The following is a 72,089-nucleotide window of genomic DNA, read 5'->3' as shown; positions in this document are numbered from 1 at the left end:
AACATGAGAAATAACAACAAAGCACCTAAAGTAAAATATTTGTAAGTTCAATTATATTGAAATTAAGAATTTCATTAAAATAAAAAATAAAAGAAGTGAAAAACAAGCCACAGTGTGGGAGAAGACTTTTTAAAAACGATACAACTGACCAAGAACTAGTATTCAGAACATTTAGAGAACTTCTACCATGAGAAAAGGACAGAAAGCCCTAAAAATGGACTTATCCCTTTTAAGTATCTAGACACATGGTATGTGGAGCTCCACTGGTTGAACATGTGAGCTGGGATTGAGCATAGACAGCTTTTTGATAAAAACTTTGAATTTCCAGAAAAGTTGCTAGAATGGTACCCCTCCCTTCCAACTTTGTTTTTCCTTGAACCTCCTGGCTGCAATACATAAGTTGCTACATGACTGAAAATTTTTTAGTCTCACAATACCAAGAGTTGGCAAGGCTGTGGACCTACAAGAACTCACACGTAGAATGAAGGAGTGTTTAAACCGGTACAACAATTTGGGAGATGGTTTAACGCTGTATGGTTAGGGTCAGGATATGCCTACCAGGTATGACTCAGAAATTTCACTCCTAGCTATGTCCTGGATACATATTCAAGAATGTTCACAACAGTGTTCATAAAATTACCCCAAACTGGAAACAATACAAATGGTCATCACTGAGAGAAAGGAGTAAGAAATTGTGGGATTTTATGAAGTAAAATATTCATAGCAATGAAATGGGATGAATTACAGCTGCACACAATATAGGTGCATCTTATTTTAAAAATTAAGAAAAGAGCAAGACAAAATATATCATCCCACTTAAGAAATTTAAAAACAAGCAAAAGTAAACATTATTTATGGATGCATTCATGTACGATAACAATATAACAGAAAGCAGGAGATGATTAGCATAAAAGTCTGGATAAATGGTGTCCTCTCATGGAAAGGAGGGGTTGGGGATAGGAAAGACTACACAGGTGGGTTGCTGCTGTGTTAGAACATTTCTGTTTCCCTGCGTGATGGTTGCACCGGCATATGGTTTTTAAGTATTTGTTAAAATATACATGTACATTTTAGATGTAGGTAATAGTTCACAATAAACTGTGTGTGTGTGTGTGTGTGTGTGTGTGTGAAAGAGGGAGAGAAAAAGAGAGAGCGAGAGAAAGAGGATAGATAGATTGATTGATTCTTGGTTTGGTTTATGTGGTCCCAAGAAACTTACTGTTCACTGAAGCCGCATCTGCCAGCAACAATAAAATTTTTGCTGTCTTAAAAAATGGATTGAAGATGAGAAAAGAAACATTCAGTTATAAGAAAAGCAGTGCATATTTCAAAGATAGACAAGGATTAAAATGCTAAAAAGCTGATGAACTTAAGCAAATCAGTTTCATCCGGTGACATTCTTGTCCCTCTTGATCTGTGCTATTTCTAAGTTCATAGTGACTCTTAAAATAACTGTCTCCCTAGGGCTTCCCTGGTGGCGCAGTGGTTGAGAGTCCACCTGCCAATGCAGGGGACACGGGCTCGTGCCCCGGTCCGGGAAGATCCCACATGCCGCGGAGCGGCTGGGCTCGTGAACCGTGGCCGCTGAGCCTGCACGTCCGGAGCCTGTGCTCAGCAACGGGAGAGGCCACAACAGTGAGAGGCCCGCGTACCACAAAAACAAAAAACAAAAAACAAAACTGTCTCCCTGTGTTCTCCTAGAAGCTGTTGACTGGAAAAATGAAAGCACAATCTAAAAGTTGAGAGTTGTTTTATTTGATGGATATTCTGAGGACTTCAAGCCTGGGAGACAGGACTCTCCCATAGCTCCGAGGGACCACTCTCAAGAAGTAAGGGAAGAGCCAGGATATATAGGAGGTTTTGCAACAAAGACCAGGTAGTTGGAACCTCAAAGGATGACCATCAATTAAAGACAACAAGACATCTCAAGTTAAAATTCAGCACTTTTCTATTCATGGGAAGATGCAAGAGTCTGGGCTCGCTGAAATCATTCCTTTGAGGTGCACAATTGTCCTGTGCTCTCTCATGCGGGGGGGTGGGGGGGTGGGGGGTGGGGGCGTGCAGCAGGTGACTGCTGGATGGCAGCTTCCTGTTTCCATTCTGAGCTCCCTCGGGGCGCACTGTCATTGGCTGTAATGTGATGGCTGCAATACCCCTTGTTTACTGATATGGCAGGCAACACATTTTTCACGGACAAGGTAGATGATACTAGAACAGAATAGTTCTGTTTTTTCCCCAGCTGAAGCCTCTCTCATTATGGATGTAGTGAATGAATCATATCTATTTACTCAGACTTTTGGTATATCTTTGAAGCTATGAGTCTTCAAAGTACAGTAGCAAAAAGGAGTAACAGGATAACTCTGAGATGTGTTTCTAGAAGTTAGAAAGTACATATTTTTAATTCACGGCCTCTCCACTGCTGCAGGAATACTACATTCTTGGTTTTGTTCTTCATAGTTATAAAGACAACCTATAATTTTGTAGCTATATAAAACAATTCATAACTTTAAATAGCACTAGGAGTTCACTGTGAAACTTTTAACCCCTCTGAAAACAAACAAAAAATAAAAACTAAAACTACCTTTGAACACATGAACACAAAAGAACCCTCATCAAAATGACTTCCTATAACTGGAACACGTGTGACTCCACATTCTCAGAAAGAAAGACAGATCTGTACGTTCTCTATGAAAACAATCATATTGAGTAAGAGGAAGTTAAGGGGACTAAATATCCTTTCAGGGCAGAATAAATAGCTAAGAGAGTTAATGAAGGGAATAAGTCTATGCATTCAGGCCATGGCATTGCTAATTTAGAACAAGCCATCTTCAAATGTTTAAAATCATCGTCCTGAAGGGAAACATATTAAATCACAGGAATATGGTTTAAATTAGAGTAATGGAGTAAAATTAGGCAAGAACAAAGTTATTTATTATTTTATTTAAAGGCTAACTTTAAAAAATCTTTCCAGGATGATTGATTATGATATGAAAATGACTTTTTAGGAAACAAACGATTTTCTCAAAGATTTTTGTAAGGCTGCTCCTTTTCTGGTTTGGAGAACACCAGCGAGTTAACATATATTTGCTCTGGTGAAGGATTTCTGCCCCATTTCTGCACCCTGCAGGCCCTGCTCTGCCAACCTCGTACCTCCAGTTCTCCTTCACAACTAGGATAAGCAAATCAAATCAAGAGAACTGAAAGGAAAGGACCATAAGGTTAAACTTTAAATTTTTGTGTACAGAAGTCTAGAGTAAGAGCTGGAAGATCTAGACACTTAAGAGCTGCATGATCTAGAATAAGACACTCAAACTTTATAGGTCTGTTACTTTGATCTGTAAGCTAGGGATAAAATTACTTACCTTGCCTACATCATTGGGTTGTTAAAAGCATCCAATAAGTAAAGCGTTGTGAAAATACAAAGTAAAGGAGAGGGTCATTATTACTCTAGGACAACCCCGTGATGCTTGTTCCAGCACACTTTCCTAGGAACCTTTTCCCCGACCCAGCTCTGGTCTTGCTGTTGGACCGCCAAGCTCTGTCACTGAGCCAGTGATAGGGCAGAAGCAGTAGTGGTCTTGAAACCACACTCTTAGGATGGGATTCGAACCCAGTCGCACCTCATATGGGACTTGAACCCGCAATCCTGGCTTAGGAGGGGACTCAAACCCACAGTCTTCTGATTGAAACCGCACACCTGGTCTCAGGACTTATTGAAGCTCAGGTTCTTTGTGTCTTCACGAAGAAAGAATTCATCGAGAGGCAAAGTGATTGAGAGGTAAGAAGTGGATTTAATAGTATAGGATGCTTGTGAGAGATACAAGTGGGCAGGCAAGAGGGTGCTGCCCCAAGAGCTGGGTGAACTATATTTTTATAATCAAGGAAAAGTGGGGAGGGGTAGAAAACCACCTTCTTCCTCATTCTGGGAGTCTTCAGTCATTAGCTCCTCCTACATGTTGGGCAGAGGAGTTTTCCACCCTATATGGCTCAACCAAGACTGTCATGGCACTATGGAAATGAGCAAAAAGGTGTAACTTATACTAAAATATGGTAAACAATCTCAGGTTTCAGTATAATGTCACCTTTCCCCTATATTTCTGCTCTTAATGCACGTAGAAAAAAGCCCCTTCTCAAGGATCATTAACTTGCAGACTTCAGTGGGCTGGATGTAGGTCTCATTCCACCATTGTTTTATTGTTTGAGGGCATGTCTCCTGCTTCTACTGCATGGTTTTGTTGCCAAGCAAGCCTGCTTTCTTGAGTGACCATTATACAGGGTCTCCCATGCTTCTCTCTCTACTTACGATTCGCTAGTGGGATTAACGCTATTTAATCACCTACTTTGTCCCTTTACTCTGTCCCTGTCAGCCTGGACAAGGGGAGGTGAAGAAGCTACACAGAGCGGTCCTAATGGCTACGCCCTCTGTTATAGTCATAGCCAGGAAGAACATTCCTGACAACTATTCTGTAATAGAAATGTTTCTGAACAATTTTTTTCTACCTTAGAGTCATCTCATTCTGATCTCTAAAATGAAGATTTGAATTGGTATGAATGACAGATCTTACTCTGAAGCGATCACCTTCTCTACCAAGAAGAGCTCCATCCTCGTTGTTGAATCATGAAATGAGTGGAGGATGGTGGAATTTGGTTTACTAAGTATTGTTTGAGATAGGCAGCACTGTTCAGGTCTACAAAAAGGTGACACTCTACAAAATAAAATATATCTTTTAGTGGGTCGTGAAGAAGAATGTCTAATGGCAGTGTTTTCTAGACTTTTCTGGGCACAACACAAGCTTTGCATTGATATTACAGGTGCATAATTTATGTGTCTAAATACATAATCATAGGGGTCAATTTAGAAAGGAATTTTCCCATTCATTATGAGAGTTCACAGGCTAAGGAAGGAATGCGCTAAGTTTAAGGAATGCTAATATGTATGTGGGCATCAACGAAGTTGAAACCAAGACTAACCAGACTCACTTGCCTTACCACAAAAACAGGGTTTCTCAACAGTGGTGTCATCCACATTTTGAGCTGGATATTTCCTTGTTGTAGGACACTGTCCTGTGCATCGCAGGATGTTTAGCAGCATCCCTGGCCTCCACTCACTAGATACCAGTAGCACCTCTCCCACTTAAGACAACCAAAAATGCCTCCGGACACTGCCAAAGTCTGCTGGGGTGCAAAATCAATCCTGGTTGAAAATCACTGTACTAAAACTATTAATTTAATTTACTGCATAAAAATACTGTGTCTGGGCTTTGCTGGTGGCGCAGTGGTTGGGAGTCCGCCTGCCGATGCAGGGGACGCGAGTTCGTGCCCCGGTCCGGGAGGATCCCACATGCCGCGGAGCGGCTGGGCCCGTGAGCCATGGCCGCTGAGCCTGCGTGTCCGGAGCCTGTGCTCCACAACGGGAGAGGCCACAACAGTGAGAGGCCCGTGTACCGCACACACACAAAAAATATACTGTTTCCACTTCTGGAAATTTTCTCTTATAAAGTAATATGCTTTTCAAATAATCAACAAATTTTAGTTCCCACTAATTTTACCAACAATGTTTTTATGGCTTTATGAGTTACAAAATAGTTCTACATACAATATTATGGAAGTAGAAGAAGGAAAGGAGGTAATATTTATTGAGTATTTACTATATGCCATTTGCTAAAGGACTTGCTTCAAATACATTCTTCTATTTAGATCTTGGATAATGTCTACAGGAGAGTTATTTCCCTCCATTTATAGATGAGGAAACAAACTTACAGATGTTCAGTATCTTTCCCAAGAAATCTAGCTTTTACCATCTTGACTTCCAGTTTTAACTGCTCTTGTCCCACATAACAGCTGCCAGTGAGACACTGATCTTTTATACTTGGAGGTAAAAATAGCAACTATAATCTATGTGTCAGAATTAGTTATCTCCTTAGGGGCCCAGGTCATTTTTTATGGGGTGTCACACTTTTCCATTTTACAATTTAAGATTCTGGCCCCAAAGCACCAAGTTGCAGGCATGTAGCATCATTAAAAGAAAATTCAATGCAGTGTTCTGCACCAGGCCAGTTAAAATAACCAAATCAACCCACACTCTCTCTGGGTTGGTAAGTTACATTACCCTTCCATGCGGCTGGTTTGTAATATTAGACGGCAGGTGTAGCTAGGGTAGCAGATGCTAGTGGGGATTTGCAACAGTGGAGGGAGTTTTCATTGCAGCCACATGAACAATTGGGCATTAAATATTAGATACCTCTTATCTTAAAAGTCCTTTGCCCACTGCATCTCAGAATTCATCCCATTCTTTCTGGTCATCTTTTCCCCAGGCTTCAATCTGTCATCACACAGGTTAATCAGTCCTATCCCTCAGGTATCCCCTCTTATTCCCTGATTCTCTAGGTCCCTTCACCTTTGGCTCTCCCCTAAATTAGATTCCCTTCATTTACAGAGCAATTAGCTTTCCACTCTCTCAGGTTGGGGTCCACCTCTGCGTATTCAAAGATGCATCTATCATTTTGCCAAACGAAAATCCATCTTCTCCGGAGCTCACCCCTGTGCAGCTCTGAAGAAATGGCAGACCTTGCAGTTTCTGTCTTTCCTATGTCCCCACTCCACCCCCATTTTCCTCATCCCAAGCTCTGTGAGCGGAAGAGTTCAACACAGACATTTGTTTTCCCATTGATAAGAAATATCTAGCCACCCTGATACACATCATGAAAGGAAGCAGTGGTTAGTCGGTTTTTTATTTTTTTAATACTTTGTATTGAAGTATAAAATACATACTGAAAAAAGCACACAATTTATACGTGTACATCTCTATTAATTCTTATAAGCTGAACACTCCTGTGTAACCAACATCCAGAACAAGAAACACAACATCACAAGCTTTCCAGAAACCTCTTTGTTCCCTCTACCAATTAGGGTAACATTTTCTAATGACAGGGTTTGTATATGCCAGCATATGCTCTCTAACCAAGAGCACTGCAGTGAGTAACTTGGTTTTATTACTGTGTTGCATTCAATCAGAAGTTCACCACATGAAGCAGAATTGTTCACATTATTTGTACACAAGTCATTGAACATGTAGTGACTGTTTTAATATTGTGGTTTAAAGGTTCAAGAGGAGAGAGAAACCTCCCAGGTCCTCTTCCTGGGATTTCCTAGAGCCCGTGAGCCCTCCCTAGGTGAGGTTCTCTCCTAGTCACCCAAGAACTCCCAAATTTCTTTGTGTTCCATGGGTATTATCTATTCTGATAAGTGATTACAGCTCTCCCAGCAGAGCTCACACTAATTCCATGTGAAGCTATTGCTCCCAGAATCACCAAAACCACCACTTTACACTGTCTCAATGCACACGAGACCTTGAACTCAGAGAATTCTCTACCCCAGTGGAACTCATCCCTGGTAGCATGTGAGAATTATCTGAAGAATTACAACCCTCCCCAAACCACCAAAACAAACAAAAAATACGCCCACCCTAAACCAATGACATCAGAATCTCTTGAGGGGTAAGTAAGGTCCAGCATTGATAGTTTAAAAGTTCCATGTGTTTCTAGAGGGTTGAAAAGCATTGCAACTTCCCAACCTCTCCCTGGAGCTCCCTTCCATTTCAGTTTTAGGCATCTCAGAAACTCCAATAATGTTCTGAATGTGTCCAAAAATACAGCCCAGGGCTTCCCTGGTGGCGCAGTGGTTGAGAGTCCGCCTGCCGATGCAGGGGACACGGGTTCGTGCCCCGGTCCGGGAAGATCCCACATGCCGCGGAGCGGCTGGGCCCATGAGCCATGGCTGCTGAGCCTGCGCGTCCGGAGCCTGTGCTCCGCAACGGGAGAGGCCACGACAGTGAGAGGCCCGCGTACCGAAAAAAAAAAAAAAAGTATGATGAATACATAGCTTTATGGAATTTAGAATACAGCACTTTAAGTGAACTAGAGCTACATCTCATAACACAGTTAGATCTCCAAAACATAACATGGAATGAAAATGTCAAGTTGTAGAAGTATCTGTATAATTTGATAAAATTATGAAGTTTAAAAATATGTAAAAAAGTTTAAGGATAGATAGGTAGTAAAAATATAATGTCATGTATGGACATGATAAACCCTGAATTTATGACAGTAATTGTCTCTGGGTTGAGAGGAGGGATCAGGGTATCTCAAATCTGTCTTTAATGTTTAATGCTTTCCTTTAAAAACGTCTAAAGTATGGATGCTTAACAGATTTGATAAAACTGGGTTTCACTGTATTATTCACTACTCTGATCTATATGTTTAAAATACTGCCTAATTTTCTTTAAAAGGGGAAACTTCTGGCTTACGTAACAGAAAGATCTGTGCGTAACTGGCTCAATCAGGTTGATCAGGAGCCCTCTGGCTCCACATCTTGGCCCTACTTTCTTCCTCTGGGTTCTGGGTTCTATTCCATTCAGGTTCCTTATCCATGATAGCTACAGGGCTCCCAATAGCTCCACTCCCATGTTCTAACCTCTCAGCAGCTCTTGTAAAATGCAATTCTCTCTTCCAACAATTTCAATAAGAGTGTTAGAATTTCATCCCATTGAATCCTGTGTCCATCCATGAATTAAATCACTTTGACTAGGGGACTGAGCTGATGAGCCAGGCCTTGGCCGTGTGCCTCTTCCTAAAATTAGTGATATGGAGATCGTTTCCCAAATGACACTGAGGGAAGCATTTCCCGAGGAAATTAGGAGAGTGCTGGCAAGATGAAGGGGAAGTAGAAGAAACAGCAGATGCCTACCACAATAAGCCCTTCCACAAAGAATTGCCTGTATGTACACTCTACCTGTGATCATCTTAGAGCAATGCTGTTGTGCTCTTTCATCTCTAAGTGAAAGTAAATCAGTCTCACTTAGGAATATATTTATATAAGCCAACTCATAAATGAAATACCAGAAAATATCATTGAACAGTATGTAAAGGAATAATTCACCAAAATCAGTCAAGATTTATCTTGGCATAGAATAATATAACAAAATCCATTATTATATTACATTAATAAGTTATAACAAACAATAGGTGAAACTCTATAGGTAGTCCCATTAAAATTAAGAACTAGAAAAAAGTGATGCACATTATTATCATTATTATTTAATATTTTTTTCCGAAATGCTAGTCAGTGCAATAAGACACAAAGCAGATATAAAAATATCATAAATAGAAGGTGGGAGAATTTTTCTAGCAATAAAAGACCAAAACTAACAAAAGTGGACAGATTCAGTCCAGTTTATCAACAAGGAGAACCTGATCTAAAGGACAAGGGACACAAACCTGCTCTGGAACGAGGCCAGTGGGAGCATAGATACAGAGCCAGGTTGTTCTCAGAACTAGCGAAAACCAAGAACAAGACCCAGCCTCCAGGAAATAGGGCTGGCAGGGATGAAGTGGGAAGCAGTTTCCAGCCAGCTGGCTAGATGTCCAGAAGACACTGACACCCTAGCATTGACAGTAGGGAAGACCTGTGCTCTCAAGAGCTCCAGGTAGACAAGAGTCAGGTAGGGGCCCAGACTTGCCATGTTCTGTATTTGACAGTGCCTCTTGGTATACTGGAACTATAGACATACTTAACACAAGCTCACTGAGGTGAGAGCAAAGGGCAAGAGGCTTTGAAGTGGTGCTGGGCTGGCAGCCTATTCCTAAATAGACACTCCTTTGACACTACAACTGGGTTGAGAAGTTATATTCTCGTGGGACAAGTCCTGACATCTTCCATGTGTATCAAGGATGTGAATTACAGGTAGGAAGTGATATTGTGTGGGTTTTAGAGTCAATTACAGCACAAGGCCCTCTTCCCAGTCTGAGCTTTCCCGTCCCGTGGGCCTTGAGACAGCACTGTTTGTGTCAAGCAACAAAGCCTCTTCTGGCTACTCCAGCTCTTGACCTTGACCTCTCTTATCCTAGGGTGAAATCCCACCCACAGAGCCAAGAGGGCAGGCCAGCTACCTCCTCCAGAGACTTTCCCTCTCACCCATCTCTCCCAAGTCCCTGGGGCCTTAGTAAAACAGCCACACAAGGGAGCAACTCCTCCTGGACTGCAAACCCAGGCTCCTGTGCATATCTGCAGAAGCTGGAGGTGTCTGGAAGGCAGGGGTTGTTGGGGCCTCTGCTCAGCCGGGGCAAGTGGGCTCGGGTGGGGGGAGGAGAGGGATACTGTATGGCTCTTCTCACCAGGAGCACCCGAGCTGAAGCCACAAAGGCCTCTTACGCTCGGATACAATTAGCCCCATACAAGCCACGAGTCACAACGCTCGTGCTGGTGCCTGTTCAGAGCATGTGAATTCTGCCAGCAGCATTTCTAGTCTTCTCTGCACTGATGCTGAGAGAGACAGCAAAAAGGTGCAGAAAAATCAAAGGTCCAAATTTGATCTTTTTTCTCCCTTGCTGTCCTGTCCCTTTCTGGGGCTGCTGCTGTGGGCATGTTGCAGACAGCACAGACTGCAGAAGCCCTCCCATCACACCTCCAGGTCATTTCTTAATTACAATCCCTACCTCCATACTGGGCTTGCTCATAGGTCATCCCAAGCTTCAGGTCGTAAAAATATTCCCTTAGATGTACCTTTATGAGCTGATCATATCTTCTCAATATGGCAGAAAGACTTAATACTAGAAGATGGATCCATAAAGGAAAGGACAATGTCTGAAGCCTGAGAAAAAATGACTATTTTTTTTCTAGGGATTTAAGGATAATAGTGCATATGAGGCCCCCTCCCCCCTACCTCAGCCCTTCGTACCGGGACATTGGGGAGGGAGTTGTGCCAGGCAGAGAGAACTCAGCAAGGATTCTGAGCAGTGTGGCTGACAGGGTCTTAGTGCTCCATCCGGGCACCAGGCCTGAACCTCTGAGGTGGGAGAGCCAAGTTCAGGACATTGGACCACAAGAAACCTCCCAGCCCCGTGTAATATCAACTGGCGAGAGTTCTCCTAGAGATCTCCGTCTCAATGCTAAGACCCAGTTCCACTCAACAGCCAGTGAGCTCCACTGCTGGACACCCTATGCCCAACACCTAGCAAGACAGGAACACAACACCACCCATTAGCAGAGAGGCTGCCTAAAATCATAATAATGTCACAGACACCCCAAAACATACCACCAGACACGGTCCTTCCCACCAGAAAGACAAGATCCAGCCTCAACCACCAGAACACAGGCACCAGTCCCCTCCACCCGGAAGCCTACACAACCCACTGAACCAACCTTACCCACTGGGGGCAGATGCCAAAAACAACAGGAACTACAAACCTGTAGCCTGTGAAAAGGAGACCCCAAACACAGTAAGTTAAGCAAAATGAGAAGACAGAGAAACACACAGCAGACGAAGGAGCAAGGTAAGAACCTACCAGACCAAACAAATGAAGAGGAAATAGGCAGTCTACCTGAAAAAGAATTCAGCATAATGATAGTAAAGGTGATCCAAAAACTTGGAAATAGAATGGGGAAAATACAAGAAACGTTTAACAAGAACCTAGAAGAACTAAAGAGCAAACAAACATTGATGAACAACACAAAAAATGAAATTAAAAATTCTCTAGAAGGAATCAATAGCAGAATAACTGAGTCAGAAGAACGGATAAGTGATCTGGAAGATAAAATAGTGGAAATAGCTACTGCAGAGCAGAATAAAGAAAAAAGAATGGAAAGAAGTGAGGACAGTGTCAGAGACCTCTGCAACAACATTAAACACACCAACATTCGAATTATAGCGGTCCCAGAAGAAGAACAGTAAAAGAAAGGGTCTGAGAAAATATTTGAAGAGATTATAGTTGAAAACTTCATTAACATGGGAAAGGAAATAGTCAGTCAAGCCCAGGAAGTGCAGAGAGTCCCATACAGGATAAATCCAAGCAGAAACACACAAAGACACATATTAATCAAACTATCAAAAATTAAATACAAAGAAAAGATATGAAAAGCAGCAAGGAAAAAGCGACAAATAACATACAAGGGAACACCCATAAGGTTAACAGCTGATCTTTCATCAGAAACTCTGCAAGCCAGAAGGGAGTGGCAGGACATATTCGAAGTGATGAAAGGGGAGAACCTACAACCAAGATGACTCTACCCAGCAAGGATCTCATTCAGATTTGATGGAGAAATTAAAACCTTTACAGACAAGCAAAAGTTAAAAGAATTCAGCACCACCAAACCAGCTTTATAACAAATGCTAAAGGAACTTCTCTAGGCAGGAAACACAAGAGAAGGAAAAGACCTACAATAACAAACCCAAAACAATTAAGAAAATGTTAATAGGAATATACATATCGATAATTACCTTAAATGTAAATGGATTAAATCCTCCAACCAAAAGACATAGACTGGCTGAATGGATACAAAAACAAGACCTGTACGTATGCTGTGCACAAGAGACCCACTTCAGACCTAGGGACACATACAGACTAAAAGTGAGGGGATGGAAAAAGATATTCCATGCAAATGGAAATCAAAAGAAAGATGGAGTAGCAATTCTCATATCAGACAAACTAGACTTTAAAATAAAGACTATTACAAGAGACAGAGAAGGACACTACATAATGATCAAGGGATCAATCCAAGAAGAAGATACAACAATTGTAAATATTTATGCACCCAATATAGGAGCATCTCAATATATAAGGCAAATGCTAACAGCCATAAAAGGGGAAATTGACAGAAACACAATAATAGTAGGGGACTTTAACACCTCACTTTCACCAATGGACAGATCATCCAAAATGAAAATTAATAAGAAAACACAAGCTTTAAATGACACATTAAACAAGATGGACTTAATTGATATTTATAGGCCATTCCATCCATAAACAACAGAATACACTTTCTTCTCAAGTGCTCATGGAACATTCTCCAGGATAGAGCATATCTTGGGTCACAAATCAAGCCTTGGTAAATTTAAGAAAACTGAAATCATATCAAGTGTCTTTTCCGACCACAACACTATGAGACTAGATATCAATTACAAGAAAAAAAACTGTAAAAAATACAAACACATGGAGGCTAAACTATACGCTACTAAATAACCAAGAGATCACTGAAGAAAGCAAAGAGGAAATAAAACAATACCTAGAAACAAATGACAAAGAAAACATGACGACCCAGAACCTATGGGATGCAGCAAAAGTAGTTCTAAGAGGGAAGTTTATAGCAATACAATCCTACCTCAAGAAACAAGAAAAATCTCAGATAAACAACCTAACCTTACATCTAAAGCAATTAGAGAAAGAACAACAACAACAACAAAAACACCCCAGAGTTAGCATAAGGAAAAAAATCATAAAGATCAGATCAGAAATAAATGAAAAAGAAACAAAGGAAACAATAGCAAAGATCAATAAAACTAAAAGCTGGTTCTTTGAGAAGATAAACAAAATTGATAAACCATTAGGCAGACTCATCACGGAAAAAAGGGAGAAGACTCAAATCAACAGACTTACAAATGAAAAAGGAGAAGTAACAACTGACACTGCAGAAATACAAAGGATCATGAGAGATTATTACAAGCAACTATATGCCAATAAAATGGACAACCTGGAAGAAACAGACAAATTCTTAGAAAAGCACTACCTTCTGAGACTGAACCAGGAAGAAATAGAAAATATAAACAGACCAATCACAAGCACTGAAATGGAAACTGTGATTAAAAATCTTCCAACAAACAAAAGCCCAGAACCAGATGGCTTCACAGGCAAATTCTATCAAACATTTAGAAAAGAGCTAACACCTATCCTTCTCGAACTCTTCCAAAATATAGCAGAGAGAGGAACACTCCCAAACTCATTCTACTAGGCCACCATCACCCTGATACCAAAACCAGACACAGATGTCACAAAAAAAGAAAACTACAGGCCAATATCACAGATGAATATAGATGCAAAAATCCTCAACAAAATACTAGCAAACAGAATCCAACACATTATAAGGATCATACACCATGATCAAGAGGGGTTTATCCCAGGAATACAAGGATTCTTCAGTATATGCAAATTAATCAATGTGATACACCATATTAAAAAATTGAAGGGTAAGAAACATATGATAATCTCAATAGATGCAGAAAAAACTTTCGACAAAATTCAACCCCCCCCCCATTTATGATAAAAACTCTCCAGAAAGTAGGCATAGAGGGAACTTACCTCAACATAATAAAGGCCATATATGACAAACCCACAGCCAACATTGTTCTCAATGGTGAAAAACTGAAACCATTTCCTCTAAGATCAGAAACAAGAGAAGGTTGCCCACTCTCACCACTATTATTCAACATAGTTTTGGAAGTTTTAGCCACTGCAATCAAAGAAGAAAAAGAAATAAAAGGAATCCAAATTGCAAAAGAAGAAGTAAAGCTGTCACTGTTTGCAGATGATATTATACTATACATAGAGAATCCTAAAGATGCTTCCAGAAAACTACTAGAGCTAATCAATGAATTTGGTAAAGTAGCAGGATACAAAATTATTGCGCAGAAATCTCTTGCATTCCTATACACTAATGATGAAAAATCTGAAAGAGAAATTAAGGAAACACTCCCATTTACCATTGCAACAAAAAGAATATAATACCTAGGAATAAACCTACCCAAGGAGACAAACGACCTGTATGCAGAAAACTATAAGACACTGATGAAAGAAATTAAAGATGATACAAATAGATGGAGAGATATACCATGCTCTTGGATTGGAAGAATCAACATTGTGAAAATGACTATACTACCTGAAGCAATCTACAGATTCAATGCAATCCCTATAAAACTACCAAGGGCATTTTTCACAGAGTAGAACAAAAAATTTCACATTTTGTATGGAAACACAAAAGACCCCGAATAGCCAAAGCAACCTTGAGAAAGAAAAATGGAGCTGGAGGAATCAGACTCCCTGACTTCAGACTATACTACAAAGCTACAGTAATCAAGACAGTATGGTACTGGCACAAAAACAGAAATATAGATCAGTGGAACAGGATAGAAAGCCCAGAGATAAACCCACACACATATGGTCACCTTATCTTTGATAAAGGATGCAAGAATATTCAATGGAGAAAAGACAGCTTCTTCAATAAGTGGTGCTGGGAAAACTGGACAGCTACATGTAAAAGAATGAAATGAGAACATTTCCTAACATCATACACAAAAATAAGCTCAAAATGGATTAGAGACCTAAATGAAAGGCCAGACACTATAAAACTCTTAGAGGAAAGCATAGGAAGAACACTCTTCGACATAAATCACAGCAAGATCCTTTTTGACCCACCTCCTAGAGAAATGGAAATAAAAACAAAAATAAACAAATGGGACCTAATGAAACTTAAAAGCTTTTGCACAGCAAAGGAAACCATAAACAAGACGAAAAGACTATCTTCAGAATGGGAGAAAATATTTGCAAAGGAAACAACTGACAAAGAATTAGTCTCCAAAATATACAAGCAGATCATGCAGCTCAATATCAAAAAAACAAACAACCCAATCCAAAAATGGGCAGAAGACCTAAATAGACATTTCTCCAAAGAAGATACACAGATTGCCAACAAACACATGAAAGGATGCTCAACATCACTAATCATTAGAGAGATGCAAATCAAAACTACAATAAGGTATCACCTCACACCTGTCAGAATGGCCATCATCAAAAAATCTACAAATAATAAATGCTGGAGAGGGTGTGGAGAAAAGAGAGTCCTCTTGCACTGTTGGTGGGAATGTAAATTGGTACAGCCACTACGGAGAACAGTATGGAGGTTCCTTAAAAAACTAAAAATAGAATTACCATATGACCCAGCTATCCCACTACTGGGCATATACCTTGAGAAAACCATAATTCAAAAAGAGTCATGTACCGCAATGTTCACTGCAGCACTATTTACAATAGCCAGGACATGGAAGCAATGTCAGTGTCCATCGGCAGATGAATGGATAAAGAAGATGTGGCACATATATACAATGGAATGTTACTCAGCCATAAAAAGAAACGAAATTGAGTTTTTTGTGTGAGGTGGATGGACCTAGAGTCTGTCATACAGTGTGAAGTAAGTCAGAAAGAGAAAAACAAATACCATATTCTAACACATATATATGGAATCTAAAAGAAAAAAAGTGGTTCTGAAGAACCTAGGGGCAGGACACGAATAAAGACGCAGACATGCAGAACGGACCTGAGGACACGGGGAGGGGGAAGGGTCAGCTGGGACGAAGTGAGAGAGTGGTATGGACATATATACACTACCAAATGTAAAATAGATAGCTAGTGGGAAGCAACCGCATAGCACAGGGAGATCAGCTCAGTGCTTTGTGACCATCTAGAGGAGTGGGGTAGGGAGGGTGGGAGGGAGACTCAGGAGGGAGGGGATATGGGGATATATGTATACGTATTGCTGATTCACTTTGTTATACAGTAGAAACTAACACGACACTGTAAAGCAATTATCCTCCCATAAAGATGTTAAAAACAAAACAAAACAGTGCATATGGGAAACAGATCCCCCAGGCCAGACTGTTGGCCAGGAATGTCATCTTCCTGATACTTCTGTTTTGGTGTCTTGCTATCTGGCCTGAATTTCAGAAGCACAGCTCTAAAAGGGTTCTGAAAAATTTTGCCTCCAGGGTGTACCTTCACGTAAAATTCAACATGGTTGAAATGTAACCCATTTTCGTCACCATTTCTGTCATAAGTTTGCCTGCTTATTGGTGGCACTGAGACTTACAATAGTAGAGAAATTCTTGATACTTTTCTCACCGTTTTCTCCTCCTCATCCTTCACTGGGCATGGGGCAATTGTTCCTTGCGTCGTTTGTATATATGCCTCCATTTCCAGTCCCCAACCCCCATCACCACAACATTCAGGTCTTCCCCTAATTTCCTATGAGGTCTCCATGCTGTGGACTAAAAACAAAATGCACAACCTAAAAGTTGAGAATTATATTTTATTTGGTTGACTTACCAGAGGAGTTAAGCCAGGGATACAGTCTCTCAGATAGCTCTGAGGGACTGTTCCAAAGAGGTAAGCAAAGAGCCAGCATATATATGAGTTTTTGGAAAAAAACATAAAACAGGTGGTCAAACATCAAAAGATTACTGCTAATTAAAGAAACCGACATCTCAATTTAATGGATTTAGCATTTTTTCTATGCACGGGAAGATGCAGGAGTCTGGGCTTCTTGAAATCATTCCTTTGATATGCATCTTCACTGTCCAGTGCCAGCACCCTATTCTTCCGATTTCGAGCCCCCTCAGGGTACACCTCTGGGTGCGGCTGCAGTAGCTGACAGCTTGGTGGTGGCATCCTTTGTTTACTGATATGGCAGGTGACATTCTTTGTCCACAATGTCTTTACTCCTGTCTGTTCCCTAATTCTTCCTGTACATAGCCAGATTTATCCATCTGAAAGGTTATATTTTACATAGAGTCCTGATGCCTTTGTTTATGCTAGATTCATTCTGCCTGAAGCGGTACCCCCTTTCTTGCACTTGTCTAAACTGTACCCCTTTTCAAGTCCTGCTTCCTTCCTGAAGCCTTTTCTGGTGGCCCTAAGCCTCAGTGATCAATTACTCTTGTCTGAATTTTCAGAGCATTTACTTTCTCTGTCACCTGTTTAGCACAAACAATACTCCCCTGCCTTACCTGTGCACGATGCTTGCTTCCTTTCTGGCAATACCTGGTAATGGTTGTGCATTAAGAGTTACCGAGGCTTTTCTTCCCCTAATGTTCAAGACAGAGATTCAAGAGACACTCCAACCCATATAAGCAACAAATAAAAAAGAAGACCTCACTGTTCCAAATTTCTGAAGTTGATTTGAGGTTTTTATATTTACAAATATTTTTTGAGCAGCTACTCTACGCTTGGCATTATACTGCATGCTGGAGACAGAACAGTGAACAGGACACTAATCAATTCTGCTTTCAAGAAGCACACATTCTGGTAGGAGAACAAGCAATTATAATACTGTGGAGTACATACCACAATAGACGCATAGCACACTATCGGAACACAATGTAATGCTGACCTGGGAGGCCTGAGAAATCATTCCAGAGAAATAGATCCAAAAGCTGGAACATGGAGTATGAGTAGGAGCTGCCCAAGCAAAAGTGTGTGTATGTGCAGGGACTCGGGGCAGAGGAAAGAAGAGGACTCCAGGCGGAAGGGATGACAAGGTCCTGGAGACTGGCAAACACAGCTCACTGGAAATATGAAAGGAGTTTAATTTGGCCAGAACACAGAGTGCAAGGCGTGAGATAGCAAGAGATGAGGTTGGAGGGATAACCAGGGCCTATGATAAAATAATAAATACTTGGAAGGGCAGTGAGCAACAAAAAGAAGGTGGGATGACTGGACTGGGTTTGCACTTCAGCAGTGCCACTTTGGCTGCAGGGTAGAGAAGAGCCTGAGGGGAGAGAAGAATGAAGGCAGGAAGGCCAGCGGGGCAGCTAACAGGGCAGGTGATCCAGCAAGAAACTGAGGTGCTTGACCTGACATTAGCAGTGATGGTAGAAGTGAAGAAAGTGGATACATTTCAGGATGCTTAAGGGATGTGGGTAGTGAGGCTGAGGAAGGTGAGTGGCTGTTAATGTCATTCCTTAAAAAGGAAATCAGGAGGAAAAGCTAGTATAGAGGAGAAGACGATGACATCAGCATGATTCATGTTTAGCTTGGTTTTCTGCACCTGGACAGACCCACGTGGAGACATCTTGGCAGCTGTGCCATGCAACAGTTCTCAGACTTTTCGGTTGTACAGATTATTGTTCACTGTTACAAATTATTGAGGACTTGAAAGAGCTGATGACTATTCATATTTACTATTCAAATTAGAACTGAGAAAATTTTAAACATATGTATTAAACCATCTTAAAACATAATAAACCTATTACTAGTTAGTATAAATGTTTATGAAAATAATTATTTTAAAACAAAAAATTAGTGAAAAAGTGGCACTGTTTTACGTTTTTGCAAATCTCTTTAATGTCTGGCTTAATAGAAAATAGCTGAATTCTAAGATCTGGTTCTGCCTTCAATCTGTTTTGCTATCACACTGTATATAGCCTCTGGAAAACTCCACTGTCGTATCAAAGAACCAGAGTGAAAAAAGTAAACAGCATCTTGAATAACTGTGAACATAGTTTGATCTTGTGTTCGCCCCTGAAGGGGATCTCTAGGGATCTGGGGACTACACTTTTAGAATCACTGCCCCAGAGCAGGAGAACTTGACAATATTGTGAGTCTCACTAATAAGCTCTTGATGCCATGGCCAAAAGTAGGCTGGATAGTCTTGATTGAGGTTTCAAGTGCTATTTTGAGAGGTTGAGGTTGCCTGGTTGACATCACCTTCCAAAGTTAGGAATGGAAGAATGTTCATTCAATTAATTCATTTAACAAATATTTATTTAGCACATATTATATGTCAGGAACTACTCTAGACACAGAGGGTAGAACGAACAAAACAAAACAAAATCCTTGCCTTCATGAAGCTTCCCTTTTCTTTGGGGAAGATTAGACAGTGAACAAAGGAGTAGAATATATATCGGAGGGCAGTAAATACATGCAGAAAAACAATGGAAAGAGGTATAGGGAATGTTGGAAGGATTTGCAGATTTCGAGTAGTGTGTACAGGGAAGCCTTCATTAAGAAGGCAACATTAGAGCAAAGACCTGAAGGAGGAGAAGGGTATCGGCGGGTGGGATACCATTTGGTTATCTAACACAAGAGCTTTTCTGGGTATTTAAAAAGATTATTCCTTAATTTATTTTAACTTTTATTAACATGTATTCTTTAATTAAATATCTATTGTATCTGGCATTAGCTGCAGGTAAAAGAAGATAAGATGGGAGGCTAATGTTTATTTAGTGTCTGCCACGTACCAGGCACTTTGTTAGTTACTATACATGAGGTTTGGCGCCCTCACTAAGATTTATAGCTTGCCAAGAAGACAAAGCATGTACATACATTCCTGCAGTTGTGGTGTAGCAGCTCTTATGAGTAACAGTTGGCTTGAGTTGCACCACCAGAGATCTGTATGCACCTGATCTATGTGAGGTTTACATCTCTCTGAATATGAAGTGAGGTGTGAAGGGTATTTGTCAAACAGCCAGGAAGTTAATAATACCAGATCACACCTTTTATAGAGCACTTGAGTTTACAAAGTGCCATCAGAAATTAACTCATTTAATCTTCATAATAATTCTAAGACGCCGGTCTTGTTCTTAGAAGTATAATTGTGCCGACTGAGGGGAACAGGCTCAGAAGTCTAGGTAATGCAAAGCGGTTATACGGTGGCTGGGACCTAAAACTAAGATAATCTGCCTTCGCGCACAAGACTCTTGCCACTGCAATGCAGCTGTTTTGAGCAGCTATTGAAATCAAAGAGAACCATACTTCCCTGACTCAGTCCTCTTCCGAGTACGTGCACCAAGGAAGGACGGTTAAATGAGGGCTGGAGAAAGGGAAGAGCCTGCGAACCGGGTGAAATCACACCCGGCGCTCTCCCTCTGCGCTTGCGCAAGGGAGGAGTTGCCCTCCCCGGAAGGACACCTGGGACTTGGGTTTGCGCCGACGCAGAGCTACCTCCAGGCGGAACCCGGGCGTGCGGGGCTCCTGCAACCCAAACACCCGGTGTGAAAGGAAGGTGGCCCCGGCGGGGCGGGGCGCATGCGCGGCAGCTCCCCCTGGGGAAGGGCTGAGAGGCGGAGCGGGGCGGCCAGCTGTGAGCCGAGCGGAGCAGGGTCAGGATGGACGAAGACGTGCTGACCACCCTGAAGATCCTCATCATCGGCGAGAGTGGCGTGGGCAAGTCCAGGTGAGGCGGCTCTGCGAGCCGTGACGAGGGTGACAGGGCCCTTTCCGTCTCGGTGGCCGCTGTCCCCTGGGCCGCGGCGGGAACGGTAAACGGCGACGGCCGGGCGCGGCCCGAGCTGGGGCGGCCTCCGCCCGCGGCCTCCGGGCCTTCTCGCTGCGCGGCCCCGCGGCCCCGCCACCCCGCCGCCCGGTCCACGGCCTCTGCCAGGCCCGGCTCCCTGGATCGCTTCGCCTCCTGTCGCACCCAGAGGAAAACAGTTCCGGGGCCGCCGCCCGGCCGGCGGTTTGCTGTAGAGGAGCCTAGGGCGCGGCGGGCGGGCTTGGGCCCGAGTTCGGCCGAGGGCGAGGCCTCTGGGCCCCCGGGCCAGGCTCCCTGCACCCCGCGAGTTGAGAGGTGTAGCTCTACCGCTGGGGTTTCGGCCGGCCTGCCTCGTAATACGTCAAGTTCTGCACGGGAAGTTTCGCGACGCCGTAGGTCGCATTCCTGGCCTATTACGGTGCACCCATCAACCGCTTTTTTTTTCTTTTTTCTTTTTTTTTAAATGAGTCAGCTGTGAAAGAACTCTTCAGTTTTCTGATTGCTTAAATAATTCACTTTAGCCTGAGAAGGTAGAGCTTAAGCTGTGGGCCGCTTTTGAAAATCAAGTGTGATTGTTACTTGTCATTGTGCCGCATCATATAGAGGTAAAAGAACACATTAGCATGTGTCTCTTCTTTCTTGGGGGAAAGTAACGTTGACAGTAGTTAGAGTTGAGTACAAGGGAAGACGTGGAGCCTGGGGCGTATCGCAAGAGGGCTGTGATTTCATCCACATCCTGGAACAAAGTTCTCCAGGTGAAGGTATCCTCGCCGTATGATTACGAGCTCCTTGTATTCTACGCTGCTTTGATCTTCAAATAATATACAAATTCCAGGAGCTGCAAGCAATTTCATATTTTAGCTATACCTCCTGATAAACTTATCTTTCACATTACTTCGTGAAGTCTTACTTTTTTTTTTAAATACTTGAGGGCTTCCCTGGTGGCGCAGTGGTTGAGAGTCCGCCTGTCAATGCAGGGGACACGGGTTCGTGCCCCGGTCCGGGAAGATCCCACATGGTGCGGAGCGGCTGGGCCCGTGAGCCATGGCCGCTGAGCCTGCGCGTCCGGAGCCTGTGCTCCGCAACGGGAGAGGCCACAACAGTGAGAGGCCCGCGTACCGCAAAAAAAAAAAAAAAAGAAAAAGAAATAAAATACTTGAGTATTTGAAACCTTACTCTGTAAATATATTCTGAAACTTTATGTGTTTTTAAAGCATGACAGTACATTTTCATAGTTTCTCTCATTTAATGTACTCTGTATGTTAGAGTGAGGGATTTGTACCTAAGAAGGAATAACTTAATGAAACACTATGGGCTAAAAAGATAAGTATGATGTGTGTGTGTGTGTGTGTGTGTGTGTTACTTAAAGGGCTGAATAAAATCATTTTCATGATCACCATCTATTGTATTTGAGGGTTAAAAAGCTAGGTAATATATAAACATTGTCTTAATAGGAATTCCTTGGCCTTGTGACCGTTTTCTTCTTGAGATGTGACCCTCATTTAGGTTAAGACATATGAAATTGCTGATTTTGAAGTTAGGAATGGTTGAATGTCCTTTCATGTGGTTCAGCCCCAAACATGGTGGATTGGCACCTTTTCTAAATGTGTTAGATGGGTGATTACTTGAAAGCTAACTGCAGTGCAGTGTTCACATAACTGAAGTTCTTCCTCTAGAGTAAAATCTGTTAAGTGGATTTACTGGTTCCCTTGGTTCCCTCCCCTCAAACAAATTTATTTGGATCTAATATGCTCCAGACTTTTTCTCAATAGTTAGTGGTGAATTATCAACTACTCACTGCAAAATTTTAACACCTTTACCTCTTTCAAGAAAGGATTGCATTTAAGGAGAAAGTTGGCTTATTTTTCTGGCTAGATATACATTTTTGGTGTATGTCATATGCTATGGAAAAAACTTTGAACACTTTCTGGATAAGATGAGAATAAATGACTTTAGAAGCCTATCTTTTTAAAGTAAGTACAAAAACACTTGTCATGGATATAATCTTACAGGGTTGTTCTAACCAATGGTTTCTATTTCTTTATAAATCTAGAGTTAGTGGAAGTGATGTATCACTTGTGTTGTTGAGAAATCATTGCACAACAAAGGACATCTTAACTAATTCAAACTAGTGGGTTATTTTTCCAGTTTATTCTGTACTTGGAGTGTAATGAGCATGTGTGAGAGGAGCCAGGAGATGAGAATGATGAAACTGGTGCTGCCACTTGTGTGACCTTTGTCACTCAGACACTCCAGGCCTTCATTTCTTTGTTCAAAAAGTGAGGTTGGGTGGAAATCTCTCAGACCCTATCAAGTGTTAAATGTGTAAATGGTCTTTGATTCCGTGGCTAGCCATAGGGAAGTGAAGAAGTAGCCAGGTGTTTCAGAAACTGGGAGGGATTATAGAGACCTTCTGTTATTTAAGTTGCTGTCCCTCCTGTGCCCCTTATATCCCATCCTTTTTGACCAATTTCATTTGTAAATTGAGAAATGCGTGTTAGTTATAATCGCACTGATTAATGACAGATTTGGTCTCCAAGTGGATTGGTGGTCTCCTTCCATCTATAGCTCTGCGTGGAGAGTATTTTGCTCCTTTAACTTTGAAAATATGAAGGCTTAAACGTACATCCTTTAGAGCAGTGGCTCTTAATCATTTTCGGGTTGTGGGTTCCTGTCAAATCTAATAGAGAAATAGACTCCCTGCCTAGAAAAATGTACACATAGAATTTAGAATACATTTCGAGCTAATAGTTTACCCCTGGCTAAGATCTGCTGCCTTATACTTGAAGTCTGTATTAAAATTTGTTGCTTTATACCCTTGTCTTTCCTGACAAAATACCATTAATGACAAGCAAAGAAAAATGGCTGGCTCAGTGTCCGCCACATTGTCGATGTTTAATAAATAATAGCCAATACCATTGTTATTATTTATGTTATTATGGTGTTATTATTACTACTCAACAAGGTTCTACGTTTTTGTAATAATATTTTCTTTGGTGACTGAGTATAGATGCACAACCTTTCTATTCTTAAATTGTGAGTAACTGAAATTTTCAGCGAAATCTTCACTTTTATTGATTTGAAGTTTAATGCTGGGCAGAGAAGAAAATTCTTATGAGTAGTGTTTTAAGATTCTTATTAGTGCTGTCACCTAATTCATGTTGGAGGTAAGTAAAATGAGTTATAGTCAAGAGTGTTCAATGTTAAGTAGAAAAATCTACAATATGATTCTTTTTACTTTGCTTTTGTGGTGCTGGTTTTATGATCAACAAAAAGCAAAACCAGGAAACGGAGAGTTAATCCTTCAAATAGAATTAATGACACTGGGTTCGCTACCAAGAGGCCATTACGTTTTGCAACCCTGTGGGCAAAAAAAAAATCTTAAGCAGCAATAATTATAATCTGTAGAAATATTCATACATTTTTTTGCTGCAATTCAGACATGAGATAGGGCTTGTCTTGATTTTATTAATGCAAATAGGTCAATAGAATGGTCTCGTCCTACTTAGGAGATAACGTGAGGGGCAGTTGATTAATTTTATATATCTAGGGCTTTAACAAAAGCTTAGATTTTATTTTGAAGAGCTAATAACTGACACTTCTGCCTTATGTTAAACAAAATAATTCTGGGAGACAAAATCTTGGAGTACTCTTACGGTATCTTTTCATTTCATGCCTTCCTTTCTAGTTTCTTTACCATTTCCTAGGTTTAGTCCTTCATGATCTCTTACTATAATCATGGCAGTTGTCTTCTGTTGTTTTTCTTGCATTTTATTGCTGGCATTAAGTTTTCAAGATAAAGAGAAGTTCCTGCCATTCCTTTCGGTGAAAGCTTTTGGTAGCTCCATGTTGCCTCCTTGATTTCATACACCCCACCCAGCATTTGCCAGAGGCTACCTGCTCTGGCCATCATGTGACCTTTCTGCCTTCACTTTTTATTATATCTCTTTCCACTTGGGTAATAGTCTTAACTACTTGTTTCAAAATGCTAGACTTCACACCTTTCTGTTTTTACCTGAATTCAGAGTGAATTATGCATTAGATTTTTTAAAAAATTAATTTGTTGCATTCCAGAAGACTTACTTTTCCCCTTTTTGTCCATGTCAGTTAAAGTGTCACATGTTTGCTAATATCATTTTCTCAGAAGGACATACCAATACAGTTAGAAAAAAGCAAAAAACACAGTCGTCTTCACATGTGGGGAATTGAGCAGGGGAGCATAGGGAACATATTTTCTAGTAAAAACTACTTTGCTTTTGGGACTCTTTAATTGCTGTTCCAATAATTTAATTCCTCTGTGTATACCTGCCCTGAGGCTGTATTTCTGGGAGCGGACTACATCAGCTATTCTTATCTGCATCTAACTAGTGACGAAATAAAACAATCAGGAAGATTTATCAAGTGATTAGAAAGAAAAGACAAATTACTAATCTGTCTTTTTAACATCTCTTTTAGCCTGCTCTTGAGGTTCACAGATGATACTTTTGATCCAGAGCTTGCAGCAACAATAGGTAAGCCTATGTTTAAAAATTCAGTAGAAATGCCAAATATTTTCTTGCTTCAGGCTGTTTCATCTAACTCCCCCTACCCATCCTCTCACCACCCCTTGCTTCCATGTCTGTCAAAATCTTATTTGTCTTTCAAGTCTTAACTTTGGTAGTCATTAAATTTCTGAAGCCTTTGTAGATCTCACCAAGCAAAAAAACGTCCTTTTCTGTTGTCTCATGGTACTTTTTTAACACTGTGGATATTACGATTATCTGTGTACACATTCCTGTGCTATGGGTTGTCTGTTATTTAGCAGCATACAGTCATTTGGATGTTTATTGCATGCCAGGCACTGTCCTGAGAGGTGGGTTATAATGTTCAAGAATGCAGACTTGGTCTCTGTCATAATGGACCTAGCAGTATCACCCAGCAGCAGAGCGTGTTAAGTTTGTATTTTTAGCACTCAGTACAGTATGTGGCATGTATTCTGGCAGCATATTTATTGATATTAGTTATTTAAGACTGTTGGAAGCAGTAATACATAGCTGCCTTTTAAAAATGAAATTTACATTGCCTGGAAGCGGCTTGTCACACCAGCTTGTTAGGGTGTATGAGAAGATAGAGCTAGATATTCCGGTGTCACATGTTTAGGGAGTAGGTGACAATGTGAAGGGACAAGAGACAGCTTGCAGCACTAGGGAGAGCTGAGTCAGAGCAGGATAATAGTCTTGGCTCTGCCTTGAACGTTGTCATCTTGAGCAAGTCATTCACTTCCTTGTCTTCTGTAAGTTGAGGAATTTTGGTGAGAGAATACATTTTTCTTCCAGCTCTAAAATTTCATGATCTGATGAGTAGAATGTAGTAAAGATGATCCTTGTGTTTCTATTAACTGGGTTGATTTTTTTTCCTTTTTATTGTTAAATAATTTCATACTTAGAGAAAAGTTGTAAAAATAGTTCAAAGAATTCCTGTATATCTTAATCAAATTCCCCAAATGTTAACATTTATCACATATGCCTTATCATTCACTGTCTACATACACATACACAGTATTCTTGCTTTTTTCAAATTGTTTGAGAGAAAATTGCAGAGTGTCTTCAATGTCTTTAACCTCTGAGTACTTTAATGTGTATTTTCTAGATGAACATGGATAGTGTTCTCCTGTATACAGACAGATTTCATCAGTTGTCCCACTAATGTCTTATATACCAAAGAAAAAGAATTGTTTCTGGTCCAGAATCCAGTCCAGCATCACATATTGAATTTTTTTTTTTTTTTTTTTTTTTTTTTGCGGTACGCGGGCCTCTCACTGTTGTGGCCTCTCCCGTTGCAGAGCACAGGCTCCGGACGCGCAGGCCCAGGGGCCATGGCTCATGGGCCCAGCCGCTCCACGGCATGTGGGATCTTCCCAGACTGGGGCACGAACCCGTGTCCCTGCACCGGCAGGCGGACTCTCAACCGCTGTGCCACCAGGGAAGCCCACATATTGAATTTTGTTGTCATTTTTCCTTAGTCTCTTTTAATCTGAACAGTTCTTCACTCTTTCTATGTCTTTCATGGCCTTGACATTTTTGAAGAGCACATACAGGCCAGTTATTGTAGAATATCCTTCAATTGCATTTGTCCGTGTGTCCTCCTGGTTAGATTCAGGTTATGCATTTTGGTCAGGAATTCCTCAGAAGTGCTTGTCAGAGCATGATGTATATTTGTGCCATTACTGGTGATGGGACTTGCTTCCTTAAGATGATGTACACCAAGTCTCTCCACTGTAAACTGTCATCCTGTCATTCCAACTATGGTGGTTTTTCAAATTCCATCCTTCCATTTCCATTTCTTATTTAGAATTCTGTAAAGGAGAATTCTTTGTTTCTTTCTATCAGTATGAGCTCACAGTGCCTCTAAATGTTTAATAAATTATATCAGGCATTACTTAGCTTTTGGATGACATGTTAACATTGACAGATTTACTGTTATGTGTGTAAAAGGGAATCATTTAAAACACTAGTAATTCAAAATCTATTTAATTTGGTTTTGGTATATCATTTGCTCCTTTAAAAAATCAGTTATTAATAAAACTTGATTTTGTTCAGAACATACCTGTTATTGGATAAGCGAGGAGTAGAAGAATAATAACTGGCAGTAAAATAAACTTGCCTAGAGTTAAAATTTTCCTAAGGGAGTGATCTTATATAAACTATAAATTATCTGTCTTCATTTCAAACCCAAATGTAACTGGGGACTTGCAGATTGACAGATCGTTCGTTGTCTTTATTACTAAAAAGGCTTTGCTTTAAAAGCAAATACCAAGATTGTAGCATACTGATGAGAATATACATAATTTGTTCCCCTTATGGGCCTTGGGTCTTGAAAAGTATCTTTTACATTTTGGCATCAGATAATTTTCTGCCTTAGGTTATAACCAATATACATGAGTTTTTGAAATAAAAATAATTAGCCCAGTTGTTACTGGCCATATGAAAATTAGTATTTACCTCACAGTATAATAGTAAGGAAAGCACACCTTTATCTTTCAGTAATACAGTGAGACACTCAAGTTTCTGTCTTGTATAACATACTCTATTAAGGTAATTATTGGATTTGGGGCTTGAAGATGGTACTATAGAGTTGGCATTTTCATCTTTTGCTTTCTGGCAATTGACTAATAACAAAGAGAGGGAGAAACTAAAACCCCAGCCCCGTAGACCACTATACTAGAAGGCAGCTAAAACACCAAGCCACAAAACAGGTGGAATGGCTGCCAAGAGCAGTGGGGACAGACAGGCCGCCTGCAGGAGAAAGTAGGCGATGCCAGGGCTGCAGAGCTCGGAGCCAGCAAGAGGTGCTTCGTGAGGTTGAGAGGCCCACTGTGAGGTGCAAAACCTATATCCCTTGTTTGTGAAAGCGAAATGGCTTCTTAAGCTAATGGCAGGAGTTGCCCTGCATCTGGTTTGGTTTTAAGAAGTTGGGAAGGTGAAGCCAAACAAGGAGTCATACAAACCAGCCATTTTTGCATTTTGTCTGTCTCTGTAGCAGTCGGGGAGGAGATAGATGCCTTTGAAAAACCTCAAGGTTGCCTATCTCCTCTGAATGTTGAGAAATAAAAAACTAACTGATTCTCATGTAAAACCCTGAATCAAGACAAAATTTTTCCAGTGCAGAACTGATCCACTATGGCTTTCTGCATGAACCTCCTGCAAATAGCTTGTCCGGGAAAACCTCACCACTTTCAACTATGACTTAGTAAAAAAGAATCCAGCTCAAGGCCACTACCACCATTCAAGAATCGAAAAGGAAGAAAGGAATGGAAAAACAAAGGACAGTTGAAGAATCCTCACCAGAAAAAAATATTGCTGTAAAGAAGATGAAAATAATGACCAAACATTTTGCCATGAATTTAAAAGGCTTAATGGAAATATTTATCAGTGAGAGCACAAAACAGTGATATAAGAGGTCGGGGAAGAGATAGTGCGACTACATGAGAAAATGCAGTGTGAGCTGATTGAGTGGAAAGAAAGAAAAGATAAGAAAATAAAACCATCACTGAAATGAAGGTGAGATTGGAAGGATCACAAGGGACAGTAGAAACTGGGAAACACAATAAAGAACATAGAAGCTAGGAATGGAAAAGTGGGTAGAATTTACCAAAATGAATAAGAATATTAAATTAGAGTGAGAAAATGATAGATATGGAAATCAGAAAAGGAGATTTTACATAGTATGTTTGAGTCTTAAAAGAAGAAACATAATGAAACACAACCAATATTTAATGATATATAATCCAAGGTAACGTATCTGACATAAAAATAAACACACAGACAAAATTGTAAGAATATTTTGACCAGGTTTTTGTTTGTTACATGGGAATATTTGGGGGGGAAATAATAAGCATTAGATTTCTCTTTTTGCTATGGTCAGGCCATAAGATGGTGCTTAATCAGGTCTTTACCTGAGGTATTTAATCAACTGCATAGATACAATTGGTTGAAATTTAAGCATGGATATAGAAAGTAGTTACATTAACTTTATATAGTATGATCAAATAGGCAAAATTTGCTTTTTGTTTTTGTTTTTTTAATTTACCCTATTTTAGGTAACCTTTGAATACAAAAAGAGCACTTTAAGTAAAAATTTTCAAGTAAAAAAATTAGAAAATTTAAAACTGGCTCTCTACTTAAGACAGGCTCACAAACTATTTCTTAATCTTTAAGACTTATAATTGTTACAATATGTGAAAGTGTTTTTTGAGGGTTGATACATTTCAACTAAAGTTAGACAAATTTTGCTTGTTGTTGGTTGACTTTAGATCAGTGATTCTTATCACTCCCTTGGTAAGTTTTTAGAAATACCCATGACTGTTTGGCTTCTAAGGGCAGGTGTCAGATAGATTTCATACACAAGTTACCTTATAGTTTGGGCTTACTTAACAGAAAGATAATTTAATTAAAATGCAAAGTAGTTTACACATCTTGTTTAATGCCACAACATAAACTTGTTAAAATACTTGGGAATATGAGATAATTCAGAAAGTAAAGTAGAACTATTCTATTTCATAATATTTCATTCAATTAAACATGTTAAAGTAATAAAAATGGCTCTGACATTTCTTTCTTTAGAATAATGACAAATGGTCTTGATCATATATAGATTGTTTCTTTCTTCCATTCTACTTACAGGCTTTATTAGGAAAGGTTGGGATGTTCTTTGTATGCCTTTTCAGCACTGACTAATGGTTGATAGACCTTTTTATACTGAAATGTCCTTGCCTTCCTAGATAAGCCTTCACTCATTTTGTTTGATGTATTTCTGGATTCTGTTGACTAATTTAGAATTTTTACATCTATTTTTATATGTAAGATGGACTCTCCTTTTTTGTATTTTTAAAAAATCAGAATTTGGTATTAAAGTTGTATTAGTTTATACAATGAAGGAGCTTTCCGTCTTTTTAAATTGTCCTTACTTGCTTAAATACTACTGGAATTATCTGTTCTATGAAGGTTATATTTCATCTGAGTCAGTCTGATCCAGCTTCTTCCTCACTGTTACAACCTCTTCATGTTCTCTGTTTCTTAGGACAGTCTTAGGAGTGCAGCTAGGAAGGAAAATCCCAACTCACTTGTTAAGTTAGTTGCATGTAGTATCTTTTTTTTTTTGGCCAGTACACAGGATCTTAGTTCTTGGTTCCCGAGCAGGGGTGGAGCCCGTTCCCCCTGCAGTGGGAGCACCAGGCCACCAGGGAAGTCCCTGTCGTATTCGTTTAAACTCTTCATTATCTGTGTTCACGTTCCCTCATTTCTAAACTTGTACATTTTTTTGGTCTGTCTTTTCCTTAAGGAATGTATCTATTTTATTGTTTGAGGAATTGCTTTATTTTTCCCCTCTTTCTCCTTCCTACTTTTATTTTGGTTTATTTTGTTAGTTTCTTAAGATGAGTATTAAGTTCCCTTCTTTTTAGTCTTTATTCTTTAATAAAGATGTCCTCTAAGAACAAGTTTTACTGTGTCCCATAGGTTGTGATAGGCTGTTTGTTTTTCATTGCTCTCTGCATAGTTTAAATTTTCAGTTTTGCTTTCCTCTTTGAATATTTGAAATCTTTGATTTAGGAATGTGTTTCCTAATTTCCAGGCTTTTTTTGGTCATTTTATTTCTTATTTATTGGATAATGACTTCCATTTGGAGTAAAGCCACCCACCCCTCTGCCAGCCTCATGTCCATCAGCAAGAGTCAGGTTAGCCTCAGAATTTAGCCTACTTCTGACAAGACCTTCCTCCACACTCCTCTTTCCCCTCCAGATGTTCTTATCTTGCTACTGCTAGCCGCCATAAGACCATCAGGCACCATAACCATTTTTCCCTCTAAGTAGTCTCCACGGAAAGCCCTGGTGTCTCTTCATTTCCCAGACTTGGATCTTTGTAACCTTGTTCACCGTCTTTCCTCGCCTCCAGTGCTCACTCCTTCTCAGCTCTGTCTTCTGGGGGAGCAGAGCACTTAGCACATTTCATTGTTAATACTTTTTAGGTTGTTTGTAAACTGAGACTTGGGGATCTAGGTCCTCCTAATCTTGTTCTCCTTGGATCCTTAAAGGTTTTATCGTATCTGTCTTGATGCCCCCTCTCCTGTTATCCTCTACCCCCTCCCCCAAAATAACTAAATAGCAGATAAACCAGGAATTTTTATATTCTTTCATGAGAAGGGGGAAATTGACTTAAAGAGATTAATTAATAAGCTGTTGGCTATCGAGACCTTAGTAAGAGGGCTGAGACTAAATCCAGCCTCCTGACTTGGTATTCTTTTAATTACAGCACAGAATTACAACTCAGCAATGAAAAAGATCAAACACAGATTTGAACAGAATGTCAGAAATGCTAAACATAAGAGGGAAGCAGCAAAATTAGATTTATCAGTTAATTAAATGTAAATGGGTCCAATTCTCCTAAAAATTCACATTGCCAGATTGGAGCTGAAAAGTACTTAAAAGAAATATGGAAAGGTTGAAATAAAGGGATGCACCAGTATAGAAGCAGAGGTGGTAATATAACATGATTTAAGGTAGAATTCAGGGCTAATGCACTGGACAAAATCAAATAGGATATTATGTAATGATGAAAAGCCAAATTAATTAACAAAACAGCTATAATAGTCATAAACAAGTAGGCACCAAACACAGAAATGATATATAAAAGCAAATCTGTTTAAAACACAAGAGAAGAATTTGATGAAAATACATTTATATTAGGAAATTTGTTATGTCTCTTTCATAATTAGATAGATCCAAAAGATACAGATAAGGTCATGGGAAATAGAATAACACAGTCAAGAAATATTTTGAATGAAGAACTAATTATTTTAAAAGCCCATGGAACAGTTTTACAAAATCCATCTTTACTTCGGCAGCAAAATAAATTGGAAAGAAGCAGAAATTTTACATGTTCTCTGATAATTTATTCTTTCAGAAAGTATTTTTGATCTATTATGTTCCAAGTAGATAGCAATATTTTTTTAATTATGATATAGTAAAATTGACTTCTTTGGGGGTATAGAGTTCTTTGAATTTAATATGTGTTATAACAAATGTATATGGTTATGTAATCGCTACCACAATCAGGATACCAAACAGTTCCAACATCCAAAAGAGTTCCCCTAGTGCCATCTTTTTTCAGGCACACTTTTTCCCCGTCTCTATTCCCTGGCAGCCACTGCTAGGTCTTTATCACTATAGTTTTGTGTTTTTGAGAATGTCATATAGATGGAATAGCGTGTGTAACCTCCAACCTGAGTTTTTTCACTTAGCATGATGCCTTTGAACTGCCTCTGAGTTTTTGCGTGTCAATAGTTTGTTCCTTTTTATTGGTGGGTTGTATTCCATTTCGGAGCTGGTTAGGTCATCTGCCCATTGTAGGACATTTGGGTTGTTTCCAGTTTTTGGTGATAATAAATAGACGTGTTAAAAACATTTAAGTACAGGATTTTACATGAAAATTAATTTTTATTTCTCTAGAGTAATTACCCAATAATGGAATTGCTGGATCATATGGTAAATGCATATTTAACTTTGGAAAACAGTCTGTCCATTTTTTTATAAAGTGGTTGTGTCATTTTACATTCCCACTAGCAGTATATATATATATATTTATTTATTTATTTTTTGCGGTACGCAGGCCTCTCACTGTTGTGGCCTCTGCCGTCGCGGAGCACAGGCTCCAGACGCACAGGCTCAGCGGCCATGGCTCACGGGCCCAGCCGCTCCGCAGCATGTGGGATCTTCCCAGACCGGGGCACGAACCCGTGTCCCCTGCATCGGCAGGCGGACTCTCAACCACTGCGCCACCAGGGAAGCCCCTTTCCTGTTCTTCCGTAGCCCCATCCATTATACTTAGTATGGTCAGACTTTTACATCGTAATCATTCTAATAGGTGTGTATTGGTAATCTCATTGTGATTTACTTTGCATTCTCTAATGACTTATGATGTTGAGCATCTTTTAAAGTTCTTATTTGCTATCCATATGTATATATTTTGTGTGTGTGTGTGAAGTGTCCAAGTCTTGTTCAGTTTTTAATTGGTTTTTTTCTTATTGTTGAGCTTTGAGTTCTTTATATATTCTGCATATAAGTCCATTATTAGATGAAATATGCTTTGTAAATGTGTTTTTCTTAGTCTGTGGCTCCTCTTGTCATTCTCTAAACAGGTTATTTCTAAAAGCAGAAGTTGTTTATTGTGATGAAATCCAACTTACCAATTTTTTTCTTTTATGGATGATGATTTCAGTGTTATATCTTGTGCTCAACAGATGATTGCAATGATTTTCTCCCGCATTTTCCTCTAGAAGTTTTATAGTTTTTTATTTTACACTAGGTGTATGGCTCATTTTTTTTTAAATTTTCACTTATAATGTTCTTTTTTAAAAAAAATTTTATTGGAGTATATTTGATTTACAATGTTGTGTTAGTTTCAGGTATATAGCATAATGATTCAGTTATACATATACTTACATTCATTCTTTTTCAAATTCTTTTCCCATGTAGGTTATTACAGAATATTGAGTAGAGTTCCCTGTGCTATACAGTAGGTCCTTGTTGGTTATCTATTTTATATATAGTAGTGTGTATATGTTAACTCCAAGCTCCTAATTTATCCTTCCCCACTCTATGTTTCCCCATTGGTAACCATAAGTTTGTTTTCGAAATCTGTAAGTCTGTTTATGTTTTGTAAATAAATTCATTTGTATCATTTTTTAAAAATGAGATTTCACATATGAGTGATATGATATTCGTTTTTCTCTGTCTGACTTACTTCACTCAGTATATATATATATATATATAATCTCTAGGTCCATCCATGTTGCTGCAGATGGCATTATTTCGTTCTTTTTTATGGCCAAGTAATATTCCATTGTATATATCTACTACATCTTCTTTATCTGTTCCGCTGTTGATGGACATTTAGGTTGCTTCCATGTCTTGGCTATTGTAAATAGTGCTGAAGTGAACCTTGGGGTGCATGTATCTTTTCAAATTATGGTTTTCTCCAGATATATGCCCAGGAGTGGGACTGCTGGATCATGTGGTAGTTCTATTTTTAGTTTTTTAAGGAACCTCCATACTGGTGAGCTTTCCCATTCATAATTTTCTTGTTTCTAGCTGTGGCCTTTTCTTTTCTGCCTAGAGAAGTTCCTTCAGAATTTTTTGTAAAGCTGGTTTTGTGGTGCTGAATTCTCTGACCCTTTGCTTGTCTGTAAAGCTTTTGATTTCTCCATCAAATCTGAACAAGAGCCTTGCTCAGTAGAGTATTCTTGGTTGTAGGTTTTTTCCCTTTCATCACTTTAAGTATATCATGCCACTCCCTTCTGGCCTACAGAGTTTCTGCTGAAAAATCAGCTGATAACCTTATGGGGATTCTTTTATATATTAATTCTTGCTTTTCCCTTGTTGCCTTTAATATTTTTTCTTTCTGTTTAATTTTTGATAGTTTGATTAATATGTGTCTCAGCAAGTTCCTCCTTGGGTTTATCTTGTATGGGACTCTCTGTGCTTCCTGGACTTGAGTGTTTCCTTTCTCATGTTAGGGAAATTTTTGGCTATAATCTCTTCAATTATTTTCTCAGGCCCTTTCTCTCTCTCTTCTCCTTCTGGCACCCCTATAATGCAAATGTTGGTGGGTTTAATGTTGTCCCAGAGGTCTCTAAGACTGTCCTCATTTCTTTTCATTCTTTTTTCTTTTTTATGTTCCACAGCAGTGATTTCCACTACTTTATCTTCCAGTTCTCTTGTTGTTCTTCTGCCTCATTTTTTCTGCTATGGATTCCTTCTAATGTATTTTTCATTTCAGTTATTGTATGGTTTATCTCTGTTTGTTCCTTAAATCTTCTAGCTCTTTGTTAAACATTTCTTATATCTTCTTGGTCTGTGCCTCCATTCTTTTTCTGTGATCTTGGATCATCTTTATTATTGTTACTCTAAATTCTTCTTCAGGTAGATTGCCTATCTCCACTTCATTTAATAGTCCTTCAGGTTTTTATATTGTTCCTTTGAAACATATTTCTCTGCCACCTCATTTTGTCTGACTTTCTGTGTTTGTGGTCTCCATTCTGCAAGCTTCAGGATCGTAGCTCTGCTTGCTTTTGGTGTCTGCCCCTGATGGGTGAGGCTGGTCATGGGGTTTGTGCAGGCTTCCTGGTGGGAGGGACTGGTGCCTGTCCACTGGTGGGTGGAGCTGGGTCTTGTCCCTCTGGTGGGCAGGGCCGTGTCAAGAGGGTGTATTTAGAGGTGGCTGTGGGCTCAGTATGACTTTAGACGCCATCTGCTGATGGGTGGGGCTGTGTTCCTGTCTTTCCAGTTGTTTGGTCTGAGGTGTTCCAGCATGGGAGCCTGTAGGCAGTTGGGTGGAGCTGGGTCTTGGGGTCGAGCTGGACATCTCCAAGAGAGAACACACCGATTAATATTCCCTGGGCACAGGAATTCTCTGGTGGTCCAGCATCCTGGACTCAGTGCTCCCACTCCAGAGGCCCAGGCCTGACCCTATTTCCTGGCTTCTGGGGTCTCCTGAGGCCACAGTGCTGTAGGTGCTGCAGCAAAAACACCTGAGACCTTTAGGTGCAGGTAAAATGCCTCAGAGTGCCTCATACCTTTCACATCTTTTGTGAGATTTAGCCCTAAGTATTTTATAGGTTTTTATGTACAATGGTAGTAAATTTTTAAAAAATATTGTTTCTTTTCATTACTATTATATAGAAATCATGTTGATTTTTTAAATGTTTATTTAGTGTCCTCCAACCTTGCTAAACTTGCTTATTCGTTCTAGGTGCTTTTTTAATCCCATAGATTCCATTGGGTTGCTACATTCTTCCTTTCCAATCTGGATGCCTTTTATTTCTTGTTTTATTGCCTTGGCTGAAGATCTCCAGTGCAGTGTTGTGATGAGAGCTGATATCCTTCTTTTATTCCTGATATTAAGGGGAAAACATTCAGTCTCTACCACCGAGTGTGCTGTTAGTTGTATCTTTTCATAGATGCTGTTTATCAGGTTGAGGAAGTTTCCTTCTATTTCTGGTTTGCTGAGAGGTTTCATTAGGAATGCATGTTGGATTTTGTTAAATTCCTTTTCCACATTTGTTGAGATGTTCATATGAAGTTTCTTTTTTGGTTTAAAATAGTAAAATCCACATTGATTTTTTTTATCCCCATGTTATTATCAACCTTTCATTTCTGAAATAACGTCACTTGGTTGTGCTGTACTGTTCTTTTCACCTATTTGGATGACTTATGGTAAAATTTTGTTTAGGATTTTCATCTATGTTCATGAGGGATAGTAATCCGTAGTTTTCTTTAATTATAGTGTCTTTGTCTGGTTTTGGTATCATGGTACTATAGAACTCATAGACTGACTAAGGAAGTATTCATTCCTCTTCAGTTTCCTGCAAGAGTTTGTTTGTAATGGATTATTATTTAAATGTTCAGTAGAATTCATTTGGGGCCTGGAGTTTTTTCATGGAAAGGTTTTATCCACAGATTTAAATTCTTTCATAGATATAAGATTCTCCGGTTATCTATTTTTTATTGTGAAAATATATATAAGATAAAATTTACCATTTTAACCATTTTTAAGTGTATGATTCAGTGGCACTAACTATGTTCACATTGTTTTGCAACCATCAATACTATCCATTTCCAGAACTTTTTCATAACCTCAAACAGGAACTCCACCAATTAAGCAATAACTCCCACTCCACATTTCCTCTCAGTCCCTGGTAACTTGTTCTACCTTCCGTCTCTATGAATTTGCCTGTTCTAGATACCTTGTATTAGTAGACTTATACAATATTTGTCCTTTTGTAATTTGCTTATTTCACTTAGCATAATGTGTTTAAGGTTCATCCATGTTGTAGCATATATCAGAATTTCATTCCATTTTATAGCTGTATGTATTGGAATTTCATTCTATTTTATGGCTAATAATGTTCCATTATATGTACATACCACATTTTGTTTATCCATTCATCTGTCCATGGACACTTGAGTTGCTTCCACCTTTTGCCTTTTGTGAATAATACTGCTGTGAACATTGTTGTACAATTATTTGTTTGAGTTCCTGTTGTCAGTTCTTTTGGGTATGTACCTGAGTGGAATTGCTACATTATATGGTAATTCTATTTTTAGTTTTTTGAGGAACTGCCAAACTATTTTTCACAGTGACTGTGCCATTTTACATTCCTACCAGCAATGCACAAGCATCCTAATTTCTTAATGTCCTTGTTAACACTTGTTATTTTTCACTTTTTTCTTTAATTGTAGCTGTTTTAATGGATATGAAGTAGTGTCTCATTGTGGTTTTGATTTGCATTTCCCTAATGGATAATGATGTTGAGCATCTTTTCCTGTGCTTGTTGGCCATTTGTGTATATTATTTGGAGAAGTGTCTATTCAAATCCTTTTCCCCATTTTTGAATAAGGCTTTCTGTTGTTAAGTTATAGGCATTCTTCATATATTCCAAATACTAATCCCTTATCAGATAACTGGCTTGCAAATATTTTTTTCCCATTTTGTGAGGGTTTTTTTCCCACTCCCTTGACGTTGCCCTTTGATGCATGTAAGTTTTTAATTTTGATAAAGTCCAGTTTATTTTTCTTCTGTTGCCTGTGCTCTTGGTGTTATATCCAAAAAATCTTTGCCAAATCCCATGTCATGAAAAATTTTTCCTATCCTTCTAAGAGTTTTTAAGATTTAGTTTTTACATTTACATCTTTGATCCATTTTGGGCTAACTTTTGTATATGGTGTAAGGTTAGGGTCCAACTTCATTCTTTTGCATCTGGATATCTAGTTTTCTGAGCATCATTTGTTGAAAGGACTGGCCCTTTCCTATTGAATGGTCTTGGCTTCCTTGTTGAAACTCAGTTGGCTATATATGTGAGGGTTTATTTCTGGGTTCTCTATTTATTACATTGGTTTCAACGTCTGTACTTAATGCTAGTACCATTGTTTTAATTATTGTAGTTTTGTAGTAAGTTTTGAAGTTTGAGTCCTCCAACTATTCTTTTTTTTCAATATTGTTTTGTTATTTAGTGCCTCTTGTAATTCTATACGAATTTGAGTGTCAGCTTTTCCATTCTGCAAAAAAAGCTCTTAGAATTTTTATTGGATTGTGTTGGATCTGTAGATAGCTTTGGGTAGTATTGTCATCTTCACAATATTAAGCCTTCCAACTCATGAACACAGCATGTCTTTCCACTTATTTGTGTCTTCTTTAATTTCTTTCAGCAGTGTTTTGTAGTTTTCAGTGTATAAATATTAAAGCTCCTTGGTTAAATTTATTCCTGAATACTATTATTATTATTATCATTGTCATCTATTTTAAAAGCATTTTATTCTTTTTGATGCTACTGTAAATGAAATGATATTTAAAATTTTTCTTTTTGGATTGTTCATTACTAGGGTATAGAAATGCAACTGAGTTTTGCATGTTGATTTTATATCCTGCAACTTTGCTGAATTCACTTATTAGTTCTAACAATATTTTTGTATGTGTATGGAATATAATCATTAGGATTTTCTACATATAAGAAATGTTGTCTGTGAACAGAGATAATTTTACTTCTTCCTTCCCAATATGGATGCCTTTTATTTCCTTTCCTTGCCTAATTGCTCTGGCTAGGACTTCCAGTACTCTGAGCATAGAAGTGGTGAGAGTATGCATCCTTATCTTGTTCTGATCTGTGGGGAAAAGCTTTCAGTTCTTCACCAAATGAGTATGTGATGTCAGTTACAGGTTTTTCTTATGTATTCACTTGTGTTTTCTTCTGCATTCTCTAATCTGCTGTTAATCCCATCCTGTGTATTTTTTTTTTTAATCTCAGACATTGTCGTTTTCATCTCTAGATGTTTGGTATGGGTTTTTAAAATCTCTCTCACGTCAGCTTAACTTTCTGAACATGTGATATACAGTTATGTGTTTTTAATATCCTCTTTTGCTAGTTTTAACATCTTTGCTAGTTCTGAGTCAGTTTCTCTTGATTGCTGGTTTTTCTTTTGATAAGGCAGATGATTCCACTGATATGTTCTGGTTTCCCATTCATTGGTATTTCTTTACAGTGTAGTTGATATTACTTTTGGTAAATTTTCATGTCTCACTTATTGCTTGTTTCAAAGGCTTTATTGGTTATATTATCTAGTTTTAACTAACTTAACCTTCATAAAATAGGCGTGTGCCTATAAAAAGATTCCTGCAGAGGAACAGAATTGAATATTGTATTAAAAATGCAAGCCCAAATGAACAACTAGAGAAAAGCTGAAGTGACAGTTCTTCTATGATTTTGTTATTTATGATAAGAAATATATGTTTGGTTCCTAGCACTGAACTCCGAAAACCCTTGGATTTTCTTAAGTGATAAGAATCATTAAAGATGTCTTTTGTTTTTCTTTTCTTTTTTTTTTTCTTTTTTGGCTGCACCACGTGGCTTATGGGATCTTAGTTCCCCGACCAGGGACTGAATGAACCTGGCACCCAGCAGTGAAAGCACCGAGTCCTAACCACTGGACGACCAGGGAATTCCCAGGATGTCTTGTATTTTCATAACAAGCCTTTTTCAACCACACCTGAGTTTATGTTAATGATGTGACTTCTAGAAAGCCCCTAAGCATAGAGGCTGGTTGCCAGGAGAACCAACCATGTATTGGGTTGGCCCAAAATTTCGTTCAGGTTTTTCTGTAAGATGCTATGGAAAACCCAAACAAACTTTTTGGCCAACCCAATAATTAGAGGGTTGGAACTTTTCAGCCCTATCTTACCTCCCTCACTTCCAGGGTGCGGAGAGGGGCTGGAGGTTTTGTTTAATGACCAAAGGCAAATGATTTAATCAGTCCAGCCTCCATAAAAAAACCCCACGGGTTCAGAGAGCTCTGTGTTGGTGAACATGTGGAGGTACTGGAAGGATGGCATGCTTGGAGAGGGCATGAAAACTCTGTGTCCCTTCCCCATACCTTGCCCTGTGCCCAGATCTCTTCCCTCTGGCTGTTCCTGGGTTGTATCCTTTTATAATAAAATGATAATCTAGTAAGTAAGTAAACTGTTTTCTTGAATTCTTTGAGCTACTATATCAAATTAATCTAATTGAGGAGGGATTATGGGAACCTCTGATTTATAGCCAGTTGGTCAGAAGCACAGGTAACAACGTGGACTTGAGATTGGACTCTGAAATGGGGGTGTGGCAGTCTTGTGGGACTTCGCCCTTACCCTGTGGGATCTATCTCTTAACTTCAGGTAGATCGTGTCAGAACTGAATTGAATCGTGGGACACCCAGCTGGTGTCCCTGGAAAGTCAAAGAATTGGTAGTTGTGGGAAAAACCCTACGTATTGGGTCACAGAAGCGTTCAATGTTGTAGAGGAGAAACACAGGAGTGTTTTTTCCTAAACAGTCTGCTTCTATTATGAGCTCCTTGTTTGTCATCCACATGAGAAGGTTGAAAAGATAGTTTAATCAAATGTAGTGAGAAGTTGGCAAAATAAAATTTATCAGAAATATTCCCACTGCTGCCACCAATAAGGCAAATTAACAGCCACTTGCAAAACAGAAGACCCAGACTTGGTGAAGAAGCAGTTTGAGCATCTAAGAGCTAAAGAGATCAATGTCTGCACACGAGATCCACCAGAGGAACCAAGGGAGGATGAATGAGAACTGAAGGTCCTGTGTCCAGGAGAGGTACCCTTTCAGGTTGCCTGTCTCTTGACTTTGATGGTAGGACTCCAGGGGCAGTGTTTCCTGAGGGTGTTATCTGTAGCTTTCAAATCTAACATGTCAGAAGAGTAACTTGGAGACAGTTATTGATATGCAAATTATACGTATGACAGAGAAAGTCATTAGACTGCCAAGAAATATATGCAGGAAATTATAAAAGAGAAAGAGGATATTGGGGGAGGGAAGGAGAACACAAACATTCCGGGAACATTGAGTTTCTTTTCCTGGGTAGACTAGCTGGTAGCAGTCTGCCCTTGAGCAGATTTGTCTTAGGTGTTTAAGAATAGAAAAGTTCTTTCTATCTTCTCTGAAGAACCTTGAGAATTTAACTGTGGAGCATGTGTGACAGGCCGTCTCTTTGCGATGTCTACCAGTGGCCTTCATTTAGTACCTCTACCAAGTCAGAACCATTTCTTCATCCACATTTTCTCAAGTTTGGGTGTCTTTTTTTTAAGCTATATGAGTAAAATGTAAATAATTTCATATTTTTTATAAAAATGGTGTGGCAGATTTCTTTATCTAGACCTGGTGAATACAAGATTACTTAATATATAGAATTTTTTGTTTGTTTTGCCTCAAAGAAACTGCACTTAGGTTTTCCTTGGACTGTGCAATTGGCACTGTCCTTTAACTTGTGGTTGCCTGACATTCTAGGAATGACTTCATCAACTTCTTTATCACCTTAGCCCAAGACACCTGTTTTTTTTTAATCTTTGGCATGCAGAAAGACCTGGTGTAATGCATGTTTTGAAATGCGTTTTTATTACCTAATTTGTGTGTGTAATGGATTATCAGAAATCATCCAAGAATTACTAATATATTTCCATATTGGCGACAGGTGTTCTAGGAAGCATTTAGTATTTGAGCATTTACATATATCATCTTAGTTGTGGCTGTTTTGAATTAATTGTGATAAGCTAAAATCTCTTGAAAGTTTCTTTCCAAGTGTCTTGAGTTAATATTTTCCCTCTGGCCAGTGGGATAGACTGCACATTATTTCTGATACTCTCTTAAGACATGTGGGCAGTTACTGTCATTTAAGCCAGATTGCATGTGTCAAGTCCTTTTCCAGGGCAGGGAGAGGTTTTGGGGGCTGCTGTAGTAGAGCCCAATGTGACTTCTTACGGAACTTGTCTTCTCTTCATGTAAATCAGTACATACAGATTTCACTGCTCTTCGAGCACTCCTCTTTAACTTATGAAGATTCTTAAAGGATTGGGCATAAACGTTTTTGTGTGTAAATTCTCTTTTGCAATTGTGCAGTAGCAAGTGATTATTGATAAGGTTATATAAAATGAATACTGTTTTTTAGGATAAAAACAAACAAAAACAAAGAATTCTTAAGGCGAGAAAAGAGGGGCCCCTTCATAATTTTACCAGTCTTCCAAGCTGCCCACAGCCAGAATCTGACTTAGGGTGTTGGCGAGCTGTGAACAACGCTCCTAATAATAGCTTAGGGGGCCCTGGGAAAGTGCCCCAACCCACAGTCAGCCAGAGATCTCTACATCAGCACGGTGAACTCTAGCTCTTGGCTTTTAATGTGCCGGGTCGATCACCACCTTACACCTTACACTTTCATTTTTTTCAATAAAACGTTTGCTTTTTCAAGAAGTACAGGTAGGTGAATAAATTTTACAAGCATTTGGTTTTCATTTTTCTCGATTAAATTCTAAGCTGCTAAACTTTAGTGACACTTTTTCTTCTATCTTCACATCCATAACTCTAAGAATTCGGATGTGAATTTGGGCATTTAATAAAGTGGCTTTTCTGTTTCTTCATTTTCTTGGTAATTGATTTAAAATGTATGTTTTACTGGAATTCTTATCAAAATTTTCATTTTTCCAAGGTGTTGACTTTAAGGTGAAAACAATTTCAGTGGATGGAAATAAGGCTAAACTTGCAATATGGGTAAGAATTTTTAAAATGTATTCTGTGTAAATATTAAACTTGTACTTTTTGAAGAAGCAGAAATTGATGTGTGTAGTGTTCTAGAGGTGAATGAACAATGTGTGTTTAATAACTTGGGAGATTTGATGTTGATTAAAGGATAGACATAAATAGTTATATCTTATAATTCTGTAATCAGGCAGAGACTTGTTTGACTTACTCAGATTTTTAAAATATATAATCCCTTCAGAATATTTGAAAACAGAGTATTAAAAAAATCGTCTGCCAGAGAGAATCATTGTTATTGAATGTGTTTCGTTAAAGTTTTAAAAAGACAACGTACTCTGAACTAATGCTAAAGACAGTTGTTGTGGAGAAGGGAATGAAGCGATAGAAAAAATGATTTTTCATGTTTGTTAGTGTAAATATCTATAAAATTTGAGCTTGCCAACTTTGGATTTTTTTTAAATACTGATGCTGAGTGTTTACTTACTAGCGTCTTTTCATTTGCCTGGTAACCCAACTGTTCTGATCCGCATTCTCTGCTAACTAGACCTCTTCCTGGTAGTGCTGAATAAGGTAGCATTAGCTGCCGGAACGTCCAGGTTACTCAGTCTGCGTCCGTCTGCTCCTCTTTCCGCCTCTCCTTCCTTCCTTCCTATCTCTGTCTCTCCATCTAAGTACGATTGGTTATATATTAAATATATTACATATAAAAATATACTCATAAGCTAATTCCCACATATGCTATAGTTAAATATCTAAGTATATTTTTATAACATGATAATAATATTAGGACTGGTCTGCAGTCATCAAATTGAGTCATACTTTGGTGGCTAAGTAGTAAATGCTGGCTGGGTGGGTGTCAATTACAGATTGAAACAGCAAGTGTTCATGCATTGTATGATCTCATTCATGTTAATGGCATTCTCTGAATGGCACACTATTTCTAACACACACTTTATTCCAAATGACTGTGTGTCTTATGTTTTTTGTGTGTTTTTTTCTAAGATACAATGCTTTACATGATTGGTAGCCTGTTTGTCCCTTCCCCAAAATATGTTTAATATCAATCAGTACAGTAATGTCTAACAAGAAACAATTTGGAAAATGTTGGACTAGACCATAGTAAAATATATATTGAAGTTTAAGAATGCTCCCTTCCTTCCGAACTGAAGTGGAGCCTGATTTTCCGTGTTTTTCTTGTTTGATTTATCACTTCTTCTGCCCTTGCTCCTGCTGTGACATATACAATTTAGAATAGGATCTGAGGCTTGATGGTTGCTGTGAGATCTTACTTTCATACAAGAGGTTTTTTGTTTGTTTGTTTTTAATTTACTTTCTAGTTCCTGCTCAATAAAAAGGTTGGCAGGTATTACTGAAGTGACATCTTTATCATAGGCTTATAAATATTTTTTAAATAAGAGAGGCTTCTCCTGACTGCAAGGATAATATAGTTTCATTCTAAAAAGTATAATCAAAATAGTATGAAATTAATAGAGAAGAAAGTTCATCTTTAACCAATGTCTGCATTTTAGTGAACATCCTATAAAATATGTCAGACACATGCACATTGTTACACGTGTTGTATATGCAGCTTTCTGAAAGAAAGGATTCACCTGCTTGTCACCCTCCCCCCAACACACTATGTACATTGTTCTGTGTCAATAAATATAGAAGTACATCAGTTTAAATGACCATCTTAAGATATTTACACCATTAATACTTTTTCACAAAGATCAGAAGTGCTGTGATGAGCATACTAATTTTTACGTCTGTGTGTACTTGTCCAGTTACTTTACAGTGTATACTTAGAAGCTGAATTACTGTCTCAAAGAATATGAAGACTTAACATTGGGGTATAGGAAAAAGGTCTTCTGTACTATATATTGTTAATCTTTCTCATTTTTGCCTTTCTGAGTAATAATTTTTCACTTATATTGCATTTCTTTTGATTAGTGAGTTTTCTTGCATATTTATTGATTATATTTTAATGAATTTTCTTATATGCTTTGCCCTTTTTATATTAGTGTTCATCTTTTTCATGATTAAAGTCTTTATATAATAAAAATACTAGCTTTTTGTCATGTGCCACATTTTTTCCACTCTGTCATTTGTCTTTAAAATCTTATTTAAGAGGAGTATACATTAATGTTCTTGTGTGTAATACTAACTCTGTCATATGCTGCAGACTTTTTCCCCTAGTTTGTCATTTACTTTCAAATCTTGTTGAGGATGAGTGTGGGGGGCGCGGGGAGAGAGCATGGTGTTGGGGAGGGGTGTTCTTGCCATACCAAGGGTTCAGTATTTACATGATTAAATCAGTTATTTTCTTCATGCATCTGGGTGTCATGTCATATTTAGGAAGGCCTTCTCACTCAGGATTAGAAATATATGAATCTACTTCATGTAAATAAAATCAGCTCCTCTCCCACTTGGATGCTCCTTCTAGGATTATTCAAACAGAATAGAGTCAGGCCCAGCCCTGCCTCCTGTGCCCCCGAAAGTGCGGCCCACACATGATGACCTACTTGGCACCTACCTCTGAGGTGGTTCTTCTCTACATCCTTCCCTCACTTCTACTCCCCACATTCTGTCATTTAGCCTTTCTAGATCCTTTCCAGCTTTGTCCGTTTCTGTCTTTAATAATCCTCTCTTCTTCCATCAGAAAATAAAACCACATATAATAAGCTCTGCTTCCTTTATCTTACAAAGATGTTATTACTTACTGCAAATGCCTGTTTTGAAGGCAAGCAAAGATCTAACTTCTGACTATTTAAACATATAAATTATATATTGTTATAAATTCTGATCCATCTGAGCTTCTGCTTGCCCCACAGCTGAACTCACACTTACAGCCATGGGACGGCAGTTGTTGACATTCGATGTACGTCTTTCCTTTTCTTCAGGTTATTTTACATTAGCAGACTGCAAACTTTTTCTTAAAAGACTGGAAGATATTTAGTTCAACCCCAAGGTGGGCCGTCCAGCAGTACATAAGTGAATGGGTCTGGCTGTGTTCCAGGAAAACTTTATTTAATAAAAACATATAATGAAACAGGTGGTGGGCTGAGGCAGCAGTTTACCAGCTGCTGCTTTGCTTAATCTTAGGTAGACTTGAGCCACAGTCCGAGGGTGGTAGAAAGAAGACAGAAGGAACCAGGCCCAGAAGAAGAGACTTGCTAATTAGTTTACAACAAAGGTTGAGCAACTATTCTATGGCAGGAATTTCTCCGGGTTCTGGAGTTAAACTGGTGATTGAGCAGATGTGGTCCCTTCCTTGTGAAATTTACATTTCCTAGCTTGTGTACGTCTTATATTCATTACCCCTAATATGAGTCAGAAATGTAATAAGGAGTGGTTTGGTTTTAATGCATTTTCCTGAAAGAAGATACACAGAAAACATTTTTTAAAGTACAACCTAAAAATTGCCTACTTAAAATAAAACACCCCTGTAATTCTCTTTAAATCATTGGTTCTCAACCTTGATTCTGTGTCAGAATCACCTGGTGGGAAGAGTATTAAAACTTCTGTCATACCCTAGTTAAGTCAGAATCTTCATGGGTTCAAGCTAGGCGTCTGTATTTTCATTTCCCAGGAAATTTTATTGTGCCACTGGAGTTGAGAACAATGGCTTTCAATGAAATGAGTTTCATGTGTGATAAAAATCTTAAATTCAAAATTGTAGAAAACCTATACTTTGTTACATTTTTTCTAGAGATGAGGCAGTATTTGTTAGTTTTTATGTTACACTTGTCAGTAAAAAAAAAATGTCTTATTTAAATTTTAAGTTTTAAAGGAGCTTGATATTTTAATAATGCTGTTCAACTTTCTGCTTTTAAATTAGTATGTTGAAGGTTTTTATTTATACTTTGTTTTGTTTAATAATAATTTATTGCCACTTGTAGGATACTGCTGGTCAAGAAAGGTTCAGAACATTAACTCCCAGCTATTATAGAGGTGCACAGGGTGTTATATTAGGTAAGGTTTTACTTTAATATACCGTTTAAAAAATATTGTTTTATTACTGGGGAATTTCTAATTTTCCTTGTTTGTGAAGGTCAATAAGTTTTTCTTTCATTTTTCTTTAGGGCTACTTTTATGTGACTTGAAGTTACATTAACTTCATGTAATATTAATGAATATTTACACTTTTAAAATTTTGTTTCAGCCCTTTGTCTAGCAATTAAAAAATAAAGATCAGACACATGTACTAAGGAGTGGTTTGGATTTATGCATTTTTCTGAAAGAAGATACATAGAAAACATTTTTAAAAGTACAACCTAAAAATCACTTACCTAAAATAAAACACCCCTATAATTTATCTGGTTTAAAAGCGCGTGTTGCTGAGGACATAATTGAGGACCAGTCCTCCTGTCATTGGTCTGTCTTAGAGTATTACCAGAAACCAATCTTTAGTCAGCAGCTTACAAATATTAACTGCCAGATTATAAAAGAAGGAGAGTGTTGGTTGCTTAGCAGAATCTGTTTTCTTAGTCTTGAAAAATAGCACAGAGCACTTAGTACTATTGATTTATAATCGCACAGAACTTAAAAGCCAAGTGTGGATTTTCAATGTAATTTATTGAAAAGTGCTTGTTCTTAATATTCCTGAGAAACTGTTTAAAATGAATATTGATCAATTGTAGGGAGAAATCTCTTCTTATATATCATGACTTGTGAGGCTTTGGTTTCATTTCTGTTAATTTGACAGTGACTCATAGTTTTGGTTCAGCATCTCCTAAGTTTAGAAAACACTTTAAATTAATAAGCTCTTTAGTAAAATGCAGAGTGATGGGAGATGAAAGTGAAAGCAGAGGAAGACGATCAGGATTCCACCCACTAACTTTACATATTTTTTCAAATTTTCAAATTCTGATCCTTGTGAGAAATAAAGTAACAGGGTCATAGATGCTGAAATTTATGTAAAATTTTTTGGTATTTTGCCACAGATTTGAATCTAAACACCTTTTGGTTTTCAGACAAACTTTTTTTATTGTTATAAATGGAGACACAGCTGTTGTTTTGCTTAATTTTCAGTTATCACATAGGATATAATTTCATTTCTCTCACAACATATGTAAATAAAGTTGAAGTATGTATGTAAATGCATATATATTTTTTTAAAATACACTTGTTTCTTCCATCTGGATCAGTAGGCACTGATTTTTAAGCATTGAAGGCTTAAAAAACAGACTTGTCTGTATAGTAATGTCAGTTCCTAGTACATATCAGAAATGTAATGCCATTGTTTGTTACTTTTGATATTTAATAAATGATTCTTTTTATTTCAGTTTATGATGTCACAAGAAGAGACACCTTTGTTAAACTGGATAATTGGTTAAATGAGTTGGAAACGTACTGCACGAGAAATGACATAGTAAACATGCTAGTTGGAAATAAAATTGATAAGGTGAGAAGTCAGACACTTGGCAGTTTGGCTCTATATTTTGGTAGCTTTTCTTAATCTTTGATTTATCTTTTAGGAAAATCGTGAAGTTGACAGAAATGAAGGCCTGAAGTTTGCACGGAAGCATTCCATGTTATTTATAGGTAGGTGTGTGAATCTTTATCTTTTCATTATTAATGAAGAGTTTTTAAATGGAGTTTCTGTTACATTGTTCTCTTTATGAACCATAAAATGTGTGTATATAGCTCATGGTTGTCTTGTGCTATAAAACTAACCAACTGTAGAACCAGGTTCCTTATTTTTCTTTCTGTGAAAAAGAATAGGATCTCACATCATGTGAAGCCTTACAGAAGAGTCACACCATTCCTCTCCTTCAGGAAAGCCAGGGACCCAGCCCTGCAGTCGCACCTGCTGGTTCATGTGCTGGCAGCAGTGGCACCACCTGAGAGCTTGTTAGAAATGCTTCATTTCAGACCCTAGCCCAGTTTTTCTGAATTAGAATCTGCATTTGAGAAAGATGTTCATGTGATCTGTATGCACGTTAATATGTGAGAAGCACGGTAGAGCTAGTGTTGGCAAATACAGCACGGGCCAGATGTGGCCCCACTGTTTGTATGGGAACACACCATGCCCGCTCATCTGCGTTGCTGTCTGTGGCTGCCTTTGTGCTTCATGGCAGAGTTGCCATTACAGTGCGAGGCAGTATGGCGTCAAAGCCTAAAATATTTACTCTCTAGCCACTTACAGAAGATGTTTGTTGGCCCCTTGTCTGGCATAGTGGACTGGCTCTACCAGTTGGGAGCTTTTAAAAGTTACACTCTCTGGGCCTTACTTATCACGGGTCTGAAACAGAGCCTCGAAGGCAGTTTATAAGAAACACCCTAGTTAATTCTGATGTGAAGCCAGCCTTAGGAATTACTGTTTTAGCTATTCCACTGTATTAGAACCCAGTAGGAATCAGGAAATGGAAATGGGAGAACATCACATATAAAGAGAAGTGGGGTGGTGTAAGTGGAAGGTGTAGGGAATTTTAGACAGGGATTGAGTAGTATCTCTACTGCTTACTTGCTAGGTGTCTTTCATTTCTATATGTTAGTTTGTTCAATTAATATTTATTGAACACTGAGGATACAACAGTGAACAAAATGGTCCAACTTCCTGTCCTCAGGGAGTTTACATTCCAGGCTGGGAAACAGACTCGTATAAGTAAGTAGTGCTATGCAGGAAATAAAACATAGTAAGGGAAGAGGGAATGACCAGGGTGGGAGGTAATACGGAAAAGTTCTTTGAGAGAGTGCCATTTGAGCAAGAATTCGTGGTATGAAGATCAAGACGGAGAGTGTCTCAGGCTGAGAGAATAACGAGTATTTCCTGAGGTAGGAACCAGCTTAGTGTGTTTGAGCAACAGGAAGGAAGCTTGTGGGCTGGAGCAGAGCGTGTGCTGGAGGAAAGGGTGGTGATGATGGGACAAGAGATCTTAAAAGGTCATGTTGGACCTCCTAGGATATGGTAAAGAAATGAATTTTATTCTAAGCAAGGTGGAAAGCAAGGGAGTAGTGCTGTGACTTGATATTCTTTTAAAGAAAGAGACTCATTTGTGTAGCAAATGGCCCGTGAGAAGCAGAAGCAAGAGGGTGCTTATTCCTTACAGTGGCCTAGATGAGGGGTGCTGGTGGCGCTGACTGTGGTGGCAGTCATGGCTGGTGGGAAGTTGGCAGATCCAGGAGACGCTTTGAGGGTAGAGCTGACAGCACATAGGTTGGGTGTGGAGGATAAGGGAAGAGAGCAGTCAGGATAAGTTCAGGTCTCTGGCATGAGCAGCTGGGTGAATGGTGGTGCCATAACTGAGATGTGGAAGTTTGAGATGAGAACAGGTTTAGGCAGAGGAATAGGGAACCAAGAGTTCTGCTTAGACGTAAGACCTGTCTTTCAGACAACCAGTGGACATCGTGGTCACTGGCATTTAGGTGGCGTTTAAAGTCATGGGATTAGAGCAATCACTACAGGAAAAACTGGATAGAAAAGGGCTGATGATTGAACGCTGGGGCACTCCAGCAATCAGAAGTCAGCAGAAAGAGGAGTGTCAGCAAGTAAGGCTGCGAAAGCTACGCCAGTGAGAGAGGAGGTGCCGGGAGTGTTCAGTGTCCTGCAGGCCATGTGAACCAAGTGTTTAAAGGAAGAAGGCGGTCGGCCACATCAAATGCTGCAAGGGGTCAAATGAGAAAAGGACGTTGGATTTGACAAGGCACAGGCTTTGGTAGTCTTGAAAAGAATAGTTTCCATGGAGTGGTGGGAACAAAAGTCTAATCAGAGTAGTTTGAAGAAAATTTTGAGATAAAGTGGAAACAACTTATATGGACAACTCTTTGTGACAGTTTTGAGAAAGTAGAGAAACTAGGTGGCTACTGGAGGAGGTGTGGGCTGGAGGGCAGGTTGTTTGGTTGGGCGGGTGGGTGTTTAATGAGACGGACAATAATTTTGGTGGGCTTTGAAGCTGACTGGTATAATCCAGAAGAGAGGGCACATGATTTTTCAGTGAATGAGAAGGGATGGGATCCTGGGAACTAGACAAAGGGGGGCCTCAGACGGCAGCCGGGATGGTTCACCTGTTGTAACAGGAGTGAAGGCAAAGCCTAAGGATACAGATGTGGGTGGGCTGGGAACCCTGTCAGTGGGATGATCAGGAGTTCTTGCCAGGTTGTTTCGGGTTTTCTCAGTATAGAGCTAGATCATCAGCTGAGGTAGAGGAGCTTTAAGATGACGGAATAAATAGTCATCTCAGACTGGAAAAAAAGGTAGTCACTGGGGAAATACAGGATTGGGGAGCAGGGCTGGATTGGGGAGCAGGGCTAAGTGTCCACATGCATCTCATAAGCATAAATTTAAAATGGGACTAGTGTTCATGGTTGTATGTCATTTATCCAACCACCTATAGCTGCTGGGTCCCAGGCACAGAGCAACCAGATTGTTTAACTTAGAGCCTAGATTTCCTTATTCTAAAACAGGAATGATACCTGCTTCAGGGGCTAATATTAAGAACTAAAAAAATTAAGGAAAGAACTTTGGCGTAGTATTTGAGTAGGGCTTTAAAATTTACAACTCTATCACAAAATCTTGGGCTTATATACCGCTAGTCTTATAGATAGAACTTAAATAGCTCAACTTTGAGAGTTGCAGGAAATTCGCTAATCTTAAACCTGTGGGGAGAGATTTGGCTTTTTATATATCATCAGCTGATATTTCTGCTATAATAGTTTTCCAGAAAAACGTAGAAATATGATCAGAAGAGAATATACTCTGACATTTTTCCTTGAATTTCAGAGGCAAGTGCAAAAACCTGTGATGGCGTACAGTGTGCTTTTGAGGAACTTGTTGAAAAGATCATTCAGACGCCTGGACTGTGGGAAAGTGAGAACCAGAATAAAGGAGTCAAACTGACACACAGGGAAGAAGGGCAAGGGGGAGGGCCCTGTGGTGGTTACTGCTCTGTGTTATGAACTCTGGGGAGCTCCATCTCTTGCATATTTGATCGGATAACATCATCTTTCTGTATATAAACTCTTCAACTGCTATTTTAGGGTCCTTGCAGTTTGCACATATTTGTTTTGTATCATGGCAGTAAATACTTGCGAGAAATCCCACTTATCGACTGTTTCCAGGTAAAACATTATGGTAAGCATGCATAGTTTGCAATCTGCAGTTTTTTATGTAACATAAAATAGGTGTACCTTTATAAGTACATTTGATTTTATGATTTACATTCATCATGTGATTTTTTAAAAATCCACTTATCTAGTGTATGTTGATACAAGGTCTATTTCTGGTGTCCTTTTCATTTAAATACTCATCAATTACTGAATTAATTGGTATGTAGAACTCCTAGGACCACTGAGAGACATACAGGTATCATCAAACCTGGCAAATTTCCCTTCAGAAATAACAAAGAGCATGATTCCATAACTTTTCTAGGATGTTTGCTGATGGATTCTCTTTTAGTACTAAGCAAATTTCTCTTTACAGGATGTAGTCCAGGCCAATTTATAATTAAATCTCTGTTTGTTCTGATGATGCTTCTAAAATAGCATCGATATGTTAAAGAAGTTTGGTCTTTTAATTTAGTTCACAAGTAGCTCAGCTGCTTAACTGGAGTTTTAATTCTGTGATATGTACATGGGATTCATGACCCTTTGTGCAGCATTTTTGCTTATGTGGTATTTGACAGGATGGCAATAAGGTTTCCCCCCATTTTGTTTTCAGAAGGACAGGAATGGTGTGTTTACGTAACTCATGTAGTACTTTGACCACTTTTAGAAACAACACCTTTTTCCATAAATGTTGGTGGCGTTTGTGCAAGCACTTCAGTCGTAGCTTGTGTAATGTTAATGAATATCTGTATCTTATGACTTCCATAAATGGCTAGTTGATACTCAAAAGCCTACTTCTGTGTTTTGAGGGTTGGGGGAAAAGACACTAAATTATAATTTGAGAAAGGCATATTGCTTCCAGATTTTGATGTGTGTGGGAAAATACTGTTGCAATGAAAATCTTGGTAATTTACTGTAACAAGTAGCCAATAGTTTATCAAAACCAACTTGTACAGACTAATAAATCTTTTCCACAGTATTCAGTTTTCTAACCTCTTGCTGTTGTACACTGTATATTTTTTCACTCATATATTTAATTTACATTGATCTCTGCTATTTTAAGCCTCCAGATAAGTAATTTGTCCTTTCAGGCAGGTTACTCTAATACCCCTCAGTAAGATTAATAAGAAATATTAATTTCTAGGCAGCTTGTTCTCTGTATACAGGTGCAAATGATAAACATTTTTGTGGGTCACCTTTGCAATATATGTGATAATGGGCTGAAATGTACATCTTCACATAAGAAAACCTTACATTCTACGTGGTTCACACTTGTTAGACTATATTACATTTGATTAAAGGTTTTCTGCATTATGTATGTTTTTACTAAATATGAAACATATACTACTTTAATGTTGGAGAAAGATAGCTAACACATGTACTTAACGACTTCTTGTTACATTAAAACTGTAGATTTGTATATTTATGTAGTTTCTGTATTGACATTTCTGTTTATTGCTTTTTGCTCCTTGAACTATATAATACTCTTTCTGTGCATTGGATTGTCTTGATTTGGTCAGAATTTGGATACATATGAGTCACTTAACTTTTAACAACTAATTTTGTTTGATTTATATTGTAACCTTTATAGTTTTTAAATAAATATAGCCTGCTTTCCCTAGATGCATTTGTGCAGGAAGTATTATACATTTCCCTATTACTCTCATCAGCTGAGGAAGTCCTGAATACAGTGTTATTCACATTGTCACTATTTTGTTGCAAGCTTCTTGTTTCATAGTGTAGGTTTTCTAAGTGAAGTAGTAGTGATATCTAAAATTAGTCACTTAACAGGATTTTGTCAGTTCTTCATTTCTCAGTCATTTGTAGTAGTTTTAAAGTGCCTTTTGCAGATGGAGAAAATCAGAACAATTAGAATATAGTGTTTTGAGTCTGGGAGTACTGAGATAGCCCTAAACAAAAAAATAACTTCAATTTATATTAACAGTAATAGTTAACATTTATTGAAAGCTTACTGGGTGTCAGGTCCAGTTCTAAGTGCTGGATTATGTCATTAAACCTCACAGCAACCTTAAGAGATTGGTTGGTACTGCCATTATGCCCATTTTAAAGATGAGGATAATGAAACATAGATAGGTTAAGTAACTTCCCAAAGATCACAGAGCTAGTCAGTGATGGAGCTGGATTCCAGTCAAGGCATTTTCACTCCTGAGTCCATACTCTTAACCACCGCTCCCTCTGCTACGGCTAGTTTTTGTTTTAACATAGCAGGTTTATCACTCTTTTGTTATGTGTAATAGAAGATTTTCAGGATTTTTGGTTATAGAGTAAATGCCATTGATGTAAACCAACTGTGTAAATCATTTGACCTAGAAGTTAAGGTAGTAGAGTAGGTGGTCTCTTAGTGAAAATCTTTGACTTAGTAAAGGTACAAAATCAGGAGACTTAGGGCACCTTAATTTCCTATTTGTAATTGGATATGGGAAAAGTTATTAAATCTGGGAACAGCCTTTCAGCTCAAAATTGAAATCTAGGGGATGTTTTCATTTCAAGTACTCAGTTGCCATCTATAAATTCACACTTGGCTTTCTAACTGAATACAGTGAAATTGGACTTGATTTTGATTCATTGTAATTTGCATACTTGAAATATACATGATTACATGATTCTGTTTTAAGTGTGGGATAGCACAAACCTACCTCATATCTATAATGTCTTTAAATACAGTTTAATATATATTTTTTCTAACTGATTTTCAAGTGAACTGGGATAATCCTCCAGATCCAACAGCTTGTAGGTCTTTTCAGTATTCAAGCATTATGCTTCTATATTTTGGGGTCCATTTCATCAGTCATACTTATGAAGTTTTTGCGTCCTTCATTTATTTTCCCTTGTTAGAGATAGGAATAAAAGCATTTAATCAGTTTTAGAAGATATACTAGTTCTGACCCCAGCTATGCTGAGGGTAATCAACTATAGATTTCATCTTGGGTTTTGTCTGGAAATGTTGAAGGAAGAGAACAGAAAGAAATAAGCTGAGTCAACACTTGGAGCTAAGGAATATAGATTTACCCAGGAATCTCCGTTTTTATTTTTTATTATCATTTTTAATGGGAACATCTATCAGGTTGGAGGAAAAGAAACATGCTCAACTTCTGTTACATTATGGGCTTTAAATTTTACTGTTTGTTGCTAGCTTTTTGTTTCATATTTAGGAATCAGTGACATTTCTGATAGTGGTATAAAGTTTGCTTTAGTGCCTCTTAGTTACAACTGTTTTGTCACAAACGTTTCCAATAGTACTGTGAGCTTCTGTTCTCACAGGAGCTGCCCCCTCACCATCTCTCTCTCACACACAAAAGCAATGTTTCTTTTTCTTTTATTAACCTGATAAACAATAAACTATGTAATTTTATTTCTTTGATTACTAGTGTGGTTGGGCACTTTTAATATTTTATTGGATATTTGTATTATTTTCTTTTATTCCTTGTTCCTGTTATGTTGTGCTTGCCCATTTGGCATCCACCACCCACTTTTTCTTTGGATAACTGCCCTGCATCATCACACATGCAGTTTGGATGGGATTGTCGCACCTTCAGCTCTGGAGCTGACGTGGTTATCTTTAACCAGTGCCACTTCCCCCCAAGTCCCCACAGTAAATGGTTCAGATGAGGCTACTTAGTTATAAGATGTTTGCTGAGGCTTCCTCAGGAACTGCAGAAGAAGACACTTTCTTGGAGATGTGGTGTGATAATTCTGAACTTGCTGCAGCCAGCTTTTCTGTTTAAAGGAGCCAGCCTGAGGGTGGTACTAAGAAAATAAAAGTGTGTCCAAGTTGGACCCTTGATGCAATCTGGAGCCCCTGGATCAAACTGGACCTGAAGTTAGCTACACTTCTGGACTTTTCACTTATGTGAGCCAATGAATTCCCTTTTGGTTTAAGCCAGTTTGAGTTGGATTTTTTTTCTTGTAACCAAATGTATGCTCTGTGAGTGTATATGGTCTTTGTAGGGGCTCTTTGTACATTGAATTCAGTATGTTGATGACTATCACTTGAAAAACCATTATTCTTAAGTAACTTAATATTTTAGTGAGGTTATTTCATATATTTATTTGTACATATATATGTATGTACATATATATATACATGTATATATATGTACATATATATACGTATATATATACATATATACATGTATATATATACGTATATATATGTACATATATATGTATATATGTGTATATATATGTATATATAAACCAAAAATATGTATATATATACATATATGTATATATATGTACATATACATATATGTGTATATATGTACATATACATATATATGTATATATGTATATATAAACCATATATATATGGTTATATGTATATATATGCATATATATGTATATATATGTATATATACATATACATATATATGTATATGTATATATGTATATATAGATATAGATATATGTATATATACATATACATATGTATATATACATATATACATGTATATACATGTATATATGTATATATACATATATATACATATATACATATATATGTACATATATATACATATATATATACATGTATATAATTTTAAGGATATATACATATATATAATTTTAAGGACTCCTTATTTTATAGGGTCTCATGTTTTTTGGTTTAATTTCCTCTGTCATCCCAACACTCACTCTTCCCCTTTCCCACCTGAGATAATCATTGTTACAACCTGGCATGTATACCCTTTCTGTATTTCTCCATGCCTCTTTAATCGTATGCAAGTATGTATATATACATTATTTTACTCTTGTTATTTTACAAGAATGAGATTGTCTGTATAATCATCTCTGCATGTTGCTGTTCTTACCTAACAATAGACTGTGAAAATACCTCTAAGCCAACTTGGATGCATCTATTATCTATTTCAATGATTGTACAATGTTAATATTCCATGGTATGGATTATCACAGTTTATTTAACCATTCTTCTAGGAATGGGCACTTATATTGTTTCCATTTTGGCCTTTGCAGATGGTGCTGCAATAAGTATCCTTGTACACATATCGTTTTGTTTCTATGGGATAGATATTTAAGAGTTGGATCTATGGGCCAAAGAAAGTGTATATATTTTCTAGTTTTGATAGATCTTATAAATTGCTTTCCAAAAATCTGTAACAGGGCTTCCCTGGTGGCGCAGTGGTTGAGAGTCCGCCTGCCAATGCAGGGGACACAGGTTCGTGCTCCGGTCCGGGAGGATCCCGCATGCTGCAGAGCGGCTGGGCCCGTGAGCCATGGTCGCTGAGCCTGCGCGTCCGGAGCCTGTGCTCCGCAGCGGGAGAGGCCACAACAGTGAGAGGCCCGCGTACCGCAAAAAAAAAAAAAAAAAAAAAAAAACTTAACAATTTACATTTCTACTAGCAATATGTAAGGGTATTGTTTTTCCCCCTGCATTCCCCATCAGCAGTAGGAGGTGTTCACAAAATTTAATTTTTGCCACTTTGATGTACATTAGTTTGCATTTTCTGCAGAGCATTTTTTCATGTTTGTAGGCTATTTGGAGTTACTCTTTTTTGAAATGGTTATTCATATCATTTGTCAGTTTTTCTGTTCAATTTTTTTCCTGGTTTTATTATGTTATATGAGCTCTTTGTATAGTACAGATACTAACCCATATATATGTAAGTTTTAAGCATTTTTTTCTAACCCAGTGTTTGTTTTTCAGTTTGTTTATGCTATATTTTTTCTTACAATTTATTTTTTAATATTTTATACCTTTTGGGTTCCTCGGCTCTTAGACTGTACATGCAATCTCCTTAACCTCTTCTGAGACTTTTGTTTTACTTTTTTCTTTTTAAATCCTTAATAACTTAGAATTCACTTTTGCTTATGACACAAAGTAGGGAGCCATCTTATTTTTCATATGGGTAGCCAGTTGTGTCAGTACTACACATTAAATAAACTTTCTTTACCCCACTGAACTGAACTACCAATCTTGCCCTAGATAAAATTCCCGTAAGTACTAGAATCTACTTTGGCCTTCTATTTTGGGCTCTCTTCACCTTAGAAGGTTATGGATTTCAGTGCAATTGGTTTTCTTTAGTCCCGTGTGTTTCATTTATGTTTAAAAAACGTTCTTAGAAGGGCTCTGTGGGTTCCATCAGACTGTAGCAGAGGCCTGGCAAAACAAAGGTTTTGATGTTAGTGGCTCTATAATATGTTCATGGCTGATAAGGAAGTCCTTTCTCACTGTTTTCAATTTGTTTTTTTACATATGATTCTTTCACTTTATCCTTTGCCCATTTTTCCTTTTTGTGGTTCCTTTTTTTAATAGAGGTCTTTTATAAAATGTGATATGGATACTAGTCTTTTGTCACTAATATATATTCCTGAAGTCTTGTCACAATTAGTGGTTTGTCTTTTGAATTTCTTTGAAATAGTGCATAATTAAAATTTTTAAACTCAGAATTTAATCATTTCAGTCCGTAAAAACTAGAATTCTAATTGGAATCACCTGATAAATATTTCTATGTTAATTATGAGAAAACTGATAATTTAATGGTAAGACTTGCCATTAGGAAATGAGATATCTTTCTGTCTATTCAGATTTTATACTGTTTTTATATTTATAGTTTTCTTTACATAGGTCCTGAACCTTCTTTTTCAAAACTATTCCTAAGAACTCGTGTGTGTGTGTGTGTGTGTGTGTGTGTGTGTGTGTGTGTAGAGTTGGTCTTCTCATTTCAGAATCTATGAACTTGTTGCTAATAAGGAAAAGCTGTTGACTTTTCTGTCTATCCAGCTGACTAATCAATTTGGTACTTTGGTTTAAAATAAGGTTTCTTGGGACATCCCTGGTGGTGCAGTGGTTAAGAATCCACCTGCCAGTGCAGGGGACATGGGTTCGAGCCCTGGTCCGGGAGGATCCCACATGCCATGGAGCAACTAAGCCCGTGAGCCACAACTACTGAGCCTGCGCTCTAGAGCCCACGAGCCACAACTACTGAAGCCCGTGTGCCTAGAGCCCATGCTCCACAACAAGAGAAGCCACTGCAATGAGAGAAGCCTGCGCACCGCAAGGAAGAGTAGCGCCCATTCACTGCAACTAGAGAAAGCCCAGGCACAGCAACGAAGACCCAACGTAACCAAAAATTAATTAATTAATTAATTAATAAAATGAAATAAAATAAGGTTTCTTTGTTTTCTAGGTAAAATAGAAAAAATGTAATTTGTAATTTTAATACATATATTTATTCAGAGGAAATTACAGCCATCTGTTTTGTTTCTAATATCATTTTGAATCTCTTTTTGACAAAGTGTTTGGAGGGAGCCCCCCATTTCACAACTGCTGTTAGGGTCTGCGGCCTTCCAAAGAGGCAACTAACATGCAGCTAGCTCCTCGACCAGCCCTCCCAGCCTCTCCAAGGCCAGGGGTCTTCTTAGAATTCCACAGGCCGAGCTCTCCCTAGGATCCACCGCTTTCTGCTTTTTTCTTACGTAGTCATAGTGAGACTTGGCTATTGTTTCTGTTGGTGCTAACCTCATGTTTTGCAAGATTCATAAAATTGGGGATTCTATCTTTTTCTACATGCTGGAATACTTAATTTTAAAAATGGGTATTGCCTGTTTGTTGTAAGTTTCCTAGACTTGGTTCTCAGTTTCTTCAAATTGAAAATGGGATAATAATAGTCTCAATACTTTGTAGGGTTGTTCTGGGCATTAATTGTTCTGAATTAGGGAGTATAAAGCTTGACGGAGTACACTTCAATAAGCTTAGCTATTATTAGCATATCATGATTATTGGTCTTCTTAGTTTTTCTATTCTTAAGTCAGTTTTTATAATTCACATAGAGAAAACAGTGGGGTTTTTTTCCTTTTGAGATTTAAATTTTTTCTGGAACAAAATTGGGTATACTCATTTGAAAATTATTTTTCTAAGGTTATAGTTTCTCATTCCATACGTGTGTATGTGAATTTTCCTTTTTTCTTCTGCAAGCAGTTTGTCTCTTTGGTCTTTTCAACAGGCAAAAACTAGCATAGAAGAGTGAACTGGAAATAAATGATACAGTGATTTCTAAGGAGAGCCAATAAGTGCAAATGAGGCACCTGTTGAGGATGCTGCCAGGTTCCCTGCGTTGTGAAGACCTAGATGTTGACAGCCAACCCCACGTCAGGCTCTAAGGCATCCTGCATGTCCCAGCCTCTGAAGTCTGCACCTGCCACCGTGTCAGGAAATAGGACAGGCTCCTGGCCACGAGGCAGCTGTCCTCTTGAGATTCACGTGCCTTTAGCCATATTTCCTTCACTAGGAATTTTAAGCTACTTAAATATTCCTGTGTGTCACACTCATACCACCTTTTTTCGGTTAGAAACACAAACAACATCTAAGTTTTCTCTAAAACAACACTAATAAATCTTGCAGTGCTGGATAGAGAGCATAAATAACCATGTACATTAATAAACATGTCTGTTTACACGTACCTCTTGCACAGTTCACTTTTCATTAATAGAAATACGAATAAATCACTCTTTACAAAATGACTTCAGAGTTATAATACCAGTAGATCTACCAAGCATGAACCTGCTAAGAAAACGTCAAAATTCACTTGCATTCTTTTTAACCTTAAGGTGTTTATCTCACTACGGATGTATAGTCAAGTGTTCAAATTACTTGAATACATATTTTTCTATGTGGTCTTACTATCTATTTGATATAAGTTCATTTGTTCCTGCATATATTCAATTTTAGGGTTACTTTTTTCATCCCTTTTAATTTAGTCTTGAATAATTAAAACATTTCACATGGCTCAAAAGTCAATACCATATAAAAAGCTAAATCAGACAAGTCACGTTCCCAAACCTATTGACCCCATTGTGATCTTGCCTTCCCCATATGTAGTCGTTATCAATAGGTTCTGGTTTATTCCTCCTATGTTTGTTTTTGCAAAAATTATGCAGTATTCTTTTTTTCCATTACAAAAGGTAGCATCTGTAGACACTCTTGAATCTTGCTTTTTTACTTAACAGTGTAACCTGAAAAATCACTCCATGTATCCTCAGTTTGTAGCGTTCTTCCTCTTTTTTTTTTATGGTTGCAAGTCCTCCATTGTCCTGGGTTGCACAGTTTATTCAACCAGTTGCCTGTGAATGGGCAGTGAATAACCGTATGTGTTGTTTCGTATCTGTGGAGGATAAGTTCCTAAGGCAATTTAAAAAATCTTTATTGAAGTATATTTTACATAAAATAAATTCACCCATTTTAGGACTGTAATTTGATGGGTTTTAATAAATACATACACTTACGAAACCGCTACCACAAGATCTGGAACCTTCCTATTACCAGGACATCCAAAAGTTCCCTTGTGTACAATGTTTGGTCCCCTTCTTCCTCCCATCTCCACTATGCCTGACACTGCCTGGGGCTTCCTCTGTGACCCCCGGCAGAATGGCTCTGGCCTCTTGTATTCTCCACCTGCGAATTCTAGACCTACAGTTTCTCCTCTTTTATCCAATAGAGCCATTCACCTTTTCTCCATTTTGCATAAATCTAGAATAATAATGTTCCTCACTGCTAAGAAGATTTGTTCTTCAATTTCTTTAATATACTTTTAACATGTTTTTGGGAGGACATACAAACAAACTCACGTGCTTGGGGGTACCCTCCTACGCTGGAGCCATTTTTTTAATTGACGTATAGTTACTGTACATTATTATATAAATTACAGTTGTACAATATAGTAATTCACAATTTTTAAAGGTTATGCTCCATATATAATTATTATAAAATATTGGCTATATTCCCCATATTGTATAGTATATCCTCATAGCTTATTTTATACCTAATAGTATGTACCTTGTAATACCCTACCCTTATACTGCCCCCCCCACTTTTCTCTCCCCACTGGCAACCACTAGTTTGTTCTGTATATCTGTGAGTCTGCTGCTTTTTTGTTATATTCACTAGTTGTATTATTTAGATTCCACATATAAATGAACAGCCATTGTTAACTAGCAAGGTCAACAAGAAATTGTTGATGGGGGGAAACTGTAGAACCAAAGGATGGGTGTTCCCAGTAGGGTCAAATATTTTGGAATGGATATATCAAGGCAAGTGAGCTAGAAAGACAGGCACCAGTGGAGAGATGCTTGATAATGAGATTCTGGGAGTAGATCACAGTTACAAACATGTATGAGTGCCTGATGTGGGGTGAAGAGGCCTAAGTACTAGATGGGTCATGGATGTTTCTTCAATCAATAGATACACAGTTGAATTAGTTCTAGATTCTATTCTGTTCCACAAATGTAGTCCAAATAATGATTTGATTTGCAATATATTTATAAATCGTTTTCCCCCTTGCAATTTTTTTTAACATCTTATCTCAGCAATCATTTTATCCAGTTACAAAATAAAGTTCTTTGGAATTCTGACAGGAGCCTCGTTATATTTATGTAGTAACTTACAAGCTGACATTTTAAAAAGTCTTCCCATCCAGAAACATGGCATATCTTTCCATTTACTGAGTTCTTGCTTTATGTCTTTCAATAAAATTTTAGAATCTCCTTCATATAAACCCCCTAGCTATGTTTGTTAATATATTCCTAGGCATTTTATTCTTACTATAGTATATCATGGGTTTTTTTCTTATTTCTTTTTCTCTGTAATAAAGAAAAATTAGTTTATATGTTTCTTATAAACATCATCTTAATGAATTTATTAATACTAATCTCTTTAGTGTTTCTTATTATCTAGGTTCATAATAATATGTGTGAGTAAAGATAATTTTATCTGATCCTGATTTTATGGCAATAGTTTCAGTATTTTGCCTTTTAATGTACTATTTGCTTTTTTCTTTATTTCAATAAATAGCCTAATTAGAATATTGGTTTACATTCCTACTTTTAATATTTGAATTCAGTCTTATTAGGAATGGCAGCTGAATTTTTTCAATTTTATTTCATTTTTTGCCACCTATTGATACAAGCAAATGGTTTCATTGTTTTGTTTAATGTAGGAATCATGTTGAAGATTTCTTGTTGCAAAACCATCCTTACATACTAGGAATATATCTTACTTGTCTGAATTGTATTTTTTAAAAATATTCTACTGGATTCAACTTACATGTTTGTAGCTCTTGCATCTATAAGCTATCTCAAGGGAATCTTGTAAATTGATCTGTCCTCAGCACCAAGAAAAGGGCAGCTCATGCATACAATTGTGTTTCCCCCTCCACCCTGTAGACTTCTGGCGTCTTTTATGGGAGTGAATTCAGTGAGCACAAGCTGTGTGGCCATCCAGGGAGGCCCTAGCTAGAAAAGTGGCCTATAGTAGATGAGTTTACCATAAATTTTCAAATTTATTGCCATATATAAATAGATGAATATATAAGGTCTCCTAATTTCTTCTGTAGTTGGGGTTTTACCTTGTTTCTTATCCCCTAACTATGTATTGTCATTTTCTCTCTTGTATGGTCAGACTTGTTGGGGTTTAATATGTTTTATTTGTATTTTCAAAGAACAAGATTTTATTTTATCAATATTTTAAATTCTACTTAATAATTTTATCCTTTATTTTTAAAAAAACCTTTTTATTTTGGCATAATTATAGATTTGCAAGAAGTTGCAAAGATAGTACAGAGAGGTCCCATGCACCCTTCACCCAGTCTCCCCCAGTGGTTACATCCTACATGACTATAATATCAAAACCAGGTGACTGACGTTGGTCCAACAGGTGTGTGTATTTCTACATTTTATCACATATGTAGATTAGTGTAACCTCCACCATATTTATGATACAGAATAGTTCCATCACACAAAGCTCTCTCCTGTTCTATCCTCTTATAGTCATGCCTCCCCTTTCCCCCATCATCCCTAACCCCCAGCAACCAGTGTGTTCTCCACTATATAATTTTGTCATTTCGAGAATGCTCCTGGGTTAGCCAAGAAGTTTGTTTGGTTTTCCGTATGATGGCTCTAGTAGTACTTGGCTGTCTTTAACTTCATTCGAAACAAGTTTGTTAGATTGTATTGTGACAGCTGTCATAGCGTGCATTAAAAAAAAACATCAAAACTGGTGAATTTTTGTGTAGCAGTTTTAATATTGAAGATGCAAGAAAACAACATTTTTGGCATATTACGCTTTATTATTTCAAGAAAGGTAAAAACCCAACTGAAACACACACACAAAAGATTTGTGCAATGTATGGAGAAGGTGCAGTGACTGATCAAACGTGTCAAAAGTGGTTTGCGAAGTTTCGCACTGGAGATTTCCCATTGGAGGATGTTCCACGGTCGGATAGACCAGTTGAAGTTGGCAGCGATCAAATCGAGATATTAATTGAGAACAATCAATGTTATAACACACAGGAGATCGCCAACATACTCAAAATATCCAAGTCAAGTGCTGAAAATCATTTGCACCAGCTTGGTTATGTTAATCACTTTGATATTTGGGTTCCACATAAATTAAGCAAAAAAAAACCTTCTTGATCGTATTTCCCCATGGAATTCTCTACTTAAATGTAACAAAAATGTTCCATTTTTAAAACAAATTATGACAGGTGATGAAAAGTGGTTACTGTACAATAATGTGGAATGGAAGAGATCGTAGGGCAAGTGAAATGAACCACCAGCAACCACACCAAAAGCCGGTCTTCATCCAAAGAAGGTGATGCTGTGTATATGGTGGGATTGGAAGGGAGTCCTCTATTATGAGCTCCTTCCGGAAAACCAAACAATTCATTCCAACAAGTACTGCTCCCAATTAGACCAACTGAAAGTGGCACTCGATGGAAAGTGTCCAGAATTAGTCAACAGAAAATGCATAATCTTCCATCAGGATAACATAAGACCACATATTTCTTTGACGACCAGGCAAAAACTGCTACAGCTTAGCTGGGAAGTTCTGATTCATCTGCCGTATTCACCAGACATTGCACCTTTGGATTTCCATTTATTCTTTACAAAATTCTTTACAAAGTTCTCTTAATGGAAAAACTTTCAATTCCCTGGAAGACTGTAAAAGGCACCTGGAAGAGTTCTTTGCTCAAAAAGATAAAAGTTCTGGGAAGATGGAATTATGAAGTTGCCTGAGAAATGGCAGAAGGTAGTGGAACAAAAGGGTGAATACGTTGGTCAATAAAGTTCTTGGTGAAAACGAAAAATGTGTCTTTTATTTTTACTTTAAAACTGAAGGAACTTTTTGGCCAACCCAATATGTAACTAGAATCATACAGTATGTGACCTTTTAAGATTAGCTTTTTCTCACTCAGCACAATGCCCTTCAGATGCATCCAAGTTGTTGCATGTATCAACAGTTCTTTTATTTTTATTGCTAAGCAGTAATTAATAATATGGCTGTACACGGTTCATTTACTCATTCACCTATTATAGGGCATTTTAATTGTCCAATTTGGGGCTTTACAAACAAAGCTGCTATGAAAAATTTGTGTGATGCCCAGAAGGGCTGGGCATCATTAAGGATGATGACCCAGACCCCCAAGGAGTGTGGGGGGCTGGGTCATCCTTGATTCTTAATTCTCCGGCTTTCTTTTGATTTATTATAATTTTATAAAGTGTTCTTTAGTTGCATACTTATTTATTGTCAGTCTTTTTTAGTAATAGAAACATTTAAATATTCTCTACTGTATATAGTTTAGCTATGTTCCAGATATTTTGATATCAAGTATTCTTTTATTTGTAATGTATTTTAATTATATGTTTGCGTAGGAAACTATTCAGAGTGTCTTAATTTCATATTGTAAGGACTTTGTTTTTTTCTCTTTAGGTTAGTTTTTCTTCTTGTAAACTTCTAGCTTACAATTCAGTTATGGTTAGAGAATGTGGAACATAAAATCTCTGTATTTTGGGGGCTTCTTTAAGGTTTTCTTGGTGGCCAAGAATTTTTTATTACTGTTTGGTTTGTTCATATTTTATCATTACTTATTTTAGATTTGCAGTTGTATAGCCCAGGGCAACCAAGGGCAAGAGCAGTTTACCTGGCACACTTGCAGTGTGTGGGGTTGCTGAGTTCAGAGCATTTAAATTTCCCAAGTAGAGGAGAGCTGTGATGTGAATGAAAAGGACTAGTATGCAAGTTGGGGAAGATGGTACCAAGAAGAGAGATAATTACAGAAAGAAAAAAAACGCTATTATTTACCATCTCCTAGCTGCCAGTTCCTGTGCTTGGCTTTCACTCATTAATCATTAAACTTCAAATGCATTCACCACACTGTACTGCATGGAATACATTATGTAAAGACACATGTGTTACAGATGTCTCTAAGAGTGGTAGAAAAAAATTATTAAATTGTCACAACAATCCAGTGAGCAGGTGTGGCAGTTTTTATTTTACAGAGAAGGAAATAGAAACTCAGAAAAATTAAGTAACTTTTCCAAGGTCACACAGCTAATAAATAATAGAGTTGGAATTTTGATTCATTTTTTAAAATGCTTCATGGATATTAGAAATTTAATACACATCATTTACAGAGAACAAAGTTTGTTTGTTTGTTTGTTTTTTGCAGTACACGGGCCTCTCACTGTTGTGGCCTCTCCCGTTGCGGAGTACAGGCTCCGGACGCGCAGGCCCAGCGGCCATGACTCAGGGGCCCTGCCGCTCCGCGGCATGTGGGATCTTCCCGGACCGGGGCACGAACCCGTGTCCCCTGCATCGGCAGGCGGACTCTCAACCACTGCGCCACCAGGGAAGCCCCATATTTTACTTAATAGATATATTTGTGGGAAGATCCCACATGCCGCGGAGCGGCTGGGCCCGTGAGCCATGGCCGCTGAGCCTGCGCGTCCGGAGCCTGTGCTCCGCAACGGGAGAGGCCACAACAGTGAGAGGCCCGCGTACCGCAAAAAAATAAAAATTAAAAAAAAAAATGTATCTTTCACATCTTCTATAACATTGTTATTTTGTGTATTTGAGCTGTCAAATTCTGAAAGAGTTAAAGGATATTATCATGATAAATGATTTTATCAAGTTCCTGTAGAGCTACATGTTTTAGCTTTATGTTATTTAGTCCATAAGGAAACAGAATGTACATATTCTTTATGCTTGAATCTTTTATCATTACATAAACGCCCCTTTATCTTGTTTAATTCATTTGGACCTTGAATTTTGCTTAATCTGATAATATTGCAACCCTGTACTCTTGGTTTTATTTCATTAATTTTTTTCACGTTTATAAGAAAATATGGATAATGTATATATGTTATAAAGAATAATATGACGAACACCCATTGAAGTTCTACTGTGTGTGTGTGTATAAAATTTATTTTTGGAGATTTCTTCAATTTCTATACTTGGAGATAAAATCAAAAATAAACTTTTTCCTTTGGATTTTCTCTTCCAACTTTGGAAAAATTTGAAGAATGTGCACAATACAGGAATTCAGATTTGTTTTAAAACCATGTTAATGTCTAAGTGCAAGCTCAAAAGAGTACAGCACTGGAGTGGGGTCAAAAGTAGGTGAACAAAGTTAGAAAAGCCTTACTTTTTACACAAATTTGATGGAGAAGAGTTCCTTATTGAAGCATTCAAAGAGGATATGGAAATACCAAAACTCACTTAGTTTCTAAGTGATTAAGATGCAGCTATTGGAAATCCCATTTCAAGCTCCAGTGATAAATATCATTTGTATAAATTACATGTTAGATTCGTCATTTAACTAGATGGGAGGAATCCTTTCACAATGTATATTTATATCAAATCATCATGATCTACATTTTAAATGTCTTACAATATCTAATATATTTCCAGTAAAACTGGATAAAAAGAGCTTTTCTTTTTTTCAAGAATGTGTCTTATAAAGGATAAGTATTAGGTTAGTATTTGAAAATAGAGACTGAAGTAAATACAGTAGTTTCTAAAACTTTATCCTCTTTGAATTTAAATTTAAAAGAAAACCAATCTTATTTTGTGGATGGATGGAGAAATTTTTATCCACATGGCATCAAATGTTTTGAAAAACTTAGAAATGCAACCAAGGCACAAGTGCTAGTGGAAAAATGATGGCTGTCATTGTGTAAACCAGTGTTAATTTTCTAATTCTCATAGAAGTATTTCAAATTGCCTAACAACCTAGAACAAGACAGACAAGTTCCCTACTTTCCTGGAATTTATATTCTATTATAGTAGAACAAGACAGACAATTTAAAAATTAGATTTTGAGGTCATTTTTTCCCTTGATCAAAATGCACACTATAGCATATTATCCTCCCCTGCAGAAAAAGGCATGTTGCTTTGCTCTGCTACTAAGATATGAAAGTTCCTTGGAAGTGAATTTATTATTGTACTTTAGGTCTTGAGCTTGCCCATTTCTATTGCTAGGATCGCATGGCTTGAGATAAGACCTGAAATTGGGAAGGCAACAATACAAAAGATAAGAAGGAAAGATTTTTGATTTTTCAATCAGGATGTTGCAGGGAAGGTGGACATGGGGCAAGAAGATAACCTTCAACTGTGCTGCTCTCTAAACTTTGAAATTTCACTGTTAGATTTGTAAAGTGTGTGTTCAGGGCAGAATTGTAACCTGTCACATCAGACTGTTTCTCTCCAGAGTCATGTGTGGGGCAAAGAGTTTGACATCTAAATCTAAGTAAAAACTTAAAGTGAAATTCTATATTTTAGTGCTTTCATATGCCTATGCTATATAATACCAGGGTCATCAAAACTTAAATTAATTATTTTTAAAGGAAAATTATGTATCAAGAAGAGTGGGCATTTTCTATAGAAAATGTTTGTGCCTTTTTTTTTTTTAATAGTCCAATAAAAGAGAAGGCAGGATGTAAATGTGTGATTGCAGAATCAATGCTTCTAAATGAGATCTTTCAGTTCTCCATGAGGGGGCAGCAGCTCTTCAGTTATCTGAGAATTTCTGCAGTGAAGGTCACCATCAAAGCCTTGACACTGTCCAATTGTTTGAGAATTTTTACAGCCTGTGGGGTTTTTGTTTTTGGTTTTATTTTTTGGTTGCTGGTGTGTGTTTGTTTTGGGTTTTTTTTTTTTTGCCATCTTCCTCCTTTCTCTGTCTGTCACTGTCTCTTTTTTTGTTTCTTTTCTTTTTTGGCAAAGTTCAGCCACATCACATTTTTATTAGATCTGAGCCTTTCTGTTCTGAAATGGCCTATTTATACTGAAGTCAACAGACAGACTGCACAACAGTGCTCAGGACCAAATCACAGTTCAGCACCCACAAGGGTTGATTTCGCCGGAGGCAGAGAAAATGGAAGCATAGTTGCTCTCGCAGTTTGGAAGAGGACTGCTTCCTTCTGTGGTATGCCTTCATCATTTTAAAGAGAAGTTTGGAGGACTGAATAGAGGCATTACAGATAAAATGAGGATGCCACAAATAGTTTGTGAAGCTGAGTTAATTTAAGGCTTTAAAATTATTTACTTTTATGTTTTTGATTTAAAATCAGTTTAGAGCTTAAAGATGAGATTATATTAGGCTTCTTTTTGTGAGGAGAGAGAACTGTTTTCTGGAAACACTCAGTTAAAATAAAGGATTTTAAATTGCACTTCATTTTCCACCAAACTTTTAAAACTAAATTGTTCGATGATTTTGACTCCAGTATATTGAATACATTTAATTCTCATAGGCTATTTTTCTCCAAATGTTTCAAATTATAAGACAATTCTGTCATTGTATTCTTCATCAGAGTCTGGCACTACCTCTCTTTCTCTGCTTACTTTGCTTAAATGGCACTGTTTCTGGACTGAGTAATAGCAGACATGCTTGATATAAATATATGTTTATAATGTTAGTCGTTTTTAGAAGGTTCAGAAATCTTCAGCTAATGTTCTTGATCACACTTGCTACTTTTAAGATGTTGGTTTTATTGATAATATGTCTACATTTTTATTGGTAATGTTTCTATTTAATTTTTGCTTCTGTATTAATTCTTCCCTCTACTTAAAGAAATCGACTTTATTTTTTATAGCAGTTTTAGGTTCACAGCAAAACTGAGCAAAAAGCAGAGTTCCCATATGTCCCCTGCCCTACATATGCACGGCTCCCCCCAGCTACCAGCATCCCACACTAGCTATTTTTCCAGCTATTTTTTGTTATTAATTTGTAGTTTAATTCCAATGTCATCTGAAAGCATGTATGATTTCTATTCTTTCAAATATGTTATGGTGTGTTTTATAGCCTAGAAAGTGTTCCATCTTAGTGGAAGTTCCATGTGAGCTTGAGAAGAACGTGTATTCCGCTGTTGCTGGATAAATGTGTCTATAGACGCCAGTTACATCCATTTGATGGATGGTGCTGTTGAGTTCAACTATGCCTTATTGATTTTCTGCCTACTGGATCTGTCTACTTATGATACAGGGATGTTGAAATCTCTCACTATATAAGTGGATTCATCTATTTCTCCTTGCAGATCAGTGTTTGCCTTATGCATTTTGATGCTGTGTTGTTAGATGTGAACACATTAAGGATTATTATATCATCTTAGAGAATTGACCCCTTTATCTAATGACCCTATTTATCCTTGAGAAACTCCTTGCTGTGCAGTTTGCTCTGTGTGAAATTAATAGAGCTACTCCTGCTTTCTTTTGATTAGTGTTAGCGTGGTATATCTCTCTCCATCCCTTTACTTTTAATCTATATGTGTCTTTGTATTTTAAGAGGATTATTTGTTGTCAACATATAGTTTGGTCTTGTTTTTGATCCACTGGTAATCTGTGTAATCTAAACGTCAATTGGTACATTTAGACCATTGACATTCAAAGTGGTTATTGATATAGTTTGATTAATATCTACTGTATTTGTTACTGTTTTCTGTTTGTTGCCCTCGTTCTTTGTTCTTATTTTTGTCTCCCACTCTTTTACTGCCTTTTGTGGGTTTAATCAAGCATTTTAAATGATTCCATTTTCTCTCCTTTCTTAGCATAGCAATTATACTTCTTTTTAAACTTTTTCTAGTGGTTGCAATATGCATTTACAACTAATCCAAGTCCACTTTTGAATACCCTTATACTGCTTCATGGGTGATACAAGTGCCTTATAAAAGCAAAATATTCCTAATTCCTTCCTCTCATCCCTTTTATCACTGCTGTGATTCACTTCACTTATACATAAGCATACATAAACATACACAAAAATACATTGTTGCCATTATTATTTTGAACAAACTGTTATCTGTTAGAACAAATAAGAGTAAGAAAAATAAAAGCTTTTATCTAACCTTCACTTACTCATTCTCCAATGCTCTTCCTTTACAAAAATCTGAGTTTTTGACCTATATCATTTTCCTTCTCTCTACAGAACTTCTTTTAACATTTCTTGCAGGTCTACTGGCAATAAATTCCCTCAATTTTTGTTTGTCTGAGAAAGTCTTTCTCCCTCACTTTTGAAGGATAATTTTGCAGGATACAGAATTCTGGGTTGTTGGCTTCCTTTTTCTCTCAGCATTCTAAATATTTCACTCCACTCTCTTCTTGCTTGCATGGTTTCAGGGGAAAAAATTGATATAATTCATATCTTTGTTCCTTTATAGGTAAGATTTTTTCCTGAAGGCTTCTTTCACTATTTTTTCTTTATCTTTGATTTTCTGCCCTTTGAAAATGATATGCCTAAGTGTAGGGTTTTGGGTTTTTGTTTGTTTCTTTTGTTTTTGTTTTTGCATTTATTCTGCTTGGTGTTCCCAGCTTCCTGGTCTGTTGTTCGGTGTCTGACTTTAATTTGGGAAAAATTCTCAGTCACTATTGTTTCAAATATTTTTAGTGTACTTTTCCTATCTCTCTTCTTCTAATATTTCTGTTATGTGTATGTTATACCTTTTGTATTTGTTCCACAGTGTTTGGATGTTCTGTTCCATTTTTTTTTTCAGTCTTTTTTCTCTTTGCTTTTGGAAGTTTCTATTGACATATCCTCAAGCTCAGTGATTCTTCTCTCAGACCTATCCAGTCTACTAATTAACACATCAAAGACATTATTAACTTCTGTTACAGTGTTTTTGATCTCTACCTTTTTTGTTGTTGTTTTAATTTTTATTTGATTAATTATAAAGGAAGTTGAGCATCTCTTTTTTTCTAATTTTTTTCATTGTGGCAAAATACACATAATATAAAATTTACCATCTTAATCACTGTAAAGTGTACAGCTCAGTGATG

At 37.9% G+C, this 72,089-nt stretch overlaps 1 protein-coding gene across 1 annotated transcript; it reads left to right on the top strand.

Moving 5' to 3' along the window:
• Positions 1–20,537: 20,537 nt before the first annotated feature.
• RAB18 (RAB18, member RAS oncogene family) lies at positions 20,538–55,906 on the top strand. The gene is made up of 7 exons (XM_060163585.1): positions 20,538–20,772; positions 25,306–25,361; positions 42,912–42,973; positions 46,861–46,933; positions 48,247–48,365; positions 48,439–48,505; positions 51,684–55,906. Exons 1-7 carry the CDS (start codon positions 20,705–20,707, stop codon positions 51,857–51,859), a joined length of 621 nt encoding a protein of 206 aa, XP_060019568.1. The 5' UTR covers positions 20,538–20,704; the 3' UTR covers positions 51,860–55,906.
• The last annotated feature ends 16,183 nt before the right edge of the window (positions 55,907–72,089 follow it).

Source organism: Lagenorhynchus albirostris, chromosome 1 (assembly GCF_949774975.1).
Source record: "Lagenorhynchus albirostris chromosome 1, mLagAlb1.1, whole genome shotgun sequence".
NCBI lineage: Eukaryota > Metazoa > Chordata > Mammalia > Artiodactyla > Delphinidae > Lagenorhynchus > Lagenorhynchus albirostris.
Note: the sequence above shows the minus strand (reverse complement) of the source record. Positions and strands in the feature narration are given on the sequence as shown.

Bases quoted from the DNA above. Each gene is read 5' to 3' on its own strand.
- RAB18 (XM_060163585.1), top strand. From the start codon at position 20,705: ATGGACGAAGACGTGCTGACCACCCTGAAGATCCTCATCATCGGCGAG. The intron at 46,934-48,246 runs GTAAGGTTTTAC...TTTTTATTTCAG, and splicing joins TGCACAGGGTGTTATATTAG to TTTATGATGTCACAAGAAGA. The intron at 48,366-48,438 runs GTGAGAAGTCAG...TTTATCTTTTAG, and splicing joins TTGGAAATAAAATTGATAAG to GAAAATCGTGAAGTTGACAG.